Source organism: Dryobates pubescens, chromosome 33 (genome assembly GCF_014839835.1).
Source record: "Dryobates pubescens isolate bDryPub1 chromosome 33, bDryPub1.pri, whole genome shotgun sequence".
Classification (NCBI taxonomy): Eukaryota; Metazoa; Chordata; class Aves; order Piciformes; family Picidae; genus Dryobates; species Dryobates pubescens.
Genome location: NC_071644.1, coordinates 7,943,935 through 8,001,571, shown reverse-complemented (window position 1 = coordinate 8,001,571; position 57,637 = coordinate 7,943,935). Strand labels below are relative to the sequence as shown.

General features: G+C 44.8%; 2 protein-coding genes across 2 annotated transcripts; both read left to right on the top strand.

Moving 5' to 3' along the window:
- Positions 1-7,182: 7,182 nt before the first annotated feature.
- CFAP74 (cilia and flagella associated protein 74) lies at positions 7,183-44,643 on the top strand. Its single transcript, XM_009906871.2, has 38 exons — positions 7,183-7,317; positions 7,800-7,890; positions 9,147-9,293; positions 9,465-9,563; positions 11,289-11,393; positions 12,535-12,708; positions 13,254-13,364; positions 14,520-14,622; positions 15,652-15,809; positions 16,166-16,376; positions 17,265-17,432; positions 18,466-18,633; positions 19,123-19,241; positions 20,068-20,134; positions 20,542-20,631; positions 21,743-21,916; positions 22,444-22,606; positions 23,180-23,292; positions 24,018-24,140; positions 24,987-25,108; positions 28,754-28,882; positions 31,557-31,644; positions 31,956-32,129; positions 33,721-33,854; positions 34,480-34,756; positions 35,204-35,311; positions 35,972-36,123; positions 37,252-37,386; positions 37,785-37,894; positions 38,250-38,305; positions 39,066-39,185; positions 39,441-39,593; positions 40,013-40,142; positions 40,671-40,825; positions 41,832-41,970; positions 42,547-42,674; positions 43,102-43,236; positions 44,413-44,643. Exons 1-38 carry the CDS (start codon positions 7,194-7,196, stop codon positions 44,524-44,526), a joined length of 5,067 nt encoding a protein of 1,688 aa, XP_009905173.2. The 5' UTR covers positions 7,183-7,193; the 3' UTR covers positions 44,527-44,643.
- Positions 44,644-49,117: 4,474 nt separating this feature from the next.
- Positions 49,118-53,635, top strand: TMEM52 (transmembrane protein 52). The gene is made up of 5 exons (XM_054175808.1): positions 49,118-49,334; positions 49,477-49,520; positions 50,323-50,367; positions 52,229-52,398; positions 52,732-53,635. The coding sequence occupies exons 3-5, from the start codon at positions 50,336-50,338 to the stop codon at positions 53,049-53,051; spliced, it is 522 nt and encodes a 173-aa protein (XP_054031783.1). The 5' UTR covers positions 49,118-49,334; positions 49,477-49,520; positions 50,323-50,335; the 3' UTR covers positions 53,052-53,635.
- The last annotated feature ends 4,002 nt before the right edge of the window (positions 53,636-57,637 follow it).

Below are 57,637 nucleotides of genomic sequence, written 5' to 3'. Positions count from 1 at the left end.
AATTTCAAACCAACCCACAAAGGAAACTCTGGGAAGGAGACATTTAAAAGGAATTGTATCATAAAGCAAACCTGAATGTGCAGACACCTTAAGCAAATGAAAGGATGCACCTGGGGGTAAAGTGTTTATCTTTCTGTATGCTTAACTTCGTGTTCTTGTTTCATACCAGCATTTCAAATGGCAGCTAAGGGGTGGCGGGTGAGGGGAGAGTAACAGCCCCAGGAATGTTGAGATGTACACAACACACACACACGCACGACCATCTGAACATGTAAGAATGATGTGGAGCAGTTACTTTCTTTCTGAGCTTTTCCTTCCGCTGCACATACCCCTGGGGAGCTAATGCACACTACAGAGAAAATACCAACATTTAAACTCAAGTAGTTGGACTGGTGCACGAGAACTGTTTTTCTGGAGGAGGGAAACCAAAACATTTCTAATGGCATTTGCAGGATGAGATGCAGAGCAGAATGATTTTGTTTCTCTGTATAACAGATTCACACCTTTCAGGGCATTTTCATTCCCCCCCTCCCGATATTTTCCCTGCTCTTAAGGTTGGTGTTCCAACAAGCTCTGCACCTCCTCTGAGAAGTCCTTGGTATTGTTTTGCTCTCACCAGACACCTCTCACCTCATTTCCCAGTGAAACAGCAAAAGTTGTACATTTAGGAGTGGGTGTCTGTGTGGATCTCATACGTGTGTAGCACACGTGAGTGCATCACGGCAAGGCATGCTCGAAGGAATCCATGTTGCTACATAATTGACCATTAAAACAAGTGAAAATACAATGGCAGCCCTCTGGAAGGATCTTTACCAAAACAAAGGTGTTTCTGCCACAGCTACTCTTTCAGCTCACTTTGATCCCCTGAAGAAGTTCTCTGCTGTCAGTGGTTCTGCAAAAAAAAAAGAGGAAAACTATCACCTACTTACTTCTGCTAAATTCATTAAGGAAGTTCTGTTCCTTACATATTCTTCTACAGCTGTGCTCCTTTTCCAGCGGCTCTACAGCCCAAACCAGTAAGGTGATCACCACAAAACCTTCCATGCAGTTGTGATGGGAATATGGTTAAACTGAGGATTTTAATACCTTTTCTGCAAGCAAGCAAGCAAACAAACAAGAACACCACTAAAAATCTGGGAATCAAGGTACAATGTCAGGGTTCTGAGTGCCCTGTCCCATTCACTTCACTGGGCATAGCACTCACATTTAACCAACTGCTGAAATCATCTTGGATAATTCTGGTTTTATACCATAGATTAGGATTCATTATGTCATCATGGATAAAAGAATCAGGTACAGGGATTTTCCCTCACAGCCACAATACTGCCTGGGTCTAACAAAACATGGTGTTGTTTTTTTCCACAGGGCTGATTTAGCTACCACTTTTTGTCTGTACTTTAGAAAACAAAATGATGTTCAAAGATCCATTCCCACAAAATCCTAAAAGCAATGTGTAGCTTCTCTGAGCTAAATCCATGACATTTGATACATATGGGCCTTAATTACAGCCTCTGTGTGAGAGAGAAGGGCAAATGCGAGGTCATTCAGCCTTGGGTTTAGTTGATCCTGCACCCAAATACATATGTAAGCAAACCAAGCTGTTACATATAGCTACACTCAAAATTAATTATTCCTATTAGCCAATGGGAAGAGAGATAAAATAATAATGATCAACAATATATTTCATTTCCTGCAGCTCTAGCAGAATATCCCAAACTCTTTGCAGTCAATGACAGATTAAAATTGCCCAAGAGATAGATTAAAAAACAATTAAAATTGCTATTAAAACATCAAAACAAAACCAAATAAATAAGCTGCCCAAATCTTCCTCATCTAATCCTCTTGAAAATAATTAAAGCTTTCCTTTAGCTACTGGCTGGGAACTGTCAAATGTTCTTAAAAGGATGGCACATGATACCAAATGCTCCTTAAGCCCTTTTGTCACTGCTAAATGACTGCCTCTCCCTGATCCCCATGGCTGCAGGCTCTGGCTCCTCTGGAGATACCCATCCTGGGGGCTGACCTTGCGTAGGAGCTCGGCTGCATCAGCAGAGAGCACAGGAGGTCAAACCATGCTCCAGCGCCACCAGGTTGCAGGTCAAAGCTACACAGTTTGGAACAAAATGCAGATTTGCTGCTGTGCACATGAAGCTAGAGCAGGGCTGGCAAAGCAACCTACTAATGACCAATGTGGCACCTTGGGCAGCACCTCCATGGCACCTGACCGTGGCAGTCCATCGGAGGTTGGTGGCCTACAGCCACACCTGGACAATTTTGCACATTGAAACATCAGTTGTTGTTGTCAGTATATTAACAGTTACTGATTTGGGAGGTATTTAGCCTTTCTCAAGTAGTAAGCAAAGGTCTCTGAATTAATATTTTACTACAATGAAACTCAGCATGTCAGAATCCATCAAGTATTTTTCTTCTGGGACATCTAACAGGAATTACTTTTTTTTCCTGATCACAGTCACCTGTATTTTTGTAACTGGAGGGCATAATTTGATGAGATTGAGAAGAAACATGCTCAGTGGTGTGGGCTAGATAACAAGTTTTCATTGTCCTTTATTACCTCAGGATGTCGAGAGCCCTGCAAAAGGTCATTACTTAGACTTCTTTCACAGTTGCACTGCATTGTCTGATATTCTTAACAGATCATTTCCTAAACAGGACAGGTGGTTGTGCTGCCAGCAAAGCAAAGATGTCATATCATCACAGATAATTTTTAGAGGCAAAAACAGTACCACATGGATCATTAGTTTCACTCTCCCACGATTCCACACAAACAGCTCGGGAAAGACTCTCGTGGCAACATCACCAAATATCTCCAATACACAAATTACACACATCTCTATTTCTAGAAATGAGATTTGGGAATATCAGTAGCATTCACATGGTGGGAATATTTATCTCATTTCAGAGGTGGCACCATGCCTGTCCCTTGGCCCCAACACAGGCCCCAACTAAATATCATTCCAACCACAACATTCATTTTCCTTTCACCTAGAGCACTGGCTGAGAAATCCAGTTTTTATGTGTCTCCAGATAAATGTTCTGTAGAACTTCCCCTTCCTCCCTCAGTCAGCATAGATTTATTTCTTTTTATAACCATGAAGCACACTGTGGCTAGACCCTTTGCCTTCTTTTTCTCTCTGTGCAACAGACTTGAGATGAAATTCCCCACCTTGCCCCTGAGTTAGTTCCAGGACTGGAGATGCCTTTCTTACTCCAGCTGTGTTGCTCTCAATGCTGCACTCCCAGCTGATGTCACCCCAGGCCATTCCTCTGTGGAGCTCCCTGAGGGCAAATGCCCCTCTCATTCTTTCTTACTCCATCTGATGTAGTAAGATAATGATGAGTCAGTGGCAAGATGCTTATCAATATTCTGCCAGTCTTTACAGTCCATCATTGATCTGTATCACAGATTAGAGGCAGACAATTTTTATGTAATCTGAGATGAACCACACTGGGGGAAAAAAAAAAAAAAGATTCCATTATTGGCATGTTTTCTGCCTAAAAGCTAGAAAGCTCCATATATGAGCCACTGTCACCTTGGAAACGTTCAGGAAAAAATGCCAACTGCCTGTAGAAGCAGTGTGTGGCCACACAGCAAACAGACCTGGCCAGTTCTACCAACTTCCAAATTGATCACGAGCTGGTACTAAAGTCACTTCACTGAATTACCTCTGACTTCAACTCCACAGTGAGAAACCAGCAGGTTTTTCATTTCTACATGCTCCATGACCCAGCTTCCTAGAGGTGTGTCACTGCTGGTCAGTGCCTACAAAATCCAGAAGAGCAGCATCAGCTGCTGCCTTTTTGTGCATTTCCTGGAGCTTAGAGCTGGGGTGGGTCTACTGACTTAAAGTTGATAGACGTAAATTGTGGCTTGGGAGATAAGAACTTGTCTGGGAAGCCACAATTTAGCATCCTCAGAGGAACTGCAATAATCTTTTCTTGCTTCTGTGCGGAGGATAAAAATCTAGATTGCCCTTCCCTAGTGACAAAGTATTCACCTGACACCAAACCATGCCCAGCAGGCAGGAAATCCTGCAGGCAGCTACAGCTGGTAGAGTGCACTCTGAAACCACTGCTGCTGATTGCAAGGGGGCTGTTGTAAAACTTGAATAACAAAACATCTGGTATCTCTGTATTAAGCTGGATTAGCAACCCGAACTTTGTTCCAGTTCAGAGTGAATACTACATCAACATTTCCTAGGGAACAACAGCTCCATTCCTAATCGTCTCTGCACGCCGTGTCTCTGGCTGCAGCACTGCTTATAATCCACCATGGCTTACAGCAGTTGCCCATCAGCTCTTCTCTCACTCCAGTGCTGGTTAGGGTTTGGGGAAACTTAGTGGTTGTGCTTGTGGTATTTATTTATTGCTAAAACTACAGTTACTAATTTTGGTTGTTATGAAAATTGTCCAAGCAGCTGGAAACTGAATAAAATACCCTGATTAAAAATATCACAAGAAACTGAAAATCCATGATATTACCAGGTGTTCTTAGAAGTGTTTTTCTGAGGGGGGGGAAAAAAAATCATGCTGGGATCTTTTACATCCTGGCTACATGAGTATGAGAACCAGCAGGTTCAGAGTTAACAAGTTTCATCTATTCTAGGTCTGCAGAGAGCTATACAGTTAATCACTGCATATTTTTAGCCTACATCTTGTAGCTTTAATCCTGCAAATGTCTGTATGTAATTTGTTTTATGTAATGTGAATAGATGCCATAAAATCAAGATTCTGCCATCTCCAGAGCTAAGAATGCCCACATCTTTCTACAGAACGAGGACCTCCAGCATAAGTGTAGGACAGTGAATTGGTCACTGTGAGTAAAATACACCCTGTATGGTGGGTGCCAGTGGAAATAAACACTTAGACAAGCAGCATGTGCTTGTGTGTATGCTGTCCTAAAATCCAGACCTGGCTTCTCATAGCAACTATAAAAAAAAACAAATCAGAGAAATGTGGCTTACAACTGAGGAACGTTTTCAATTACATAAATCTGAGAATGCCTTCCGTCTCTCCGTCCAGATCTGGGTGTATTTCTGTAGAGAGCTCCACTTATAGAATGATGTCCCAGTATTTTAATAACTGAGTCACTTTGAATCTTTGAACAGCTGAATTTCTCTAGCATGTCACTTAGTGCCAAGAATAAGGGGACAAGGATCTGCTTCGCTGTGACCGGAACCGCACGAAAGGTAGGGATGGAATGGAACAGAAAGGAGACCTACACATGGCAGCAAACACACAGGTTCAGAACTCTGAGGAGCAGAGTATTCCAACTGAGACATGAATACAGACATGGAGCTTTAGTAAATGACTGCAGTATCACCTACATACTTTGTCATGTCATGATTTTGTGCATCTTGTGGCAATTAGGGAAGCGTTGGAAGGAACCTCAAAACCTGCAGTTTGCTAGGGCTGGAGGAAGCATTCAGGACGTGACCTGAGAAATGGACAGCACGATCAGCACACAGGATTTTTGCTGTAATAACCTTTAATTAGTAAGTGATGGTGGAGTCCCTCTGTCAGTATTGCACAGGCTTGTTTCTGAAGACAGCTTCATTCTGGGTTGAAACTGGGAAATCGTTGGTATCATAGCATGTGTCTGCTCCAACCTCAGATCTGTATGCCCTGTGCAGTGCAGTCATGTGAATTCCTTCCAATGATGGGGTTAAATCAGAATGCTTTAACTGTATAACGTAGAATAAAGACACAGCTAAAGCTTACCAGGCAAACCCAGGAAGCCGTTGTGTTTCACAGTAGTGCGTATTTTAACCTATACTACCAAAAATACACACCAAGCAGGGCAAAATCCCAAACTGATCAATGGTTCAGCTCCTTCATTAGCTTCAGTAAACCCCCACACACCTGCCCCGCATTGTCTCACTCTGCGCACTCCTAGGCGCACCTTCAGAAAGCAGGATTTGAAGCCGAATCCGTGCCCGTGCTGCCTTCCGCCGCCATTTGGCGAGGGGCAGAGCGCCTGCGGGCGGCCCTGCGGCCGCTGAGGGCGGGACACCGGGCGGGGACAGCCCTCTGCAGCCACCTTTCCCCGGCCCCTCCTTCGCCGCGCTGGCCTCGGTGCGGTGCCGGATTCGGAGGCCGGCGGGATCGCTGCGGTGAGGCCGCGGGGGGCGGCGGGAGCGGCCGCTCAGCCCTTCCCGCCGCCGTCCCGGCCGCCAGCCGGGCAGGGGTCGCTGGGGCGGTCGTTAACGGGCGGGAGGCTTTTCCGCAGCGGCGCCGTGGGCCACGGCAGTTGTGTGTGCTGTTGCCAATGGCGAGATGGTGTTTTGACGAGGCGGAGTGCCAAGCCCTGGTAGCTGTGTGGCTCTCGCTGCCTGGCTTATGTTTTCTTCTGGAAGGCACTGGGCCTCCCACCGTACTGCGGGGTTTGGGCTGCTACCCAAAGCTCTGCTGCCTTGAGTTGCGTTGCAGTGCCTGAGCAGAAAGCATTTGGGCTACTGCTGGTGCCTTGGCAGCTCATTTTGTGTTTGTGGTACCCTTCAGTGCCACTAAAGTCCTTAGATCAACCCTAACAGAGTGCAGGAATTTTGTCTTGGTTTTAAGGTGGTTCTTACAATTTAATTTATTCCTTCCATCTAATTCCATGGTGTGTTTGCCCTGCTCCTTAACCACAGAAAATAGTTACTCTCTTGTAGTTTGTTTTTGAGTTCTGCAGAAGGATTTACAGAAATGCACTCAAAAGCTGAGCCACAACCTTCATTAAAATTAATCCTACATACAAATCTGTATGAGTAAGATCTTGATGAAACATTCAGCCATGTGGTAATAACTCATTCCAGATGACATTCAGAATTTACTGAATACCACTAAAATGTAGCAACATTTGTGAACAGTTTACTTACTGCATAAAGTGCAGGAGCAAGTAGTGTTTGTTGGAGTTGTTCCCTGATGGTCCTGGGTGAAGAGGCTGCATCAAATATATGCAGAAAGTTTGTCTTATTTTGCTGATTGCTATTAAGAAGTAAAGGCTTCTCCATAAGAGATGAGTAAAAGTTGCTGTAATGTGTGGCTAGCACAAAGGGATGTGATTGCATCCAGTTAGGTCACAGGTGTTACCTATTTTACTGATGATGCTTTCTTACCTCAAGATGTAGGTGGGCATAATCAAAGGTGCCCTTCTCTTTTCTCAGCCTGGTCACTTGGAAAGAGCTGACAGTATGGAAGATGAGGAGGTCAGTTACAGGAAGGAAGAAGAACAAAAATCTCCTCTGCCATTTCTGGAAGATGAAGGAAAGGAAGGCAAAGCTGGTCAGTTTTCTCCTGTGGAAGAACACTGGGCAGGTGATAATGGGGAGCTGTTTTGATACCACACAAAGATACTGTGTCATCTCATTTAGTAGATAGGAGGAGTAGGGTTCTGGGGCTGACTGATGCTGCGTGCAGTGGTTCCATAGAGTGTTCCCTAGTGTTACACCACCCAGCTGTAACTAAACCACATCCAACCTGTTGTCTCCTCAGCTCTAAATTCTCTACCTTGCACCTCTGTGAGGCATTTTCATTCAGTTATTGGTGGTAAAAATCTGATATTTGACTGTATGGACATTGGATTGTTGGTGATGAAGGCATGATGAAGGCAGAGACAGTTGCTGGCAAGGTGTATGCCAGCACTCCTGGGTCTCTTGCCATAGGACTTTTTCTGTGTATGTTGCAGTAATGCTGTAAAATCTCTGATTCTTCACATTTGGACTTCACAGCAAGTACACTAGAGCTTTGTATTTAAAGGTTCCAAGTTTATTTATTAAACTGGTTTTAATATCTATTAGAATGCAAGCTTGAGGAAGAGTTGTCTGCTGGTGGCGAGATGGGAGACAAGGTCGCTTCTGAAGGAGCTGAAGATGAATCTGATTCCTGCATGTAAATAGCCTGTTACCAGTTCTCACAGTCCTTCCTTCATAGTGTTAAGTTGCCTTTGCCTTAATTCAGCTGTGCTTTTTTGTCAGATTAGTCATAGGCCATGTAGACCTTTCCACAAACAATAAATTAAGTTGGTTACTACTGCTAATGAGCTGAGTAAGATAAAGACAGGCTCTGGGCAGGCTTTAATCTGAAGCCATGGTAGCTATGTACACATAACATGGTGATGGCACCACGTTAATGTGGGCTAATTTGCTCTCAGAGGAGCCTGTGATGATGGGTGGTGGTGGTGTCCCTCACTACTTCTCATTTCCAGCAGCTCCTGGTGCTCTAGAAGTTTGTCCATGGAAGAGCATCAGTGTTGGATTGTCATTTTGTTTATATACACCAAGTTTTGTACTGCTGGGTAGAGTCCATTAGCACAGGAGGGTGTGATGGTGGATTTGTGCTACACTGCTTTTACAAGTAGGTGGTACAGTGGATTTATTCCTGAAGAAATAGATGTACATCTAACTGAGGTCATGCATGAGAAGGAGTTCAGGGGTTTGAATGGGGCCTTCAGTAGTTGCTGCTCTCTTCACAAAGATCAGTGCACAGTTTGGCTTACTTTAATGAGGCTGCTAATCCCTGCCCTGGAATGACCTGGCACAGGGTTATACAGCATGGTGGAAAGCTCCAGCGCTGTTTATTAATATATGTATGTGGGAAGTTGCATAGCACATATGGCTGCTGCTGGTAAATGTTGGCAGTGTTACCATTGTCAGTAGAGACACTCAAAATGCACCAAAACCATTTGAAACCAAGGCCAAACCCAAGCCTGCAGCCCTGTTTTTGCTCTGCGTTTAAGCAGAGCACAGTGATAACAGGAGATAGCTCACCCTACATACTGTTCAGCTGTATATAATGTGTTTCAAACCAGTTTAGAATGTTCCCTTTAAGGTTTCAAGCTATTAGAGCTTGCAAACCCTGGGTATAATGAAGAGGAGCCACAGGTATTTCAAAAACAGAAACCTGTAATGAATGCATTAAATGTGGGTATTAGATACATGAAATTCTTGGCTTAAGTGCATGTCTGTACACTCCTGGTACATATTATGTTAGCTTTTAACTTATTTTATGTGGTCCTGTTTGTAACAGCTCTGCTAGAATAAGAGTAGGCCACACAACAGTAAACCCAGAGAGGAGTAAAGGATGGTGTATGAAGTTTTTGGTTTCTCACTGCATTTTCCTGGCTAATTGTGTGCTTCTATTCCAAGGGGAAATTCAGAGCATGATTTGGGTGACATTGATGATGTTCAGCCTATGAAGTCTACAGATAGAATTTCCATATTAGCCTTACAGAGGAAGCTGAAAGAGCTCCGTGACCTAACCAAAGAGAAGGAACTTGCAGTCCATAAAACCAGGTTGGTGTTGAGGCAAACATAGTCCATCACCATCCACCCCTGGGAGGCTGTCTCTCTTCTAAATGTTAGTTTATAGATCTGGGTGTTTTTTCCATGAAAGGTCCATGATGTGAACACTTTTTAAATAGAGTAGAGAACATGCAAAATAAACAATGTGTTTGCTTCTTGCAGAGACAAGCTGAGTACCTGTCAGCTGCAGCTCAGGATGCTGGCAATGCAGCTGGATTATTTAGACACTGAAATGGAGAAAGAGGAGGAGGCTGGCAATGTGTAGGTTGAGTATTTCTGGCTACCAAAGACTGCAGGCATCCACTGTGTTTGTGTGTCTGTAATTAATGAGATCAACTTCCCTGCTTTAATCTGCTTGTGTTGTTGAGCAGCTGATAGAATTTTTAAGCACATATATTGAAGATGTTGATAGATCTGTGGTGAAACCTGTTGCTATTGTCAGGGTAAGAAGTAACTGCAGTAGCTTGGAAGGCTGTTCTAAGAGCAGGGTATTGCTCTTCCAGCCAGTGAGCAGAGCAGTGCCTTCAGTCCCAGGCTGCTGAGCACCAGTGCTGCAGTGCCATGTTTTCAGCATCAATTCCTCCTTTGGAAATAAAGATGATGGGAGTCATTGATCTCTCTGCTTTCTAGTCTAGAGGTAATATTCTGCTAGGCAAATCAGTGCAGAGAGAGGTAGAAACTCAGGGATAGATAGGAGGCAGGCAAATACTGTAAACCAGAACAACAACGGGGTATTAAATCCGTGGAGCCCACTGTTGTCATCCGTGTTTCTCAGGGTCTTAGTCACTTCGGTTGGTTGAACCAAGCCCAACGTGCTGTGGCAGTTTTAGAGGTCACAGGATTGCTTCTGGTAATATTGCAATCAAGATTTCTCCATATAAATATATGTGCCTTTTCTTTTTTCGGTTTGTTATGTGTTGTGAAATGCAGGAATGCCTTTCAGGAGCAGCTCTGCATACAGGAGCTGTTCTGAAACACTTCTGCTATCAAGTGGGAGGCAATTTACTGTACTCTTCACATTTGGTTTAAATAGAAAGAAGTGGGTGGCCTGTGTACCAGGAACCAGTGTATTGTGAACAAACCTTGCAGCTGTATTTTATGACCTGTGTTGGTCTTCCTGTTAGTGTACTGCTGAATGACAAAGGTGGGTTAGCTGCCAAAGTCGAGTAGCTGCTTAAACAAAATGAGGAGTTGAATGCTGATGAGACTCCTGGGAATGGGTGTTGAGATGGTAACAAATCCCAACAAAGACAGAAGAGCATTGCAGAAGGTTTTATGCTTGGGATGGGCCAAACAGAGATCTGGGTGTGCAGTTCTCACAATCTGTATGTTTAGAAGAGAACAGTAGAGTAAGAAGGCTTGATAAAATTCTGGCTTATGAAGCTCAAAGCATCATGGTTTGGCAATGACAAAAATACTACCTACCATTAGCGTTACTGGTGCCCAGTGCTGGCATTTTGAAGTAGGAGTAGTAACTGCATGCAGAAGAACCTTCTCCTGTTTTCATTTCAAGGAAGGGAGTTTGTTGAATGCAGTCACTTCACTGTCTGTTGATTCTGGCCACTACTTTTCCTGGGAAAATAGAAAATCAACAGTGTGACAATGCTGCCATTGCAGGCAGAGCTCACGGAATGCTGCAGTGCCATTTGAAAAGCCTAACCAGTCTAGGTTCACCTAAACTTACTGCCGTTAACAGTACTACTTTTATCAGCTTGGAAATGAACAGGCACATTCAGCTGTTGAAACACTACTCTGAATTTCAACAGTGTGGAGGAAGCTGTACCTCTGAATGAGGAATGGACACTTGGAAGCCTGAATAAGAGACTGTGCAGGAAGTGCTGGAGTTCTAATACATCAATCTCGGCCTCAAAGCTGGTTTTTACTGTTGCTGATGCTGATCTGGTGGGGTTGGGTTGGTTTTCCTTTTTTTTTTTAATCTTAATTAGTTCCTCTCTCTTCCTGATTGTTCCTTTTTGCTGTTAACAGTGCAGCCTTGTCCTACCTTCAGGCAGTGCACAGAAAAGTGTGCACTGAACTGGAGAGAGAGAAGGATTTGGAGATGAAAATGACTTTGACACTAAAAGAAAACACGTAAGTGGGGGAATGGGAGAGCAGTGTGATTGGACTCAATCTTTGCTGTGTTATTCATGTGCTGTTTTAAGGGATTCAAAAGTTAATCGCTTCAGAAGTTGCTTGTAAATGTTGACCTGTATTATTTGAGGTCATGTGAGTTGAGGGCAAGGCAAAGGATCTTGAGCAACTTGAAGCCCAAACAGTTCATTGCTTAGGAGATGGATTGCAGTGGCTCAGCCCCTGAATTAGTTTTGCACACAAATGAAGGTTTTGATTTGTCCATAAATTATATCCCTAAACAGGCCTCATTTTAAATGGGAAATAAGCTGGACTGAAATGAACCTGTGACACTGATCTCTGAGCATAAATGCTTCTAATTTGTGCCTCTTAGTTGTTCTTTGGGGGCATAAATGAAAAGAGTGTACTTGAGAATGATGGAGACATCATAGTGGTGCTGTCTGTTTTTATGCTGAGTTAATATTGCTGTTGTAACTGATCATCCACTCATGCTACATTATTTGGTCTATATAAAACAGAATAAAATTGCCTTTTGCAGAAGGCAACAGGTGGATCTGTTTCTATTTTGGCACCAGAGGTAGAACTGCTAATGCCACTGCATCAAGGGAAGAACACAAGGAGAGGCTTACAGCTATGGCTGGCCAGGATGCAGCATCTTCTGCTGCAGGGTTGGGTTACAGCTTTCAAGTGCTTGATTTGTTTATTCTGATCAGCAATGACTCTGTTAACCTGCTGATGTGTGTCCCGAACATGTCTGAGTTCCTTCAGCAAAGCACAGAAGAATCAAAGCTGTGGCCTGTCCCTGTGGTTGGTTACTGCTGAAGGAAAAGCTGATTTCCTAATTGTTGGTTTTCATATTTCCTTGTGGAGGATCTGCATTTGAGCAACAGAACCTTCAGCTTTATTTTTAACTGCTACTTTTGCTGTCTTTAAAATGAGATATGCTACGAGATATGAGCCTTAGTCTGGTAGGTGCAGTAGCTGTGTCACTGTCAGGGCATGGTTTTAAATATAATGAAACAAAAACTAAAATAAAACCTGGCTGGAGTTCTATTTGCACTCTAGAGCCCTTCTTACCTGACAGCCTTAAGGGAAGGGATGTCAGTATTTCAGTGGAAACAGCTCACACTTTGTTTTAAAGGCTTGAGATGTGGCAGATAGAAAGCGAGCTGGGAAAACACGAGATCCTTCATGATCAGCTCAGAAGGGATGAGGAGGAACTGGAGAGGCAATACCAAGAACGAGCAGAAGTGCGGATTGGGAAGGAAAAAATAGCAGCACTGCGAGCAGAAGGAAACCGTCGGGCTAGAGAGAAGTAAGCGCCTACAAGTCAGACTCTGCTGCCTTTCTCCTTGGTATTTTTAGCCAATTCACTATTTCAGGTGTTGAGAGGATTAGCTAATTCAGATACTAATGGTATTGTCTCTTAGCTGGGTGTTGCTTCAGGAAGACTTTATGAGGAAATAGAATTAAAGTATGAATTGTCCACAGTCCTGAAGTTAGGCAGATGAAGGTTTCTGATCTGTCAACATAAACCTGCTGAAGACAAAAAGGGTGAAAGCTTTTAGTCTAAGGAAGTGAAGTTTGCTGGATGAGTCTAACAGCAGCTGTCTGCATTGTTGTTGGCCATCAGGACCTTGAACTTACGGTCAAGTTCATGGAGATTTCTTGAAGAGAAAGCAGACTCCATCCGCTGGTCTGTATGGTTTGTGAAGAGACACCCACCCCACTGGGGAGGGGAGGGAGGGACTAATGTCTTCATTTCAGCATCTATTAGTGACCTCCCCAGTCTCACTCCTAAGTGTTGGAATCAAGGTCTCTTTATCCCTGCTACCAGTGGTGGTTTGCTGTGTTTTATAGGAAAGAGGAGGAAGCCCGGAAAGAATCTGAAGAAAGAAGCAAAAAAATACTTGAAGATGCTGAAAGGAACCATGGCAAAGCAGTCTGCTTCCTGAGAAAAAGCCTGGCAAGGTGGTTGTTCACATTGTACATTCTCTGGGATACAATACTTGAGCCTTTACTCCTTGTAAAATGATCCTTTTTTTGCTAGATCTATCTTCTGTTACTCTTGGAAATCTTCTGCCACAGCAGCAGTGCTGTGAAGTGTTCAAATCTTATATGGCACAAAGGGACTTGGAAAGAGGAAAATCTACTTGCTGCCCTGGAATGGTGCTCAGATTCCCTGCAGCTGAAGGTTTTGGTCAGCTACAGAGGGGTCTGACATTGTAGGCATTAATGATTTGAAACACTTGATGCATCTGTGTGTCATCAGCTGAAGTGGTTTCAGGAAGTATATCTAAATACCTCTTTTTCCTTTGTTCCCATGTGGTGAAAAAACTGTCTTGCTGCCTGGGGAAAGTGGTTTCTGGGCCTCCTCCTTGTGCTCCTCTTCTGGCTGATAGTAAATGAAATCCCTTCATAGGTTTATGTATGTATAATAACTGTCATGTTGAGCTATTTTGCTACTAAGGAAACTGTGAACATTTGTTCCTTCCTTGTACTTCTATATTGGGGCTTAATTGCAGAAATGATTGCAATAATTGTACTGTGTCTGTGGTGCTTTAGTTTTCATTAGGTGGCATGTGCACACTTGTAATGAGTGAGAAAAGCAAACAAACAAAGAGATTTCTTTTTCCCTGAGCAATGTACCAAATCCATCAGCCTCACTTCTGGTTTCTAGTTTCCCATGCTGCTAGCTGGATGATTCTCAGGTTTGATGTGTTTAGCTTTTAGGGTTTATTTTCAGTGCGGAGGGAAGCAGCTGCCTCAGCGCTCCCCGTGTAATTGTTTAGATGGTGGTTATATGTGAGCAACACCTGAAGTCTTTCTTTTAGCAACTAGACATATGTCATAATGTGGAAGACATTCTTCATATTCAAAATTTGTAAAAAAAGAAGTTGTTGAGCAAACTAGTTGAAAGCCTGTTGGCACTTGCAGCTCAAGCAGTGCTGCATATAGAAGAGGCTCCCAACTGTTCCGCTGTACCCACACCCAGTATCATAGTAAACACAGAGGCTTACAGGGAGAACGTTTGGTGACATTGACAATTACTACTTGTCAGGTTAAACATTCTAATACTAAAAGCTTTCCAGGATGTGAGCCTGAAAGCTTTTACTTTGCTTACAGAATCCGTGAAAGAAATGCAAAGGAAGCAGCGAGAGCTCAGGAGCAGATGGAGAGACGGAGACGAGCTGTGCTCTCCCTGCACGCCAGCCTGACTTCCAGCAGGGTACTGCTGCTGCTCTGGCCTAGGGGGGTGCAGAGCTTCACCTGGGGGCTGCTGGGGTTTCATGCATTGCAGAGCTGGGGGGGGGATGCTGCCAGAGCACTGACCAAGTCTTGAAACAGGAGAATGTAGGAGTAATGGTGTTAGGTTGGCATGGGGGGATTTTGGCACTTCTGTGTAGAGAGTTTATTCTGTCAGCAGTCTGGTGGTGCTAGGAGAATGACTCTTCAGAGGCATGCAGATTACAAAGAAGTCCTCTGAAAGCCAGAAGCACTTCCAGTTCTTTGGATCCAAATGCAGAAGTACTTCATATGGAGGACACCCAGAACCTTAGTACTGCAGAATGGTTTGGAGGGGTTGGAAGGGACCTTAAAGATCATCCAGTTTCAAACCCCCCCTGCATGGAAAGGGACACCTCCCTCTAGCCCAGGTTGCTCAAGGCCTCATCCAACCTGGCCTGGAACACCTCCAGGGAAGGGGCATCCACAGCCTCCCTGGACAAACTTCCAGTGTCTCCCCACCCTGACTGTCAAGAATTTCTTCCTAATTTCCAGTCTAAGTCTCTCCTTTTCTAGCTCAAAGCCACTGCCCCTCATCCTGTCATTACAAGCCTTTAGCAAAAGTCCATCCCCAGCTTTTTTGTAGGCCCTTTCAGGTCCTGAAATATGGAAACCCCCAGTTGTTTAAAAAATAATGTGAACTTAGAGTTTCTGAGCTATGCTACTTTGCTGTTATGCTCTGTAGGGCCTGAGGGAATGATCTTAATTTAATACTGATCTGATTAGAACTGTATCTTTTCACATTGCTTCACTGAGTAGCCTTTCAGAGGCAGGCTAGGAGGGTAAAGAAGCAGCTCTGGTGTAGTCAGCGTTTTCTGCAGCTCAGCACCCCATGTGTACTCCTTATATTAAAACCAGTAAGTTCTACTTCAGATAATACCACAAATTTATACTTGGGTAAGGGCACCAGCACCAGCTTCTCTGCTTTCTCTTTAAGTGAATCAAATATGTAACTGTTTGTATGGCCTCCTAGGAGAAACTCCAAGCTCTCCAGGCTCGGAAGAGAGCAGTGGCCTTGGAGGCAAAGAAACAGGAGATGAAGATGAGGGAAGCCATCCTAGCAGAAGGAGGCAATGTTGTCAAGGAAATTTTCCTCCATAAGCGACAGTTGGAGCTTGAGAAGGAGAAGCAGTAAGTGGTGAGATCTGTATCATCTCTCAGCTGCTTTACCAGTGCTGAGGCAGGAATATATTGGAGCTCTTCATCAGGTTCTGAAATGCTAACTTCTCTGATGCTGTCTCCAGGGAGTGAGCTCACTCTTACACTGTTAATAAAACCATGTTAATAAAATAATTGAATATATTTAGTCAGCAAAAATGTATAAATAGGCTCTGAATCACCTGGGGGTGTCTTGACACAAATTACCACTGCACCCAATTTAAAGATTTGCTCTTTAGCTTAAAGGCTTAAAAGCAGCTGAAGTGTAGTTAGTATTCTTAGCAAACCACCGGGGCTGGTTCAATGTTTCTTACAACCTTGCATTACAGAGCTTCTAGAGAACTGCAGAAATCAAGAAAACTTGCCATTGTAGCTCAGATTTTACAAGAAAAAGCTGCTCTTGACAAGCAGAAAAAGAGTCAGGCCTGCACTAAGGCAGTGAAGGGTGGTGGCAAACGTGAGGATTCCTCTCTGTGGAGAAGGAGAAGGCAGCGCGTCGCTGAGAAGGGCTGCGGACGCTCAGCTGGGGCAACGGCACAGGTAAACCAGGGCCCAGCAACCAACTGGCTTCAGGTGCACTTGGATGTTACTTGTTTGGGGCTTTTTTCCCCAAGGTTCAGGGCTCTGAATTCTTTTGCTTGTGAATAACACAGGCCACAAATACCAGACAGTACAGAACAAGTGGGGAGTAATCTCTCTACTAGGCCTCTTTGCCGCCATTAGTCTCTTTCTTGACTGATGCTGACTTCAGTAGAGACCTTGTCCTCTTTGGTGGGGGGGGGTGTTCATTTTAAGGGCAGCTGTAAGAATGGTGAATTATCAAACACATGAATTGCAGCAGGCATCAAACCCCATGTAAAGTACCCTCACTTGCTGTCTGTTTGCCTTCATTCCTGAGGAAGAGTTCAGACCAGTTTGTCAGTACAAGAGAGGTGTTGACAGGAGACTGCTGCTTCAGCTTTGAGCTTCCTGGGTGGTTGGTTTCCTCTGTGCAGTAGTTTGGGGAGTACTGCCCTGGGGAGTGGAGGTGGAGTGAATTGAATTCTCTGATGAAATGTGTGGCTTTGTGCAGTCTTAAACCAAAAGGGGCAGGGGAGAAATAGTTGTTAAAAGTTGTCATACTCCAGCAAAACAACAGATTTGTGGTTATGTGACACAAAGCATTCAGACACTCCTGTCAGTGATCCTACGCCTGAGGATGAGTTTCTAGCCTTCTGTAGTATTCAGTTAACGTCAGAGATGCTTTGAATGTAAGATTTTGTCTGTATTTGGTGTCTTAAGAGGGAATAGACTTAATTTGTCATCTTTTTACCTTTGAGCTTTATAAAGCTGTCAGTTTGGTATTAAAAGATCTTCTCAGAAACTGTTAACTGTTGAAGTAACTACCCTCTAACAGTCTTTAACTTCAAAACCTCTGTTCCTTCCCAGAAGTCACAGCGGTCTCCATCAGCTTGCTCCTCAGCTGGCGAGAGAGCTGCTTCTGCAGGAGAGATTTCTGAGGCAGCACCCCATGGTGTGCTCTGTGAAAGTGGTGAGGATGAGGAGAGGGATGGGACCCTGCTAGAACCAGAGTTCCCAGGACTTTGGGGTCAAAAGGTAAATGTTGGGATACCTCCTATCAGAAATAGAAAAGCCAAAGTGATGTGGATGAGATCCTGTTGTAACTGATTCGCTGTGCAGCTATCTTTGCAAAACTTTGACAGTATCTGTAAAAATACCTCCCTGGATTGCAAAGGTTCATTTGCCTCTCCAGCAGTTGTAGAAGACTGGTGTAATGTCAGTGGCTGGTTTAGGAACCTTGCTTAAAAACACCAATTACCTGTTTTGCAGTTAGTTGCACACAGATGTCAAGATTCAGATGTGAGAATCTCATCACAGCAATTGCTGTTTGACACTGTTCTTGTAGTGTTTGTTCTCATAAAGAGAAAACAATGCTTCAGTTTTAGTTCAGAGATAGGTGAAGACATCACATCATGTTCACTTGTTTGGGTTGAAAAAAACCCCAACCATGACTTTCTGTTGAGTTAGCAACATATGCTGATTTACATGGAAACAACTTGGTTTTACCATGCCAGGCAAAGACAAATGTGGCTTCTAGCAAAGCATATCCTCTAAACAGAAGTAAAGAATGCACTCCATAGAGTGGAATGCTATAGTTAAGATGTTAAATTAACCCCAGGTTTACTTGCATATACTGCTTGTTCTGAAATGTAGAGGACCTTTAAGAGCAGACTTGATAATCAAAAAGAAATAGTCAGAAGATATTGATGTCTGTGTGGAAGAAGCACTGGATCAGAACTGAAATGTTCCACTGAAGTTAGCTGATTTCCCCCCCCCCCCCCCCCCCCCCCGAATATTTAAGAAGTTGAAGGGGGGAAAAGCCTCTTTGAAAGCAGAAGAGCTACCATTGCCATGGGAAACACTACATCACAGCGTGGGGTGATGCTAAGCAAAGAATGAATTCAGTTCTTCATATGGAAGTTGGGGACTGAGTTTGATCTGGAGAGAAATAGACAAAGGCTGGCCAGGTACTAAAGATTCCATGTGCAGGCTTCTCCACTTAGAGCCACAGATTCTGTGATCACACTTGCCAGCAGTCACAGTGTTTCATACTGATGTTCTTTCTTAGATACCCAAAGAAGAGCTGGATCCAAAGCAGCTGGCTACAAGAATGGTGAAAAAAGCTATTTCTGAGGAAAACGTGGAGGGCTTTCAAACTGGAACTAAGCAAATGATGTCTGGTCATGAATGCAGGGAACGTGCTTTCTATAGTAAGCCAAGCTGCATTCATTTCAAGGTTAGTGGCCATTCTGCACAGGCTCTGTGAGGCTGGTGTGTGCACCTGCTGTGTGTCTATAGCCAGGTCTCCAGCCAAGTTCTGGTGCACTGGGAACAAAGCAAAATAAATTAATCTTCTTGTCTTTAGTAGGTCAGACCTGGAACAGTACCTGCCTTTTCTCTGGCCTCAAAAACTCCTTGTCTTTGCCACTATCTAAATTGTCACATCTAGACTATGAAGGTGACATTATGGCAGTGTGTACACTGTTCATTCACTGTATACAGACACAGATTGTGGTGCCCCATGGAGCATGAGCTCCTGCCTCCAAAGGCTGTGTGTTGTGAAGGGTCTGGAGCAAGGCTCTGCCTCCTGGGTTTATAGGACAGTGGGTTGTGATCCCAGGAGAGACTGTGAGCACCACTGTGGTAACAGTAGTTGTTTCTGCCATGGCATGTGTAACTGCCACTTCCTGTGATTCACACCACCTCATGTCTTTGGAATTCCAAGGATTTTGATGTTGGTCAAACCTACAAAAAGAAGATAGCTTTGATAAATGCATCCTACCATGTGAATTCCTGCAGAGTGGTGGGAGTCAGTGAGTGCCTCAAGGACTTCATCAGGATTCAGTAAGTCAAATTGACTGCAGACTGGTTGTTTGGTTTGCCTTTGTACCACAACAGATGGAACCAAATTCTGTAGGAAATGAAATAGATTTCAGTAAGTTTTCAGTGGGGAAAAAAAACCAAACCACAAACTACCAAACAAAACCCAAAACTAAAGCTCTCTTTTGATAAATGGGAGACATCCCAAATTCATTTGGCTTACATAAAAAGGAAGGTTTCACCTCTTATGGCTGACTGACCTGAAGAAACCATTTCTGTGAGTGTTTAGTCATAGCCCAGTGCAATAAAGAAGTTGTATTACCACAGTAACTGATTTCATGCTCCAGAGATGGTTTTACAGCTCACTACCCACTGCCACTTTGTAGTGATAGATTGCACTTGGAATTTCTAGCTTGATAAGAAAAATTAGGGTGCATAGTTAAGCCATTCCTTGGCCTTTTAACCCCTCTAAGAGTACACTGGCACCTGAACATGCTCTAGCTCTTGACTGAATGGAATCACCAGAGAGCTGTAAAGCGTGAATTGAGCTGCAGTGGAAGATCTTGGTAGAGATGTTCAGCACTTTAGTCACAGAGCAGTGGAGATGCATAGCTGAGCAGAGCATGTCAATTTTTAACTTGCTCTGCTGCTCAGCTGAACATGCAGATAGTTTTTTGCTAGCTCTGAAGTCATGTGTGGATTTCATTCTGACCCACTCATAATACATTTCAGTATCAGTATCACAGTATAACTAGCCACAGTAGCCTAAAGCTGTTACAGATAACAGAGTAGGAGCTGGATGTTTCATGCATAACTTTAACATGGAGTTTTATCTTAATTATCTCCATAGTTTTGACCCACCTGGCAAAATTTCTGCTGGCATGTCCTGTGAAGTAGTGGTAGCATTTAAGCCAATGGTAAGTGCTGAGTTACACAGTGGTGAGAGTCCTGGCATAATCCACTAGTCTGATTAAAAACATCATTAGTCTAATTCCTTCGCTGTTAACAAGGAGAGAAACTGTATTGCTGGAGAAGGTACTGCTGTGTGCATGCTCAAGCTGTTAAACTGCAATACAGAACGTTCTGAGGGCAGGGTATGGAGAAATGTCTGCACTAAGTATCCTTGGAGTGTGTCTTGTAATTTGCTCCAAAGGAGAAGATTTCTGCCACTTAGCTCAAGTTAGCCAAGCACTTACCAGAGACTGTTTTAAAGCAGGACTGTGGTACCTGTAGAGATCCATTTCCATTGCAAATATTTTCCATCAGACTGCACAGATGAAATCTTTGCCAATTACTTGTTTGGGATTATGTTGTTGTTTTCTAGGCAAATGAAAGTCTGGAAGGAGAGGTGATGTTTATGGCACAGACAGGTCCTTTCTCTGTTCCACTGAAATGCACAGCCAAGAGATGCATTGTGAGTGACTTTGTTCAGCAGCAGTCACAGAGAATGGGAGATGGGGTGGACATAAGTGAAAATATTTAGCAAGAAGTATTTACATCTCTTTTTCTTTTCTTTCCTTTTTAAATTGAGAGTCTCTTTCCAGAAAGTGATTCATTCCTGAGCTTCCCAGATTACACTGAGTGACACAGAATTACCCTCATGGATTCACTTGACCATGCACTGTAACTTGAGCTTCAGAGTGGAATTAAGCGAAGTAGGGAGCTGGAATGATACCACATCAGTGTTGCACACTTAAATCTGAGTACATGTATAGGACTCCTGGCTTTCAGTTCAGAAACCTTGGAGCTGAGAATGCACAATGCAGCAGAATGCCAACATGTAAATCTTTGATCAGAGGAGCAGTTTTCTTCACCTAGAAAATTCACACCATCAGGAGCTCCTGCTCTGTATGCCTTGGAAGTGGGAAGAGTTCAGCTGTAAGCAGAATGCTAGCAAGCAGCCAGGTTGTCTTTGTGATGAGTGACCTTGAATGACAAACATTTAGTTATCATGTACCCAGCTACAGAGTCACTCCAAATCCTGTATGTAGTAGTGTGTTACTTTTTGAACTGGTTGTAAACCAGCATAGTGTCAAGAACCAAGGCTGCTACACAGCCACCAAGGCTGCTACACAGCCACCAAGGCTGCTACACAGCCACCAAGGCTGCTACACAGCCACCAAGGCTGCTACACAGCCACCCTCTGATGTTAAATGATCCTTGCTTCTCAGGCTGCTGCTAGCAAAACCACTTCTCTGGTACTCAAGAGGAGCAATGCTGAACTGGTGTGTAGATGTTGCCTGCTTCCAGAGTAACTACCTGCACACTTCAGGAAGTTGCTGCTACAAACAGAAGTTAACCATTTTTTGCTCCATTGGAGTGGAATGGGAGAGGCTGACATTGTTTAGTGAGCTGGCTTCTGGAAAGAGGCAGAAGGAGTGCCCATGGTTCATGTTGTTACTTGATACTGCCTTTGAAATGATAATAAGAACTTTCAAGTTTTGCTCTTGACAAGGTGGATGCTCATTTCATAGACATTACTGACTATCTGGGGCAATAGTAATTAATGGTTTATCTTCTCACAGCTGGCACTAGATAAAGAGCTCATTGACTTTGGCAGCCATGAGGTGGGGGAGAGAATTTCACAGACCATCAAAGTGACAAACAGTGGAGCTTTGGGAACAAGATTCAGAGTTCAGGTGGCAGCAGGTGACAGCAGTGCCTGCAGAGCAACAGCCAAATCTTCTCCTGGAGCGATGGTAGGTTCAAAAGCATGCCTCTGAAATAAGAGAAACATTCAGGTTTGCAGAGTCTGGTGGAGTCTTACAGAATCACACAGCAGCTCTGGTTGGAAGGGACTTGGGCAGAGCAGTTTGTGAAATAACACTGGCTGTATCCATGGTTTTCCTTCTGTATTCTGTCTTTTGTAGGTGTATAATAAACAGAAGTCTAGTTTCAGCAGACTTAGTTTTGACATAGAACTGCCTGTGTTTCCACTAGAGAAATGTTAGTTCTGTTAATTGGGAAATAACTGACACTATATTCTATCACTCCCATTCTGTTATTTACCTCTTTTTGGGCAGCCAGCAAAAATTAAATCTGCTCATTGATGAAGTTGTAGTGGAATGTGCAGTTTTTAGAAGTGCAACACATTTCTCCCTTTCTGACGTGGAACAGTTGCAAGAAAACACAAGTCTGATCTGCAGCTTGGTGATAAAATAAGAGCTGGTGGAAGCTGGATCAGCACTCACAGCAGAAAATGCTTTTTTGCTGTGTTTTTTGATAGGTTCCTCCACATGTCAGTGACTGTGTCTCTGTAAACAAAGTCAGCAGTACTCCTGTGGTTGAAAAGAAGGAAGAAATCTCTTCTGATCCTAGTAAAGAAGTGACCTGGTGTGTAGCCCAGGTGGAGCAGCAGCCTGGGACGAGCCTGAGCAGCGCTTCCACAGGTGAGGTGACAGCTTTAGCAAACTGGCAGGGCTGTTCCCAGGCTAAGTTTTATCCTTTTGTAGAGTTCCCTGTCATGAACTGTGGCATTCAGCTTGCAAAGTTGCTCAGTAAATGAAGCAGCTCATCATTGTAGTAGTAATGTTACACTTCTTTGTATGCTGCCTCACAAAACATGACTAAAAATAATGTCCTGACACCATTATATCAAAGGCAGCAGAGAGTCTCACTTCTCATTAGTGATCAACAATTCAGTCTCAGAAGAATACAGAAAGCAACTGGCTCACAGAAACTGCAGAATTGTTCTCATTCTTGTCTCAGCAACTGAATACCCACTGCTCAGAATAGAAATCCACATGACAGGTTTATTTTTACAGTCTGTAATTCTAGGAACAAGGAAGCAGAAAGATGAACCTCCTCAGACATTTTCCAGCTCATTCCTGATGTTTACTATAAGCTTCATGAAGTCCAGTCTGTAGAAGAAAGGCTTCCTCAATTTCATTATCTGTCTTCTTGATGCATTCCAGCATTTTATGGTTTTCTTTTGTGTGTTTGTTTTGTTTTTTTCCCCCCAGAACAACTTGGTCAAGATGTGCTGCATTCCAGACCAGCTGTAGGCACAGACAGTGCACAGAACTTAGTGGCACTTTCTCCTGAAGAGACACCAGTGGAAATCATGCTTGGAAAGGTAATAAATATCCTGAGAAATGGACAAGGTTTTCACCAGACTAAGCCTACAGCAAATAAATTGGTTTGGCTCTGGTGGGAACTGCCTAAGCACAGGATTAGTTTCAAGCCCACTGGACTTCACTGTACCACAGTCAGTTCTTTAAAGGAAATTACATGCCATGTGCTCTTTCTTTTGATCTCTGAAGACTTCTTTGAGCTGACTTTGTCAGACTTTCTGCTGTGCATTCTGCAGTCATAGGAAGTTTAGTGACAACACAAAAGATGGAGCAGGAAGAATGTCTGGGAAACCTCACAACTTGAGCCATATTAAGCAGCCTGGGCACCAGAATCCAGATCCTGGTTTGTGCTGGTGTTTGTGGCTTCTGCCTCTGCATACAAAGAGCAGGCAGACATAGTGCTGTCATCAGCAGAGCAGATCTTGAGGGTGGTGGAAACTCTGGTGTACAGCACATCCTCCAGCTGTCATACACAGCCTTGCAGTAAAGGGAGACTCTCAGTAAGGCTCTGACCATGCCTGGTTGTGAATGTGTCCTGCCACAATAAACCTACGGAGCTACCAAGACTGGTTTTTTCCCCTTGCAGGGTGTACTCAGTTTGGTTACAGACTAGGTGTAGTAGAGTGTGTGTATAGTATGAGTATAGCCTGCTTTTTTATTTCACTGCAATTTATTACCACCCAATGTACCAGTCCTTTTTGGTAACAGCATCTTACCTCTTGTTCAGGTTACTGAAGGTGAAATTGGAGCCTTCAGCTCAGTCAAACTGCCTATTGTCTTTGTCCCAGCTCTCCCTGGGGACGTGCGGGCAGACTTTGTGATCACCTTTGCCAACTCAGACTGCAAACCAGTGAGTGATTTTGTGCAAGACTTGCTTCAAAACGCTGGGGAAGGAGTTTGAAATCCTCCTACTTTTGCTTTTCCCTGAAGCTAGAAGAGCTCAGAATGTTGCTAGAAGCAGGGGGAGGAGGCAGAGGACAGCTATGCTTGTGAGCATAGTTGAGGTACCACATGATTATGTATGGTGTGGTTTGATGGGAGGAACTCTGGAAATCTAGTGCAGTATGGTTGTGAAGACTTTGATTCTTTCATTTCGAAGCAAATTACCTTGATATCCCCATTTTATCAAACATCATGCTGGAAAACCTCTAATGTCCTGGAGACAAATACCAAAGTCTTCTCCTCTGTCCCCAACCCATGTTGTTTATTTGCTTTCTAATATATCAGAATTGGAATTATTTAGCATGCAGTAGTGAAACTGATGTGTGAAAGCTGGAAGAAGTGGCAACTTTAGTTATCACTTCAGCATATTTTGATTCTACACTTCATTGGAAGCCAAATTCTGCCTGGGAACAGTTCACAGAAGCTTGCAAAAGAAAAAGATTTTCAAAAACCCCAACCTTCCAAGAAGCTCAGGGGGCTGGTCTTGGCTCCCTGCACACTCTACAGATGGAGCAGTCTGCAAAAGGAGCTGCAGGTGCCTGCTGAAGGCTCCTGTAGATGCCCACTCCTCCAGGATGGTTTTATCCAGGCTGGGGCTGTGTGATCACTGATATCAGCCCCAGCATCATGCTAGGAAGCACAGCACTGTGCTGCCACTCAGCTGTGGCTCACTGCAGACAGTCTTGCTCTGTCTAGATCAGTAGGAGTTTCAGGCCAACAGAAATAATGACACTGCTGATTGATGTGTTACCAGCTGTACTTCAGTGCTGTTGGAGTTTCCCTGGATGTGCCAGTTTGGGTGCCCAGCCCCAGTGTGGATCTGAAGATCTGTAGGTATGACCAGCTTTATGAGGAGTGCGTCATCATTCGGAGCAGGTGAGCTCCCCGTTCGCTGTCACCTGCCTTCTGTAGCCACACCATGAGATCTCAGGTGATGCCTTCAGGTTCCAATGTGCCAGACCCAACTTGTCATGATAAGAAGCTGAAGAAGAGTTTGTTTTTCCCCTCAGCATGGCAGGAGGAGATCCTGATTATAACAAGCACCCTGAGTTCCATGCTGCTGTGGAAACTGGACTGGGCTGTCCTGCTGTCCCAGATCCCCAGGACAGGTGTAGCCATGACCTCTCTGTGGTGGTACATCCTATCTGGGTCTAATTGGTCCAGCCAGGAGATTTTAGGAAAGAATGGTTAATTCTCACCTATTTTTACCTTTAATTAAAGTCCATGGGAGATTTGTGATCTGGAAGCCTCATGCCAACTATTCTTTTCTGAGCAGGTCAATCACCAGATTTTCCAGCTTTGGGTTTTGATGCTGGATGATAAATCATGTTGGTTTGGCATTTATACAAAAGGGGAGGGGTACAAAGTGTCCTAACCCTTGCAGGCCTCAGGCACTGCAGTGACAGACACTTTGTGAGCACCTGGGTGGTGCCAAAATAGCAGATCAGAGGGGAAATGAAAGGGTTTCTGCAGCCCAAGTCAGGGATGTCTGGAGACTGGTTCTGTTTGCACTGATACAAAGCTACCATCAGCTCCTTGGCTCCCAGAGATTTCATCCTATTAGACAGTGGTTTTATCAACTTCTCATTGTCTTCCAGTGCTGGGTGTCTTCCCTCTACTCAGTGCAGTCACCACTGAATGCTTATTTTAACAGTTTGCATTCCTTAGCTGCTATTTAAATAGGATTGGGGTGGGTTTGTGGGAGGGTGGGGGGGAGAGAGGTTCTGTGGAAGGCATCCATTCTAAACCTCTTACCAGAATTACAGGCTGCAGAGATTCTTCACAGTTGGAAAGAAATGAGAAAGCTGTTATCTCAGAAATTCAGCTTACAGATATGACAGGCACAAGTGGTTATGTAAGTGATGTTACTTGGTCTAGATAACACAGGGATAAAACTTTTAAGTATAGAAACAGAATAACTCTCCTAATGAAAACTGAAGATTTCAAGGGGATCCCAAAGATAGTAGCTGTCAAATGGCTTAGGGCAAAACTTCTGAACTGAGGGAAAAATCCTGCTGGGCCTTCGCCAAATTTCACTAAATTAGGAGCACTTAATGTGTAGTCCACTGCCCTTAGTGCCTTGGCAAATCAAGTCTTTGTGTTGTCACCCAATTCTCCATAGTTAGGAAGAGATATCTTTGTACACTCATTTAGGCTGCAATTCAGAGTATTTAATGTGCAGGAATGTGATGTCTTTACCTTTTATCCTGCAAGAGTAGATGGCTATCGCTCAGACGTGCCTGAGATGCTTCTCTCTCTAATAGCTATTGAAATTCTGCTGTAGCAGGTATCAAAGGATGCCTCTTTGCTACATGGTACACATCAAACCACTTCTCAAACAGAATTAAACTGCTGTGAACAGCTATAAAATTTTATCAGTCAAGAGAAATTCCTTACATTAGAGTAGGAAGTAGCTGGTTGTTAATTGCAGTAGTGAAAAACTGGGGAAGGGTAATGGCACCAAGGTCTGTGCTCTGGAACCATGCACAGACAAAGGATCCAGAGCCAAGGACAGTTATCAGGCTAGCAAGGAAGCATCCAAACAACTATCAGCACACAGCCAAAGCTAATTGTTTGTTACAGCAGCATTGTGTGAATTGTGTGTCAGCTCAAGAGTTACCACAGGGCTGTCTGAGCTACTGCTGGTGGTAGTCACTGAAGGAGACTGAGATTACTACAGCCCAGCTATTTGATGCCTTAGCTACTGAGAGCTGAAGTTTGGACCCAGTAGGTGTGAAATCTTATTAGCATACCTTCCAGAACACAGATTCTGTAATTAAATGTTAATTAGATACTTAAATATTCCTGCTATTCAGGAATAGCCTTAGAAATTTCTGCTCCAATCCCTACCTACTACTTATAGGAAAAGAACAACCAAAGCTAAAACTTTGATCGAGGGAAGTCTGTAGATCTGAGGAGGATGCTGTGTTAGACCAGCCTGTCACTCACCACCAGGCCACACCAGCACCTGCCAGCAGCAGAGCAGCAAGAATGTACCTGAGTCTTACTGCTGCTGCACTCTCACATGCTGTCTGCATCAAGTTGTGAAGTTAAACAGCTCTGGCACTTGAGTGCCCCAGCAAGCTCTGTGGAATTGCAGGAGGTTAATACTGGGTTTGTTCTGGGGTTTTGTTTTGTTGTTTTGTGTTGTGTTGGTTTTTTTCCTGGCCACATAAATACAGTAATCAGGAAGCACAAACAAGCAGCACAGAGGGTGAAAATGTCTCATGAGAATCCTGTCCAGTATAAATCACTTTGTAAAGTAATTTCTTTGGCAGGTTATAATCTGCAGTGATTTAATGAAGTGGTGTGTAGCTCTCCTAGATTGTCAACAGCCAGAAATCATCCTGGGCTCCCAGTACCACATGCTGGAGCTGTTGATTTAGAGCAGACCATCTGGACTGACAGCTTGTAAACCAGTCCAAGAGAAGGAAAATGACAAGCTGAAATATTTGTAAATTGCTGGGCAATTTTGCATTTGGGTTTGAAATTCCAGAGCAGGGAATGGTCTGTGGCCATCACTGCATCACAACATGGCCAGAACTCTAAGTAAACAGGGAGGTGTTTCCTCGCTTCCAGTATGCCATTCCTCGGGCAGACATCACACATTTTAGCAGAGGAACTGGCAGTCCCAGCAGTGTGGCACAGTCCCACACTATGACTTCTAGCCCTGCAAACCTCTGCTGTTGGAGATCTGTGATGTCGATGTAAAAAGTCACCACGGGTTTGGGAAGGGAAACCAAAAGCAGCAGAGCTCTCGGTGCATTTCTGGCGTAAGGCAGCAACCCCTCAACCCCGCCCTGCCTTGGAGGCTTTTTCCTGCCTGTAGAGGCTTAATTTTTGGTACAAAGGTTGGTGGTTTAGGTGTATTATGCTCTTTCAGAGTCATTCTTTTGCTTCTTCTGACCTCAGGCTAGGTGCTTATTAGTCATTTAGCAGCATCTTGGCCCCACTTAGGAGTCACTGGTCTGTGTTTTTCCCTTTCTCAGACAGAACAGGTGTGTGTTTGTTGCATCCCACTCACCACCGATTGTTATGTAACCTAGATCCAGCAACACAAGACAACTGCTCCTCTTCCATCCTGAGTGGGTCCTGTGCTGCAGCTAGAAGCAGTCAGGGATGTCAAACATGACATGAGTCATCTCTTGATTCACATGGGAGGAAATAGAAGCTGGCTGATACCTCACAATCATTTGGCTTTGCCTTCCCCCTGCCCTGACTGCACTTCAATGATTGTTATCCCATAAGTTGTGTATGGTTTGAAATACAACTGGGTTTACTTACAGCACTTCTAAAAGCTTGTTTTCTGTACTTAAACAAGAATACAACTGTGTGCTTTTGCTGTAGGGGTTTTGCAGGCCCATCTTTTTCAAAGGAGGCTTGGAATTGTTATAATGGCAATGCAGAGTAGAGATGCAGGGAGGACAACACCAACTCCAGGAGCAGATGTTGCAGGAGGACAACACCAACTCCAGTAGGGGTGGTCTCAAAGCCCCCTAAGCATGTCTGATCTGTTTGCAGGGCAAAAGCCACGCTGCATTTGAAGTTTGAATTGTGCAAAGAATTGAGAAAGCACATGGAGCTGCACCCCAAAACAGGTTACATTCAAGCCCAGTCATCCTTCAGTCTGCACTTGAAGTTCCTGCCCAGGTAACCTCACCACATTAATCCTGCCAGTATTTAAGGCAATGTCTGAAGGTGGAAAGCCTCAGCAGGTCAAAGTGTTTTCTCTCCTCATGCAGTAGCAGGCTGGACTCACACTGCTGGTGTCAGTGCAGTCCTAGGCTGCCCCCATTCTCCCCCTTGAAAGCTGCCAGATGCTCTGGGAGGAAATTAACTTGGCTCAGATACCTGTGAGGAAATGCTTTCCCTGTGGTGATAGCAGCAGGATGACAATCCTAGCAGTTGCATTGCTGGTAGGATGCTCCCAGTTCTGTGGGCAGGCTCTGCTTCTCCAAGAGGGAGCTTATCTAGGCAGGTGGCTACTTCATGGATCACTGCTTGAATAATTTCTGGGCAAGAACGCCTGTGCTTGTTAGTAAAGGTAAGAATGCTTGGCCTTCCTGTTCAGACCTCCCACCCATCTCTCTTCTGCTCCAAAATATGAATGTCTTGATCTTTAATTTCTGTAACATTTTCTGCCATGCTAAAAGCCTGACCCCAGCAAGTTCTCTTCATTCCATCATACAGCTATGTCTACAAACACAACTCTGATAGGAAACAAAGAATTCTAGCTCTTAAAAATTTCAACTTGAGCTCCTGTTGACCACTTGGTTTTATCTCATGGTTGCCATCCTACAAAAAATTAGCACTGTGTTTCTTGTCAGTGTTAATTAAATTATGTAGACTTGAATTCTGCTACAGCCAAAGACTTAGCAGCTTCTGCAGTGACTGCTGCTGCAAACCTGCTGTTTTCTTCACAGACTACCCACATTATAGGTTGGATAGGTCCTAACCTAGGTTGTACATTATCTAGTCCCATTGATGGCTCTTCACTGATGTGCTCAGCCTCTCAGGATTCTGTCTCTAACCACTGGTCTCAGAATTGTCACCAGGTTAATATTCTAAGAACTAAAAGTATTCTACAGTTTTTCCAACATCTCAAATCCTATCAGATTACAACAACAGTAACCATTATGATGACACTTGTCAGTTCCTAACCTTCAGCTGCTGTGAGGCACTGTTACAGTTACTGAGTGGATAGAAGCATAGCTTGGATTTAGGACTTAATCTTCCTTTGCAAAAGGGGGGAAGCTTCAGAAAGGAGATTTGATGGGATTAAGGCATTTCTGACACACCAAGTAAGTATCTGGCTGTTTGAGTTTAGAGATCAGATGTAAAGACCTGACACAGGGAAAGTGTGTGTGCCAGAGGAAGATGAGCCTGCTACAAGCTGCTGTGAAGTCCTGAGCTAGTGACACATTTCTGTAGATGCTGCCTTGCTGAGTCAGTTTGATAAGCTGTATCAGTGGCAGAGCTGCGTGCAGAGTCACACACAAGTGGAAAGGAGCACTCATTCAGCAGAGGTGGCTGAGGGCTTGGGAAGTCCTCCTGAGCTTTCTGTGCACACTGGAAGGCTTGCTCAGGTGTGCCAAGGCTTGTGACTCTCGGGGTGTTTGAAGCAGACATGTTCTGTTTATTTGCAGCCACATTCTCTGATTTGCTGACTTGCAGAATTCCCACTTACCACAGCTTTTAGGGGTTTTTACATTGGGAACTAGTCCTGCAGATGCTGGCAAGCTAAATTTGATTTGGCTTTTATGCTTCTTTGCAATTGCTTTTAACCATGAAGAGACTGAAGGACATGGGTAGCATTTCCCCAGGGCATCACAGCTAATTTAGAGCCCATGGCTGTGTCCAGGCAGTTAAAATTACTTTTTCCCCTCTGGATGGTTTTTTAATAGATGAATTTCTTTCACTGTTTAAGTGTCCTGTGACAAAGGGAAAGCTGATACTTTATTCCTATTGTCTTTAACCCTAGTTCCTATCTTTAAACAAGTTCACAGTACCTTTGAAGATCACCTGCTAAAGTCAGACTTGCAAAATTACAACCCCCAAGGTTTCAGATCACCATGGTGACTGAGTGGGGCCTGCACACATTAACTGTTCACTAACTATTCCTTAACAGTGGAGGAGAAATGTTCACGTAATTCCAGTAGTAGTAGGAGGAGCATTAGCACTGTGGAGACCTAAGAACAGGAAGCCATTCACTCTGATGCTGTAAGACACTATAAATAGAGCAGCAGAGCTAAAAATGCTGGAGCTTTTGTCTTGGCTTGAAGCTCTGAAATTAAGCTTATGATAGCAAGATGGTTCAGCTACACAAGAGCCACACATTTCTTGTAAGTGACTATCTGGTGCCTGACCAGACACTTGGCCTGCAGGTTTGTTTCAGTTTTGTCTGAAACCAGGACAGTTTCATGTTTCTGTGCTTTGTGAGCCGTTTGGTGCTGCCTGGTAATGAACTAACTCTGGTGTCAGGAGGAAACATTGGCAGGGCTGGGTTGGTGATGTGCTGAGGTTGCAGCAGAGATGCAGGAGGTTTATACTCTGAAGTCAGTTTTTCAGTATTTTAAATGACTGGATGGCATTTAAAAACCTTGACTGGCTGCAGACCTCTGGGAATTACTTCCTTAAACTCCTGTGTCCAAAATCCTGCCCTGAATAATGCAACTTTTAAACCTTCAGTACCGATTGTGTTCCGGGCGGGAGGGGGAGGATTGTTTGTTGATCAGAAATGCATCCCTCACAAGTTTCTTGTTCCTCCTAACTGGAAAACAGTCAAAACAGCTTCCTGAGACAGAGTGAACTTTTTGATCTCTAGGCACTCTCTTGCTGAAGATGCAGGGAGCTATTTTAATGAAGACACAAGAGTGCTGGAAGTTCCTGTGACAATACTGCTGACGGATAAGGTCAGAGATTTGTGTGCTGCTGGTTATCAGGCTGAAAAGAGCTGTCAGTGAATCTTCACTTAATGATCCCTAATCTCAGATCAGGTCTTTACTAGTAGAAGTATTATGATACCAGTACAAGATGCTTAGTGATGACACAGACTGTTTACACTACAGAAAGTTAAATCCTTTCTAGTTGGTGCTCATCCATATTTAAATATTGTCAAGGAATAACTTTTCCTGCCCTTTTTTTTGATGACATTTCACTTAAATCCTGTCCTGGCAGTGTGACAGATGGAGGTGGTTGTCCTGTGCTCTTCTGTTTGTTGCAGGCTAAAAAAGTGAATTTTACTGTCCATGCAATTGTTACCACTTCTGCTTTGGAAATCAGTCCAGCACAGATCAATTTTGGGCACTGCACAATCTATGAGGCTGTGCAGGCAAGCATCAGGCTAACAAACAAATCCCTCTTGCCACAAGAGTTCGGCTTCGTGGGACTTCCAGAGGTATGCAGTTGTGTCCCACACACCTGTGCAGCTATCAGACTCCATTTAATTATTATGGAAACATGATCAGTCCTGCTGCTGGGTTGTGTGAACTTCATCTTGTTATACTGAAAGCATTTTCCAAGCAGTATAAACACCTTGGAGGAGGTTTGACTCTTCTCAGCTCCATACCATGATTAGCTAATTTTATCCTGTTAGAATACCTGAGGTTTATACCCACAATACCTGGTGCACTTCTCTGTCAGACTCCAAGGTTGCTTACACTACTAAATAAAGCAGGATCAGGGGTGTTGCCTTGGCCCTGAGGCTCAGGGATATCACACAGTTTGCATTCAAACACTTCACCTGTAAAGCAGGATTCACAGAATGGTTTGGGTTGGAAGAGACCTTAAAGATCATCCAGTTCCAAGCCCTTGCCATGGGCAGGGACACCTCCCACCAGCCTAGGTTGCTTGAGGCCTTATCCAGCCTGGCCTTGAATGCTTCCTGGGAGTGGGCATCCACACCCTCCCTGGGCAGCCTGTTCCAGTGTCTCTCCACCCTCACTGTCAGGAATTTCTTCCTAATCTCCAGTCTGTCTCCCCTCTTGAACCTTCAATCCATTCCCTCTTGTCCTAGCACTACAAGCACTTGTAAAGAAACCCTCCCTGGCTTTCTTGTAGCCTGCTTCAGGTACTAAGACTGCTTTAAGGTCTCTATGGAGCCTTCTCTTCTCCAGGCTGAACAGCCCCAACTCTCTGACTGCCCCACAGGAGAGATGCTCCAGCCCTCTTGTTATCTGGCCAAGTCCAGACTGCTTACTGGAAGCATCCTGAGCCATGCCTAGGTATTTTCTGACTGGCTTGAAGTTGACATGGAAGCTGAATTAATCACAGGAGCTGCCAATTTTGTGGGGGCTAGGCCTGCTGAATTATTTCTTTTGGGGGGGGACAAAAGTTAATGTTCAGCTTCATAAACCACAAGATGATGGCAGTGTGAAATGGTTTGGCACATTGGAGTCGGAGCTAGAGGAATCTGACATTAATTAGGCATTCTCCTTTTCTCTGCTGTTTTAGGGATTAAAATGGAGTTAGCCAAAAGAAATGGCTCTCTTCAGCTTGTTAAAGCTTTTACTGCACAGCATGTGCTTCATGATTAGCTTAAAATACGATGGGGAGACATTCTTGAATCATCAACTCAAACACAAACCACACTATACATTTGTAGCTATTAAGCTTGTCACTGTGGTATCTGTGCATCATTCAGGAATTGGCTTCTCAAAGACAGAGAGGAAACTGCTGAGATTTTTTATCCCATTTCATTCAGTTCAGTGTAAATAAACATCCCTAGAGAAAGGTAATTGCCACAAATGGTAAGAAGCTGGGGAAGAGATTCTGCTGAGGTCAGAGTTAATGGATTTAATGCCTTTCAAGTTACTGTGAGGTTAGAAATCTGCACATCAGTGAGACACTAGTCACCAATCATCTGAAAGCTTCTCACTAGAAGGTTTCTGCTTTCCTGACATTTGTACAGTAATGCTGTATCTTAATTTATTGATGATTTACCTAACAGTTTCTAAATAACAGCAATGTCTTATCCTGCCATTTTCAAGTTTGTAGAAGTTCAGCCCAATGATGGATTTGGAGTTGTTCTTCCCCTTGAAAGCCTGACATTGGACATAATCTTTAAAGCTAACAAGGCAAAGGAGTACAGCTTTGAACTCACCTGCAGATCAGAGTTCAATAGGTATGGTAAGAAACTGAGTGATCTGGAAGTCTAAATCACTCTGGATTTCCACTGCTAAGCTAGATCAGCAGTGAAATCCCTGCCTACTTAGAAGAGCTAAGGCTCGGATCAAAATGTGAGGCAGGCAGGAGCTCTCCAGCTGACGAGAGTTGCTCAATGCCTGTTACTCTCATCCTTCATTTCCATGGCTGTCTTTACTGAGATGACTTTTCCTATCCCACCTGAAATGTCTCCCTGTCACACATCCAAGCTGCAGGCTTGGCCCAGGTTGCTGTAACCTGCAATGTTCCACTTGCTTTTTCAGCAGGATTACTGAAGGGTATTTTTCCTTTCTTTTTTGGTGAAAATGCTTCCCACATGAAGCTCATCCTGCTCAAATCCCGGTGGCATCAACTTGGATTTGACTGGATGTGTTTCCAGAAGTTCACAGAAGAAGAATTCAAGCAGGGACTCTTAGCCAATTGTGCATTAAAAATAGATAGTATTATTGTTCATCTTTAGGCAAAATTCCCATTGCAAGCTTGAAATTCTGCTTAAATAGGGACTACAGGATTAGTTCCCTATTTTCCGGGCTGATTAAGAGACTATTTTATGCTGAGACAATTTATCCTGTGTTTATTTTTAGACAATTCAAGCTGTCATGCAAAGCAGTTGGAGTCCACCCACCTCTTGAATTGTCTCATTCCTTGGTTCAGTTTGCTGCAACAGCTTTAAATGATGTGTCTACAGCAACACTCTATGTGATCAATTCCCATCAGAGTGGCAAACACTTGACTGGTGCTGTCCCGAGAATTGGCAGTGGGGAAGCTGCCCCTGCTGGACCTGCGTCCTTTGAGTTCTGCACGCCAGAAGACTGCCCAGTGACCATCACACCTTCTGTTGGAACTGTGTTCCCTGGGAAGGTAAAGTTCAGCCAGATCTTTTGATAATCTACACTCCCACAAATGCTGTTGCTTGTAAGTGAAGCTCCAAATGTAGAACATAATTCAGGTAGCTGGAATAGTTTGTATTGTCTGAAGTAATGCTTTACACCAGACACGAAGCACAGCCTACCGCATCTGGGAGCTTTCGCCCTCGGTGTTCCTTCCCCAGTGTTGTCCTTCTGATTGATCTGAAGGCTTTTTAAATATCCAAAACCTCAGTCATGTAGAACCAGCCCACAGTAACACAGTGGCCTTCCAAAAAAGCCACAAGTGACCTTCTCCTTAGGATCATCTTATTCACTTGGTAAAACCCCTACTTGCTTAGCTTTTGCTGTAGTGTGTGTTCCTATTGAGCTTTGTAGGTGTAACACATGTAGGAGGGCTGAATTTTGCCTGTCATTCTTGCATGTGCTCTCACACTCCCAGAAAAGCTTGATTCAAGTGTCCTTCAGACCAACACTGTCAGATCAGCTAATCAGAGAAGAGGCAGTTCGGAGGCTTCACGAAGCAGCTGCGACTGGGGCAGAAATACAAGTAAGGAATGCTAAGAACTAGCACGTGCTGCTGGTCTCTTCCTTCAGATATTTGTTTCTCTGGGTGGTATTTTTATCATGAAATTGCTTGCATATTAATGAAGCTCAACTCAGGACCCAGTACCTATAGAGGACAAGAATCTGACTGCGCTGTTGCCCTTCATGTGTTGGTTTTCACTGGGCAATCATTTTAATCTGATGCTGACCATTCTGAAAGGATTTTCTTACCAATGCTAACTGCAAGTATTCTTAAACCCCAAAGCTTTTACACATCTTGTGGATTTGCAGCATGCATGGGTTCTGTGTGCAGTGCTGGGGGGTAGTTAATTTATGAGAGCACCTACAGTTGTCTTTAATTATGAGATCAGTGGGTGCAAGTCCCATGAGAGAGAGTTTTTGATTCCTTAGCTCCAACAGGGGAACTCTTTCAGATGGGATAAAATACTTTTATTTCAACCTAATTTTGCATTATTAGAAAGGTATGGAATAAGGACTCTGTGTGTGGTGTTACCAGAGTCCTGCTGCTGTTACCTTGTTTCATGCACTGTCACCTCTCAGATCCACTGTCCAGGCCAGGGACTGGGCATTTGTGAACTGATGTCTCGATGGGACTAAGAGTGGTCACCCTCAGTGTGCAATGTCTCCCTCTGTGTATCTGCAGAAAAAGAAAGAAGGGGAAAAAGAGGGAAAGAAATCAAGTATTTCCATCTCCAGGCAGCAGTCATCTCAACAGCTCCTAAAGACTAGCAGCAGCAAAGACCTGACTTCCCTGCATGGCTCTGAACAACTAAAATCCCAAGAGATAACACCAGAGTAAGTCTGGAAAAATCTTTTGTGCTCCACAGACAACATTCTGAGTGGTTTCATCAATCTGCTAAGCCCTATAGGTAGACAAGAAAGCAAACTGTAGAGAAGAAATAGCTGGAGCTATGTTGCAAAGGCTGTTTCCAAAATTAGCCCTGCTTTTAAGCCACACAGCTGTACCCTCTCATGGTAGGCAAAGAATCCCTTTATGCATCAGAGGGATTGAAGACTTCAAAGAATCTCTCAAAGCTTGAGATGTGGCTGTATGGGGAAATTTGGCTGAGCCAACAGAGGTATTGTTGAAAGGGCAACTAGAAAGCTGAACTCAGTTACCAAAAGAAGCTACTACTAGCCCTTCTCTGAATAAGCCTGAGAGAGCTGGATAGGTTCAGCCCAGATGGAAGCAGTCTGATGGGCCACATCCATAGGTTTGGGTTAGTGTCATTTTTTTGAGGGCTTACATGGTCCATGAGGTCATCTTCAGTCCTGGGAATGTAAGGATGCTGTAACCTACTTTGTACATAGTCCTCTTCCAATAGGTGTCCCTCAGTGAGGAGCAACACCAACAGCATGTGCTGTCCAGAAACTGGATACTTGAGGTCCCTTCTTCAGTATAAAATTCAACTTTACAGCCACACTTCTGCCTAACCTGGGGCATTGATGAGTGTTTGGAGGTGAAGACATACTTCAGCAGGCATTTGGCTGGATGGGATGTTAGCTGTTTCTGACTAAAATCCCCTGTCCACTGCAATCCATTAATTACCATTTAAAAAGATGTTTGGTACAGGTCATTAAAATAGAATTGGTGTTTGAAACCTCATGTTATGAATTACTGCTTGGCATAGGGCATTACAGAAGTGGGGGTTTGCAGCTTGTGGAAATGATGTGGAAGAACTGGGAGCCACTGGAACACTTTGTGTATTCACCATAAGGAAATGCTACTGAGGATGTGTAACTCCTGATATCCATGTCCTCTTTTGGTGAGAAGCCCCCAGTGCTGGGTCCACTGCTGTGCCTCAGGCATTTCATTTTTAATGTCTGACTAAGAAATAGGAAACACAAGGAGCTCAGTAAATAGCTGATTTGTTTTCTTGCTCTCTTGCTTATGAAGATGATTCTTTCTCCTGGATTTTCTAGTTCTGATGCTTACATGGCAGCCCAGGCTTTCCTGATGAGGAATTTCTGTGGGAGGTTTGAGAAGTATATCATACCATGCTTTGTGGCAAGTGGATGTATTGATGAAAAGAGAGGCTCTGAAAAGCTACAATGCAGGTACTTGGAATCAGACATCTTCAGTCCACGATGGTTCAGAAATTGGAGGGGTAGGTGGGCATGGGCATTTTTTCACTTGGGGAGGAAATCTGTTTTCTGATCTTGTTTACTTCCTAAGTCAGTGGTAGGAACTCATGTTTGTAACCTACTGCTTGGGGAAGAATCAGACACATGTTGAAACCAGCCAAAAAGAATAATAGTGTGACAAATTCTGAGCCAGATGTAGTTAATCTTTCTGCTTAGGCACACAGAGAATAGTCAGCCGGGCAAAATGAGGTAGTGCTTGTAATGCCACTGAAATGGTATCCTGTGATGTGTGCAGAGGAAGAACAGATATTTGACAACAGGTTTTATTTCTGCATGATCCAAGAGCAAATAATCTCTCATTGTCTCTCTAGCCCTCACAACACTTTGTACTTGGAGTTGCACTGCCCAGCTGTAGCACCATCTCTTGTGGTCACTTCAGAGAACAGGAAGAACACAATGGATTTTGGGGATGTTGCAGTAGGTATGAAAGTTGAATTCAAGCTTTGAATTGTTTCTGTCTGAGGTTAATTTCTTCTGAGCATGGTTTTGCATTTTCTTTTACAAGTCAATACAAGAATTAGCCCTTTAGTAGGTCCTTAGGTGGAAAACTGGGAGCCTGTCTGGCCAGCTGAGGCATGTACAAAGGCCCTAATCATGGAGTCAGAAACTCCTCAAGTGACAGTCCAAATTAGGAAGTATTTGTTGAGCTTTGGCCAGTGTATGAGCCATAGAAACAAGATGAAGCTTTGGTCCATGTAGAAGCATGAGGAAGGAGGAGGGAATGGTGCTGCATGGGTGAGCAACATCACTTCTTGATATGTTTTGCTTCCTGTCAGGCCAAGCCATGATGAAGGAAATTCCGATAGCAAATATCTCCCTGGAGAAGCTGAAAGTATCCTTGTTTGGAACACACACATTAACCTGCTCTTCAGCTCTGGGTTCATTTGGGTCTGTGTCTGTAGGAGCAACTGTTTGACAATAAAGGCAGGAGGTGACAGCTTTCAGACTTCATACGCAACTTTCAGAGTCAGGCAGGAGGTGATGTGAAAAATATATTGGATGAGCCATGGGGACATCCTGGAAAGAGAATTCCATTCCAACCTTTTAACTGGAAAGAACCAAACCTGAGAACCACTTAAGCACTTTGGGAAGAGTATAAGGGACTGATGCCAAAAATTTTCTTGACAGTGAGAGTGTTGAGACACTGGGACAGGTTGCCCAGGGATGTTATGGATTCCCCCTCCCTGGAGGTGTTCAAGGCCAGGTTGGATGAGGCCTTGAGCCATCTGGGCTAGTGGGAAGTGTCCCTGCCCGTGGCAGGGCAGGGTTTGGAACCAGATGATCTTTAAAATCACTTCCAACCCAAACCATTCTGTGTCCTAGGTCTTAGGATGTTAATGATCCATTCCAGGTAAAATCTGAGAATGGAGTTAGATGGAGATTGTATCAACTGGAAAAAGATCTTGCAGCTCTTTGAATTTTGTGGGATAAAAAATCAAACTGGGTTAGTTGTTTTCTCTAAGTTACTGAGCTCAGAATAAGGTTCTGGATGGTTAGTTTGTACTTCTTTGGTCCAAACAACACTTAGAATGTGTTCTTTTTCTCCAACCTTTGTTCATCTGTGTATTTTCCCTTGAGTTGCACTGTTGTAGCTCAGGTTCTTAGTTCTGAATCCCAGTGGTCCCTTCCTGTTGGTCAGACCAGTTGGAATGCTTGAGCCAGGTGAAAATAAATCCCTTGTCATCTCTTTCTGTCCAGATGAGGACAAACAGGTGAGCAAGATACAACAACAGTGGGGCAGAAGTGGGGAGACAGGCTGTGTAGAATACCCACACTGTTGCCCAGGATGAGGCTGTGTGAGAGTGAGGAACTTCCCTGTGCAGAGCCTTCCCCACATTTGGATCTTTGTGCACTAAATCCCGAAGTTCTGTAGTGATGGCCCATGTGTGGGAGGAGATTGCAGAGGCAGGGGGGTGAGGGGTGGTTTCTTTCAGCAAACCAGGCTAATACTGACCTCCTCTGGGCAGTTCTCTGACACACTGGAGATCCAGACAGCAAAAAACACTCTGACCCTGAGGATCACTGGCCGCGGGGTGACGCCATCCACTGCTTGCTCTGTGGAAGGAGTCCTCCATTTGGGATATGTCCTAGCTGGGCAGAAGGTGACTTCCACACTCAAGGTAAATCCCTCCATACTGAACTGGATATCGCTCCTGCAGGTTTTGTAAGGGGGAAGAAGAGTTCAGTAGTTCCTAGTGTAGCTAAGGGGCTAACTGGACACAAGAACATGGCGTTAGAAGCAGGTCAGGCAGAGTGATTTGGTGCTGTTTCAGTCCAATGGGGACAGAGCTGTGCAGGGAGGATGATCTGAGCTACTTCTGCCTGTGGCCTGGGATGCCTGCCTACTTCTGTTGCTGAGGCCAGGGATGGACATGACACATTATGGATGGCAATAACAGGTGCTTTCAGTGACACCTGGGTACACAGTAGTGCAGCAATGCAGCAAAAAAAATGTGGCCAGATGCCAGACTACAGACCTCACAGGCTTGAGAATCCATTTCCTTAATGAAAATGCTGTTGTGTGCATTCTTGTTGCCAGGTCCAGAACACTTCCCTGCTGACCCTGCCATATTCCATGCAACTAGATTCACTTTCACCAGCAAGGGACAGAGAGCAGCAGAAACTCCCAGCCTTTCTTACCTCCTCTCTGCAAAGAACAGAATCTGTTGGTAAATTGTTTTCTTTTCCCTCTTTGTTTTGTTAAAGACTCAGGAGTCTAAAGCAGCATTACTTTGCCCTGTTGGATCTATACAACTGTCAAACCCTGGAGCATCACAGCACTGAAATTAAAGACATAATTTTGTTTCCCCAGTAGGAGCTGGACTAATTCATTCAGTATGGGGAGCTGTACATTTATACAGCCTGAGCAAATATCTGCAAATGAAGAGATACTAATGTCTGAATCTAAATAAAACCACCCAGTCACTGCCTATTAAAGATGATATCTAGGGATGTCCAGCTCTGTAAACACATGCTGGAATATAGGAAGGGTTTGGTGATGATGCCTCAGTTCCTCTAGAGCTGAATACATGAAACTGGAAGATGGATTTGTCTGGTGTTTCTGACACCCTGTTTTCCTGTAAAACCATCCCTCAGGTCTTTCTTTGCTGGTCCATCATGAGTGAAATGGATTTAGACTAGATGAATATATGAAGAGGTGTCCTCTTTCTTATTTGTATCTTGGTTTTGTTTGCCAGGCACACAGAATTATAGTGGCCTGAGTGTGTTCAGCATCTTTCCAACAGAAGGAGAACTTGCTGCTGGGAAGAGTCAGGATTTTGTTGTCACTTTCAGCCCTGATCATGAAAGTCTGTACTACTCTGACCGCCTCAGGGTTGTGCTCTTTGGCAAGGTGAGATCATCAAGGTGCCTGGATTGTGAAAGCCTAAATGTGATCTACAGTATTTTTTGTCAGCATGGGGCTTAGCAGGAGCTTCAGGTAATGTTATCCAGTGGACAGCCTTTGTAGGCAGAACTATTATGGTTATTAGATGAACTGATGTAGGTAGGAGATGGCAGCTCTGGGGCTGAATGACTTTTTTTCAGGTTTTAAACATTCAGTTACCAACTCCAAACATTGCATGACTTGGAATTCAGTCCTGGGTTTTGCCCAGCTGCCCACCCTGTCTAACTGGGAGGTGATGGAGCTAGAGTGTTGCCACACCACTGAGCACAGCCCCAAGTGGATTCTCTGCAAGGAGCCTTTGCTGGCAGGGGAGAGTGGAGTGACACCTGCACAGCACAGACTGCAGGTGCACCGAGGAGCAGGAAGCTGCTTCTGCAGTCGCTCAGCATGAGGAAGGAGGTTTCCATCTGCAGAGCAGCAGTGGAGCTGAGACTGAGCCCAGGCCAGGATGTACAGGCTGGCAGCACAGCAGGTGCTCTGTGCCCTGTTCCAAGAGACTGACCAAAAGTTAATGAAGAGTGCCAGCTAATGCCTGTTAGCAGGCACTGCAGACAGAGCAGTGCCAACTAATGCCCATCAGCAGGCACTGCAGACAGAGCAACCAAGTGCTGTTCTTCTCCCTGATGGAATTGCAGGTCAGACTGCAATCAGGGTAAGCTGAAGGTGAAAGGAGACTGGTCCTGGCTCACAATCTTTAGCCAGCTTTGGAGGCAAATGGGTTTTGCCTCTTATAGTGGCTTTAGTGTAAATATTTTGTCCAGTCCCCTGCTGAGGCACATTGCCTAGGAATTAAAGTTCTTCAAAAGAGAAGCACCTGAGTAGGCAAGTCAGGGGCAGATGCAGGATTCCTGCACTGAAGTACAGAGCAGATGATGTAATAATTTTGAAGCAGCTGCTGCTGTTGTCAGTTATTAAGCCACAACCTACATTTGAAGCATTTTTTCTCGCACAGAAAGTGGCCCACGAGGTCCAGCTGAAGGGCGCAGCAAGAGACCATCCGATGTTCGTGGAAGGGGGAGTCCCTCTGGACGTGCCTGTGGAGTCCCTGGCTGTGACATTTCCTGTGTCATTGCAGGAAGCACCTAAAGAAGGTAATGTGCCACCTCACAGACACTGAGTGGTGAGATGTGAGAGTGTTCCTCATGTTTTAAACCAAAGTGAATTCAAGATCACTTTCCCAGAATCAGGACAGCTAAGCCTGTATTCATAACACAACAAATGCAGGAAACTTTCTCTCAGAGGAAGATTTTTATCTTCATTTTAATACAGTTATGTCCTAATGATGATGATCTTTCTCATTTAGCTTGCAAAAACTGATTCTCATTTAATATTACCAAGTATTAAGGTGGTTTCACTTTCTGCTGCTTCTTTTGTTAAATGTTTGTAAAACTATTTCATATCTAATAACTTCTCCTGGGCTCTCCTGATTGTACTGTCACAAAAGAGACACTTTCACAGGGCTGAACATATCCTTTAACTCCTCTGGGCAGGACCTGTGTTCAGGGACAGTATATAAGCAACTCCTAGCTCCTTGAGCTATAAATAAACCCAAGCACATACCATCCACAGTAGGAATATACTGTACTGTATGTCATTAATGCTTGTTCCAAACTGAGAGTGGCTCTGTTTTGACTGTCTGAGAGTTTACTTGATTCCTATTTGTTTAGAGCTACAAGAACCAGTGAAGTCCATTCTTCTGATTCTGGAGTACATTGAGGGAGAGAGTTCTGCAGCACCAGCAGTGACAGAACTGAAAGTTGGAGCTATACAGACAGCTTCTCTTGCATCTAAGAAGGTGAAGCAAATCAGAAGTGCAGTTTTGTGTCAGAGGAGCGATGAGAATGTGCAAATGGCCACTGGTTCTGTCTGTCAAAAATGGGCTGGATATTCAGAAATACAGCTCTCAGGGTTTCTGATAAACTCCACATCAGTGTTGGAAGGGGGGTGGTCTGAGGAGTTAGCATTATCGTCTGAAGTCAGCAGCAAACTTGAGTTTAGCATTTTGTTTCCCTGATTCTGGAGCCCAGAACCCAGTGACAGGCCTGATGCTGTTACTTGAGTAGATTTTGTGACAGCATGACACAGTGAACGAAGTGGATACATGCAGTTCCTGAGGGCAGAAGCCATTTGGCAAGCCGTGGGCCCACGTATAGCATCTGGGCAATGCATTGTGTTGGAGGGAGCAGAACTGGCTGTGCTGAGGGTGTGCTGTGCGTCTGCAGAACGTGGAGTTCAGCCTGGACAACCTGCCGCTGCTGCAGCAGAAGGGCTTCACTGTGGACGCCGCGAAAGGAACGGTGGAGGCCGGGCGAGTGAAGCGCATCGGTGTCTCTTGGTTGCCACCTGCTGACTTCAGTGTAAGTGACAGTCCCCGCAGCACGGTGCTGCCGCTGGAGGGCTGGGGGCAGTTGTTTTCACCCACTTAGAGGAGCAATTCAGAAGCTGCTCTGGAAGGTGTCTGCAGCACGGGCTGCTCTGGCAGATGAGGATAACAGAGCACAGGTAGCTCCCAAAGGGGAACAGGCTGGTGTGACACTGATGGGACAAAGGAAGCCAGGAACAACGTGTGACTAGGAGGCTTGCTGGCCTCTCCAGGGACTTGATCTCGGGTATCTGTGTGATGAAAAGAACAAGTGTGAGCCCCTCACATCTTAACAAAACTCAGAATAACTTCTGCAGGTCACTGCATTCTGTGGCACCAAAGGGCCATGCTGTCACTGCTGAAAGCTGGGAGTCAGCTGTGAGCACACTGAAATGAGCTTTCTCATGCCTCCTGTGCAAGCAAACCTGCAGACACAGGGCAGAGCTTGCATGGGTCACTGCTCAGTGCTCACCTTCCTTCTGACTGTGGGCTGCCTTGCCTTTGGTACATTCCTAGACATCAGTGGGGCCTTTTTGGTCTTCCACTTTCTGCAGCCTGTTTCCCTGGCTGCTTCTGCCTTCCTGCATTGCAGAACTTAGCTATGAGGTCCAGACATCTCCACGGGGCTGTGATTGCCCTGCCTGATTCATCTCCTTGGGCATTCATGGGAGCTGAAAGAATTTACTCCCCTGCTTTTTGTTGTGAGCTGTGTGTGGGATGGCAGAATGAGTAGCTTGTTCCAAAATTAAAAGATTGCTGCTATCATGTGCAGAGAGCAGGCAGCAGAGTTCCCAGCATGACGTATGAGGTTGACATTGTGCCTCTTGGTAACCACTGGTTGTTACACAAGATTTAACACTAACTGATGGCTAACAGGATCCATTTCCTTCCCAACCCTCGCTGCAGCACGCTCTGCTGCTGCTGTGCCCAGTTGTCATGGCTGTAATGTGGTGCTGGTATCTGTAGCTCTCTGGAGATAGAAGGCTTAGTCATTGCTGCTTTACTTCCTGCAGCAGGAGCATTGTGTGGAAATAGCAGAGAGCCAGCAGAGTGGGAAGAGGTAACCTACAGCTCTAAGGGGTACCTCGCGCAGCTCAGAGGGTAGAGCTTGGTCAACTGATCTGTTCTGTGTACAGAGAAATAGGCTGGGTTTGTGTGTGGTTTATTGTAGGCTGATGACCCTCTGCTAGTGCCAGCCCTCCTGACATTAAAAGGTGACATTAAGGAATCTTACCAAATCCTCTTCATGGCAAAAGTTGTGCCTGCACGTGCTCCTGCCACCTGAGGGGAGCAAGCCAAGTGGAAAGGAAGATGGAGGCTTCGTCACTGGGTCTTGGTTGGAACATGGAGAGACTTGAAAATTGATGCAAATACGTGAGGGGAGCAGGGAGGTGGGAAGGAGGGTGGCATGTAAGATTTCTTTTCCCCACAAAATGCTGTCTAAATGCTGGCTCTAAGACTTTCATTTTCAAGCTGACTGTCAATAATCTTGTGGTAGAAGGATCAGTGATGGGCCCAAGTGGATACCTCTGCTGTTAATGACAGGTGAGCATTCCCTCAAGGGGAATATCCGTCCTGCATCTACAGGGGTGAGTGCCCAACAATGTGTCTCTTTCCAGTTTCAGCTGCTTTTTAAAGGATTTGGAGAATCTTTGACTCTTCCCCTCCTAAGTCTGCAATAAAGCAGCTTATCCAAGTCTTCTCCAGATCGTTTGGGCAGTCCTTGTTACAATGCACTGTGAAATCTCTCTGCTGATACACAGGCAAGGAGGAATCCGTGACACTGCCACTGGGTAGTTAGACACTTGCCCTAGATCGTGGCTGTCCAGGAATTTTGTGTGTCTACCTTTGCTTTCCTCTGAATTCTGACTAAAAAGAGATTTCTGCCTGGTACTGGCAAAGCTGGAGTGCCCTGCAGGTTTAATTTCTGTCAGGAAGCAGCAACTACTTCAGGGTGAAGTCTAGAGGCTCTGTGCTATGGAAAATACAGGGACCAGGCAAGAAACAGCCATCTAGAAGCAATGATACCCTTTACAATCCATACACCTCTTTCCTGAATCACAGCAAGCCTGTGGCAGAATTCCCTCACCACCACTCCAAGGCCATGGGCCCTGTGTAGCTCTTAAAACTGTTTGTTTAGAAGCTGCAGTAAGAAAATAGTAACAGACTGTTTGTAAATATCCCTAAGGTAAGGTGTGTCATGCCAGTCACACTGCAGGAAAAAGCAGTAAAGCAATTGTCACAAGAGATACTTGAGCTTCCCCCTCCCTCGAGGAAGCTTGGGCAGCTGAGGAAGAGGGGTTCCTTGTTTGTGCAGGGACGGTGTGTTTGATCCATTCAGATCTGTTCTCATTTAATAATGAATCAAGTGGCTGTGAAGTTACTTAACTCTTCAGCCTAAAGCACTGCAGATGCCACAGCAATCAACAGTCAGGGCTGGGAGGGGGTGGCAGTGCTAGCCAGAGACAGCTCTGCCTCTAGAGCAGAGGCGCAGCTGGGGTGTGCTGCTGGAGCTGAGGACAATGAGGTTTGTGTGCTGGTTCTCCTGCAGTCCTCACAGCCCTAAAATGGAGATGAAATACAACTACCCACAATGAAACTGCTGCAGGGTTGACATTGCCTTGTGATAGGGTTTCAGAAAGGAAAGAAGGACCTAGCACGTTGGAGTGGGAGGTTTATTTCAGTTAATCTGGGGGCATTTGCTGTGTGAGGATCCTTTGGGTTTCACTGTTGGAAACTGGAAAGTAATGGCTAAGAATAAATTAGTCTCCAGACTCACATAACCATACAATGTGCTGAAAATAAGTGTAAAATGATCTATCAGGAACCAACACTGCTGTCTGAGGAATCTTCCACCTCACAGAGGTCAGGTACTGTGCAAAAGCATCTGAATGGCTAAAAGAAGTGAAAAACTTCTTTTTGTTTTTTTTTTTAAGCTGTGCCTTTAAAATTCAGTTACAGGTAAAGAGTGTGATGGTGTTGAAAAAACAGAGGCTGCTTCCAAGAATAAGAAGGTGGCTTAGTAAGCAGAAGGGTTTATGTGCAAGGACCAGCTGGTCCAGCCAACAGTGTTGCTTGGACACTGAATCTGAAAGACTCTCAGGACCAGTGGTGGGCTCTGGGTGTGCCCATTGGGTGCAGAAGTTGGAGGGTCAAGCACACAGCTTTACACTCCTGCATGCACAGTGACCCTGCTCAGACAGTGCAGCTTAAGTCACCGTCTGCACCAAGCAGCTCTGAAGGTAAGCAACGGCTGCAGCCCGTTTTAAACTGCACTATTTGAGCTTCATCTTCAAAACTCACATGAATAATTTCATAAGCTTGAAGTGAGCATAAGTTGCACTGGTCACATTTGCTGTGATTAAAGCAAACTGTGCATTCATTCTCTGCAGGGTGAGTGGGGAGCTGTGATAATAGAACCAGGCTGCTATTTCTGGAGTACTGAAAATAAAGCAAACTATGCTCAGGATAGAGCAGCTGACATTCTGGAAAGCACTTATGGAAATCGGAGTGGGCTTTATTCTTTCATGAGACAAAAGCCTGTTATTTCATCTTGGGCTTCAAAAGTAATCATATTTGATGTCTTGGGGGCATAATGGCTGATCCTGGCAGGGCTGGGTTTTCCTTTCTGACTGGAGCGGGTGTGTTCGCTTGGCACACTGAGTTCTGAGTGCCTGGCCCTTGCATGAAGCAGTACTTGAGCAGGGGGAGAGATGAGATGATGTGAAAGGGAAAACAAATTGTCTGCTGTGGGAAAGCAGATCCATTGTGACACCCAGCACGGGCATGCAGACCATGCTGCTTCAGCTGGAACAAGACTGTGACTTAAAAGTAAGGCTGCAAAATGCAGCCCTTGGATGTTCCACTGCCATTCAGATGAGGATTACCACATCACCAAAGGACATAAACCAGTGGCTTCCTTCCCATAGCCAAGCAACTCATCCTCTGATGTATTTGCTGCATTTTTTGGTCTTGGTTTAGCATTTAAATGAAGTTTACTGGAGTGGAGTAAATAGCTTTCCTTTCTAGACATCTGACAGTTTGTTTCTTTCACTAAGCTGACTGAGGTGGGAAAGTTAGTGTCTAAACCCTGTGACAGTTGTGTGTTGCTTTGTCACTGGGGCTTCTTGCTTGCCTGAAGCCTCTTGCTTATGTATGGATGCTGAGCAAGCAAGCCAAGGGTTCAGTAATTGATCTGACTTATCCTTTCATTTAGATTAACCTGGTTACTTTCAGAATACATGTAACTGGTGCTGAGCCTCTTCAGAAACTTCACAATGCAAACTTGCAGTGGTCTGAGATGCACATTGTCAAGCTATGGAAAAATTAAGAAGTCTACCTCAACGGCTCTTCATGTAATGTGTACAAAACTAGCCTCTTGAGCTTTCTCCAGCACAGGAAGCAGGTTGGCTGAGAAGGCTGACCACTGGGACCAGTACTGCTAATCTAGACACACTGGGATGCACTGGAAATAGTGGGTTTGTAGCTAACTCCTTGAGGGAACAGCTGAGAGCTGCTGTGTTCTGCCTGCAGGGCTTAATGCCATGTTCACAGCTACCAGAAGCAGCTCAGCACAGCAGCTCCAGCCTTTGTGCAAGTTCATCTCTTAAAGAACCAACACATCCTGTTCACTACTGTGCTTCCAAAGCAGGTTCTCAACTATTGTCACACATCTGCTCTTCAAATTGCCTGGAGATTCTAACCTGAGGGGTCTGTTTCCCTAATGTAGCACACCCCTAGGGATGGAGCCCTTAGGGGATAACAGAGAACTGGAACCTCAGAACTCTCCCTGAGTTTTCTAAATGTGTGAGTTTTCTGCTTCTCCAACTGCCCTTCTGAAGCTTGTGCTTTCAGACTGAGTTCTGCAGCTGTGACCACTCTTGGGTCACTGGACACAAACTCTGGTGGATCTAAGTGCAAACATACACTTCTTAGCTCTGATGCAGTTCCGGCATAATAAGAAAGCAGTTCCTGTCCATGTGTGATCTTCAACCTCTATCTACCTCAGTTCTAAGCAGAAGGAAATGAGATAAGCACTGGCCTCATGCACATCTCATTAATGCATGTTCTGCTTATCCAGTGACTGCAGCAATTGCTTCATGCTTACAAATGCAGCTTTTCCTTAATGAGCAATGGTCCCCTGACCCTGAGCAGTCCTGCAGGAAAGTAGTCAGCTTGCCACATGCTGTTACTGAGCTTAGCAATGCTGCTTTTGAGGCTTATGGAGCAGAGGTGGTAACTGTCATCTGGAGAAGGGTCTGTCCACTCTGGCCCTTCCACCTCTTATGCCCATTGTTGCTCCCAAAGCCATGATTGGTCCCGAGGTATTGCAGCCTATCCACACTTCCTGTACAAGAAGCGTCTGGGACCCCAAATTCAAATCCACTCTCCCCTGTTGTTTCAGAGAAAAACCCCATTTAATCTTTTTGTCCCATTCCTGAAGAAGTTTTTACATATGTATCCACACAGCCCTCTGAGGAGATCAGGGGCCTCAATAGATCTGAAAAATGCCCTTCTTTTAATTAACTGGTTTTAGAAGGGGAAATGCTTTCCTATATGCCTTCAATTCTAGTCTTTCACTCTTTGTTTCTCCTTCAGAATGGCACCGCATAGGTACAGGCGCTGTTCAACAGCGAGCAACTATGATAGTTAAGGCGTAAGAGGAGCGTGCAGCAGCAGACCCAAGTCGTTCCAGGGAGCCTCCGAAGACCGAATTCCTCCCGAGCTCCCGGCCACAGCAGCCTGGGAGGGCGGCTGACGCCAGGGGCTTTGCCGGCTCCCGGGCGGGGCCGAGGCGGGGGAACCGGATGGCCCTGCCCGCCTCGGCCCGGCCCCCGCAGCTCGTCCCTTAGCTCTAATGTCGGCTTCGCTTTCCGGAGCCCAGCCGAGCGCTGGGGCCCGGGGCAGTGGGACGTGGAGCTCGCCCCCGCCGGGCCGCGCCTCCTGCCGCCGTTGGACGCCGGCGCCGCCGGCCGGGTCACGGGCCCCCGCGTCACAACGAGCCGGTATTTATTCCCTGCCTGCCCGGAACGGCGTGTGCAGACCTGCAGCTGTCCTTGAAGAGACTCCCGGCTCTGCCCACCCCGCTCCAAGGTGGGCACTGGAGGTCGCCGGGCCGGGGCCCGCACACTCGCCCGGGCAGTGCCGGGCTCTGCCAAGCAGATGCAGCAGCTGATCCAGGCGCTCCTCTGCTGGCCACCGCCTTATCTCCTTCTATTTTATTTCCCTGTCTTAGGCAGCGCTCCCGGCTTCTGAGAATAACTGCAGGAACCCTCACCAGTGAGTAATGTAAAGCTTTCAAATGTCTCTTGCCAAGCCTGTCCCCACCGTGGTGGAGGGGCACTGTCAGATCAGAATGGTGACTTACTGACCCACATTCCTCGTTGCCTTGGGTTTTACCTTTAAGATCCTTACCAGCTTTACAGATCTGATCTGGCTGGCCTTGGTTTGTAGACGAAGGTGAGCAATCCCCTCTTTCAAAATGACCCTGAAGTGTTACCTCTGAAAAGCCACTTTGCAGAGTCTCTTCTGTGGCCAAAAGCATTGTCCTGTTCCTGCAATCCAGTGCCTGCCATTCCTTGCCTACAGCACTGCTGTGGGAGCTGCACCCTTGCCATGTAGTAGGAGCTGTTCTCCTTTTTTATACCCAAAGTAGATCTAAGTAAACATTTCTGGTGGTATTAGAGCTCCAAAGGAGTAATTTAAAGTTAACTGGAGGAAGGAGACAGTTGTCTTAGGCTGGGCTGTGGTATTGGGTACCTCATCTCAGTTAACTTCAAATAACTCTTTGATTTGTTCTTGAAGCCCTGAGTTCTCTCCTGAGCAACAGTCAAGTATCACTTTGTAAAAACACTTCATTCTAAAGCCAGCTTTTAGAGTGAGATTATTTTCATGGTTTTTCAACTGGAGTAAATTCATAGCTGTGAGGAACAGCCCTCTGAAACTAAATCTGCAGGGGTTTTGCTCTGTACTCTTACCAATTGCTTTCTCTTGTCCATCTCAGAAATCATGTGAAATGTATTCCCTGTTATACCTTCACTGTAGGTATTTAAATCAGTGAATCACCTGCCTTCTTTCACAGATGCTCTCAGAACATGTCTGATTGGACAGGTCTATGGTATATATGGTAAGTTTATTATTCTTACTAACCCAGACTGATTTGAGCATTGTTGTGAACAGTAAGGGAATGGAAACAATCTTTTCTTGGGCTGGAGGGAGGAAAGGGTTTCTCCTCAGTTTGATGAAAGCTGCCAGTGGAACATATTACAGATGGCTACAGAGGGGGATCAGGTGTCAGGCAGGGTACAGCATTCGTCTTGGGATAGGTCATCTTTCCTTTCCCAGTGCACTGCTGTCCACTGTAGGGCTGTTTGTTCTTCCTAAACAGAAGCTCTGATGACCACAGAGGTAGCCACGCAGCCTGGACCTGTTGGAGCTGGGCAGGGTGTTGCCTGGCACACGGTTCTCAGGTCATTTATGAGACAGGGGACTCTAAATTAGCAGTGTTGTGTTTTCCCTCAGAACTCAAGCTGCTTGCAAGGCTGTTTACTGGCTGTTTGAACCACTGAAAGGGGGGGAAATTGTGATAGGTAAAAGGGTAGTAAGCTCTTGTCAGGAGTGGATTCCTCTCTTGCCTAGCACATGCATTGCAGCTACCCTAATGTTATAGTTTGGGTTCTGCCAGTGTATTAACTTGGATGATAGCACACAGTGAGTTCTAAGCTTTGACTGATATTCTTTGCTCTCTTAGAAGGTGCTGATGCAGACAAATGTTTAAAAAAACAGAATTATATAAACTATTTTAAGAAGGTTTCTGTAATTTAGCAGCATTGACATCACAACAGGTAATAAGCTAGTGCTGAGATTCCTGCTGCTGGGATGCCTCAGTGTGGGTGATTCCTGCCCTCCTCAGAGGGCAGCAGGCTCTGAATGTGTCAGGATGTGCCAGGGCACACCAGCATTCAGCACGTGGTGTCAGGCAATGCTGGTTGAATAGTGCTGAGGTCGTACCCCTCATGTTGGAGGAGTGTTTTACTGCACAGGTCCAGCAGGGCAGTGTCTTCTCACACACTTTTCTAAAGCAGTCACTTGCAAGAAAAAATGTGGAATTTGTGGCAGTTTGAGGCTCTCCAACCCAACCTTTACACTGAGTGTAGTCTCTCTCTGACTCGCACTAGGAGAATTCTCCTCCTGTTAAAGCTAAATAAGTTATTACAGGAATGTTTATTCTGGAATCAGGATTCTTAGGAGCAAGTAACTGCCTCTGGTTTGGAAAGACTAGAATGCTGCTCAGGCCCTCTCTGTACATATTTAGTGTGGAATATAATCCTAAGAAGAAATTCAGGAGCATGATCTGTCACACAGCAGTTCTGGTCAAGCCATGAGTGTCCTGAGTGTACTGCAACTTTGTCTTTCAAGCATTTCTTACTACCTCATCTTCTCATGATGTGTCTTAGTGCTCACCTAGCTCCTGAGAAGAGTGGGTTCCTTTGAGAGACTGGGGGGTGGGAAGGCAGAGTTTCAGCTGAGAGGAAAACCTGAAACACCAGCACCTCACCTAGCTGTGCTAGAAGTTGTTAAATGATGACCTCCATTAAACAATAGCTTGAGAGAAAACTGTTTGCAAGATCAACTGCAAAATAGAACTTCTGTGGTCATTTATAAATACAGGTTCTAGACTTAGGGCAGTTTGTCCTTGTGTTTCCCTCCGAGTACATCCTCACTCTTACTGCTGAAAGCAGAGTCTTTTGCACTCTGGAAAAGCTGAAAATGCAACCCAAGATAATTCACATGACAGCATCTGTGAGCCAGAAGGTACCAATGGTCAGTAATTGTAATTGTTTGTGACCCAGCTTTGTAATCCAGGATCTGGAACTAAACCTGGGAGGCTTGGCCTGTCCTTCACCCATTTAGAGCAAAAGAATATTCAACTGTGGAAGAAGCAAAATGTGAGCAGTGAAATTCTGTGTTCTCTTTCCTTCTCTAAGGTTAATCTTGCTGGTCTTGTTCCTGCTTCTCTTCTGTGGGGTCATAGCAAGCTTCATCAAATTCTGCTACCGGAAGAAGAGGTTTTCAGTTGAGACCTTCTCGAGGCACCCTTGTGATTTGTCAGTTATTGGCATTGACAGTGACAGCACTGCCCACAGCACAGTGACCTGTAAGCACCCTCTGCCAGCCAACTATGCAGCAGTGCTTTGCTCTTGAGTGTGTGCCTGCAACTGTGTCACAAGATCCGTGTCCTGTGTCAGGTATTTCCCAGTCAGTACTGGATGGTGATGTGCACAGACACTTTCTCTCCTGACTGCTTTCTTTTGCAGAATGTATAGATTCCATCATGGGTAACTCTATACTGAGAGCCTTTAATATATAGTGCATGTGTTCTGACACCACAAAAATGAGCCCAGAATTTCTTGGGAAAAGCAGAATTAGCCTTTTATTGTATCAGTGGCCCATGTTTATTTAATTTTCTTTCAATTCCTTTTCTTCACAGCATACAGCTCGTGGCAGTACCCTCTGAGTGTCCCTATTCCTTCCATGTTTGTGGATATGGATAAGAACACTGTGTTCCCTCCAGCTTACAGTCTCTATGCAGTGGAGCTGCCACCTTCTTATGACGAAGCTGTCCAAATGGGTAAACAGTACAATGAAGTAGCACAGACAAGCCAGAAGCTCAATGACAGCCCTGGAGAGGTGACATCAGGTGGGCTGGATCCCACCCAGTATTCCCCTGATGCAATCAATAGAGGTCCAGCACCCCAAGCAAACTCAGAGAATGCAGAAGATGCAGCACAAGAACGACCACATCTCTGATCCCTTTCAGATGGGGAGTAAAGGAGGGCAGACTGTGAGAGTTAAGGAAGATGTGAAGAGCTTGGTTTTAGAAACAGGTTGTGATGGAAAGATATTTCTGCTCCTGCCCTTGTAATGATATTTCAGTTGGAAGAACTGTGGCTGCTCTAATCTCCCTGTAAAGCTTCTTCAAGGACATGAAACAAAGTAGAAACCTTTTTAAATGCCTGTAAAAGTGGGACATGAATGATTGTTCATCTTCTAATTAAAAAGATCTATATTCCTTGTGTCCAGAATCTCACAGTAAAAAGGGGCAAGGGAATGTTGCCATCTTGGGAACACACAGGATGAGTCAGTACAAGCAGTAAGTTGTTGTTCTGGAACAGAAACTTCCCAAACTGGAGTTGAAAGGGGAGTCCCAGCAAGTCACATTGAATAGCCTCTGTAGTTTCTCCTCTTAAGTGTCCAGAGAATTGCTGGAGTGCCAGTTGCTAGGTACTGGCACATGCTCCATGAACTGCAGGAGGATGGCAAGCAAGGCCAGGGAAGTGTGTGGAGAGAGCTTTATGTTGTGTTTCACAACTAGAGACAATGAGACAGGAGAAAAGAAACTTGGTGGTGGTGCTGCTGATGAGCCCTGATGGGATTGTTTGTGAGGTCCTTTAAGCCTTTAAACTTCCATTTGCAAGATGGGTGGGTGGGATTCTTTTACTATTTGTTTTTTTGGCCAAAGTAGAAATTCAAACTCAAAGAGACACTTTGAGTATTACTAATGTGCTTTGAGTATTTCAAAGATGCCTTCATACTTTATCTGCTCAGGTGTCAGGGTCTCAGTACACAAGACAAAAAAATATCAAAGATTCCTGACAGCTTCTTCCAGTTCAATACATTGATGAACTCAGTAGTGTTCAGAGTGATACAAAGCATGATCTGGCTGTGCCATATAGAACAAGAGAAATACAAAATACCATAGTACAGGCTGGGCAACAGGCCAGAGAAATTAGTCTTTAGGGAAGATTCCTTGTGAAGTACTGAGAGTAAGAATAACTGCTGTGCATCATTGTAAAATTGGGAGTTTGGAGGTGATTCCAGCAGTCTTAAGACCAGATAAAAATATGGGCAGTGAGAGGCCTTTTTTTAAATGACAGCCCTTTCCCTTTATTGATCCTCCCATAATCAGTGTCCACTCCCCAGTTGTGATTTTCATTGAATCCACTTCAGTAAGGTAGCTGATTTGGCTGCCTCTAAGAACGTGAGCAGTCTCCAGCATGGTTCATTGCTGTGGGATTATCTCTGGGATAGGAGCAGGGAGAAAGCACAAGCACTAGGTGCTGATAATGGCTGTAACAGTGTGGAGAGCTGGGGCAGAGTTATATTGACTGACCTGCTAACAGGAACATGACTGGTGGTCTCCATTTCTGCTGCAGTTGCTTTGGTAGCTGTGAAAGAGGCTACCTTCTGCAAATATGTAGGTGCTTGTCATTAACAGGCACTAGAAGTGGTGGACACTAAATCTTGCAGAGCTTTTAGAGGACTATTCTCTGAGAACTGTTTCTGCAAGAGCTACCCTGGAAATGTGCACTGATGACTCTCTGCCAGCCAGCAGGGCTGGGACTGGAATCTGCTACACGTTCATGGTGTGTGAGCTGTTCACGAGTCCAGCTCCCCAGAGCAGTGTTGGTTCTATATTTAACTTGTGTATAGCTTACTACAAGGGCTGCAGGGAAAGGCTGGCTTAACGAATGTGCTTCGCTTCTGTCTCTTCCCTGTCACTCTTAATTATACTTCTCTTGTTTTATTCTCTCCTCTGCCTGCTTTTTCTGTGTCAAGATGGAGATTAGGCATAACCCAGTGTAACTCTGTGGATGTCTCTAGCTGCAGGAGCATTATCTGCCCAGTCCTGGATGTTTCTAAGCCACAAATCCAGCAGATATATTTTTATTTCTTGAGCTTTTCCCTCAGGATAGTACTCAGAAACAAATCCTGTGCCTTTCCAAAGAAGAAATATCTGTTGGAGGGAAATGGCTGAGTGCTCACTCAACAGGAACAGGAATAGAAACCCAGGCAAATGAAAAAATAGTGACACAAGAGGGCAGTCCTTCACTTTTCAGCGTATTGCATTGTATCAGCACTGGCAACAGCTTTGTGGAGCCGAGCCCTGCTCGGGTTTGCTTAGCTCTTCAGCTATCGCTCTGCAGAGCAAGGACTGAGCTTGCTTGAAGAGGATGAAGGAATAATCACAATGGTTTGACTTCCCTTCCTGCTTCTCCTTGCACAATGCTTTTGTCTTGTGAGCTGTCAGCAGTACCTGCCAGACTATCTGCCGGACTGCAAGGAGACCTGTTTCCATCTGCTTATGGAGGAGGATAGTTGTAGCTGCAAAACCCCAGTCAAACCCATAAATGCCCTCAAACCCTGCATAATTTCATAACTTCCATTGTGCTTGTGAACAGGCAGTATTGGGGTTCACACTCTACCATGAGACTGTGTTTAAGAAATGCACCTATCAGACATTCAGGTTCATATAAAACTCTACACAATCTACATGTGATTCACGAGCAGGGTTTCCTTTCAAGAAACACCTTTACCTCTCCCAGGGGGTCTTGCTTCAGCTCTTCTGTCCAGGGATGGGAGGTTCTTGCTGAGAAGCCCTTGGTGCCAGCTGGAGGTGCTGCAATCCCAGGAACCATGGAGATTCAGCAGCAGGGTCCTCTCTGGGTTGCTGAAACCTGGCACCAGAATCAGAAAACTCCTTAGTCAAGAAGTGGCATTTCCGTTTATTTAGCACTAAACAGGCACCCTTGAAGGATTGCTCCCAAAAGTGCAAGGGGGAACTCAAAGTGAAGTTTTTGCAGTTATTTATACAGGAGCTGTTACAGAGGCACCCCCACCTAATGCAGTTGTTCCTCCTACTATTCATGGAGTAGGACTCCTAGTAGTGTGTGGACATCTGTGCCCGTACAAGCAGCCTAGGGCCCCTCTGATAAGGCCACTCTCACACAACTGAGACCATTGCTCTCATTCTTACCTGTGTTTAACTTAGACACTAACAAAATAAAAAGCTCCAAAGCAGCATGTGCAGTAAGCTACCTTGTTCTACAGCTTGTGAGAATGCCTCTAGATATTCCAAACCAGGGAGTGAGCTCGTGGGAAACAAAACCTTGGTGTTGAAATGAGAGGCTGAAGCCTTCTGAAATGTGGGGTTGAGAAATGGAAGCTCAGGGTGATAAAACCAGCTTAAGGCCTGATTTTTAAGGTGACAAACTGATGGTTCAGAACTCCCTAGCCAAAAACAAAACTGTGAGATGCTTTGTCTTAATTCCTAGTGTTCTTTTTCCTTAAAAATGTCTCTTTTGACATTTGCTTTGTGTTCTTCTCACCTCTGTTTGCCTTTCAGTGGGGGATCTGACTTTTATGTTCCTAGAAAACTTTATTTTGTTGTTGACACTCTTAATGAGGCTCAAACAGCAAGCAGGGTGCTTTAAAAGCCTCCCAACCTAGGCAGCCCTAGTGTTCCTTTGTGTTTGCTCTACGGAGTGTGTAGAAGAGAAGGGAGGGATGGAACTGTTCTTGTGTCACTGTCCAGTGCCTAATAAGGGTGAGCTCCCGCTGGAGCCTTCCGTGCTATGGGGTTATGGAAAGAGGCCTCTTCTTTACACAGTTCCTGTTTTCATGAAACATTTAGAAGCTTCATGTCTTTGAAACTCTAGTTCTCTATCACCTTGCTTGAAATTTGTTAGTGGGTTCAGAAATTATTAGCTGGCTATGGAGAGAAAGGAGAGGAGACAGGACACAGATTTGACTGTGATTACAAAGCCTCATTTGCATGAAGAACCAGGTTTCAAAAGAACATCAGGTGGGAGGCTTGGTCCCACAGCAGGTTGTGTTTAGCTGGATGGAGGATCTAAGAATTCTCATGTGTCAGTCTAGTGGTTTCACCATCGCTGCATCCACTTAAGTCTGATTATATCCACACAAGCTTTGTGACATCTCTAAGGGAAAAGCCCCTCTCTGTAATTACCCAAAGTGCATTTTTAATTCTGAGTAGAATTGGGTGCTCATTTGGCACTGTTCAGCATGCAATTTTTCTTCTCTCCTTTATCCAAAATGATCATTTTGCCAGTCCTTTTCTGTCGTTCTCTGCAGTCTGTGTGAAAGAGGCTGCGATGGAGAAGTTGGTGCTTCCATCACTGTCAGCAGCTTGCAGCCCTGTCTCTCTGCTCCCTCACACACTTGCACTCATCGGGAGCACTTCTGCGCAAAATGAAAACGCAGACTTGGAAGTAAATTGCCTCAATAATTCATGGGCCTGATAGCCCCAAGCAAATTATACCTTGGCTCTGTCCTGAAATTCAGGTTGCAAATCCCTTTATAGCCAAGCTCGTTAACAATATAAGTCAAGTGGTACATCTGTAATGGCTTTTATAATCGATGCATTATAATCTTTGGAGAGTATTAAGCGGTAAACCTGCAGCATTCAAGAGTGAAGCATCAACAGGGTCTGGATGCAGTAAGAGTCAAAGAAAAAAACCATTCTTTTCCTGCCTTGCAGTTGCCTTTGTCTGCCTTGCTGCCCCTAAATAGCTTGGAGGAATGTTTGATTCCTT

Coding starts and splice junctions, on each gene's coding strand:
- CFAP74 (XM_009906871.2), top strand. CDS start 7,194: ATGGAAGATGAGGAGGTCAGTTACAGGAAGGAAGAAGAACAAAAATCT. Junction 18,634..19,122: donor CAAGCTGCATTCATTTCAAG/GTTAGTGGCCAT, acceptor TGGAATTCCAAG/GATTTTGATGTTGGTCAAAC. Junction 42,675..43,101: donor CTTCTCTTGCATCTAAGAAG/GTGAAGCAAATC, acceptor GTGCGTCTGCAG/AACGTGGAGTTCAGCCTGGA.
- TMEM52 (XM_054175808.1), top strand. CDS start 50,336: ATGTCTGATTGGACAGGTCTATGGTATATATG. Junction 50,368..52,228: donor ACAGGTCTATGGTATATATG/GTAAGTTTATTA, acceptor TCCTTCTCTAAG/GTTAATCTTGCTGGTCTTGT. Junction 52,399..52,731: donor TGCCCACAGCACAGTGACCT/GTAAGCACCCTC, acceptor TTTTCTTCACAG/CATACAGCTCGTGGCAGTAC.